General features: G+C 37.0%; 2 protein-coding genes across 4 annotated transcripts; both read right to left on the bottom strand.

Moving 5' to 3' along the window:
- Window positions 1-23,518: 23,518 nt before the first annotated feature.
- On the bottom strand, window positions 23,519-34,824 carry LOC137945778 (splicing factor U2AF-associated protein 2-like). Of its 2 annotated transcripts, none has more exons than XM_068791797.1 (14): window positions 34,506-34,824; window positions 33,812-34,005; window positions 29,086-29,195; window positions 27,093-27,550; window positions 26,810-26,998; window positions 26,453-26,548; window positions 26,258-26,296; window positions 25,897-25,986; window positions 25,712-25,814; window positions 25,435-25,515; window positions 25,248-25,324; window positions 24,646-24,726; window positions 24,468-24,559; window positions 23,519-23,826 (listed from the first exon to the last, which is right to left on the bottom strand). In XM_068791797.1, exons 2-14 carry the CDS (start codon window positions 33,883-33,885, stop codon window positions 23,700-23,702), a joined length of 1,617 nt encoding a protein of 538 aa, XP_068647898.1. In that variant the 5' UTR covers window positions 33,886-34,005; window positions 34,506-34,824; the 3' UTR covers window positions 23,519-23,699. The 2 variants fall into 2 exon arrangements, with proteins under 2 accessions (XP_068647898.1, XP_068647899.1); XM_068791798.1 differs by having other exon boundaries at window positions 26,453-26,545.
- Window positions 34,825-41,382: 6,558 nt separating this feature from the next.
- On the bottom strand, window positions 41,383-62,869 carry LOC137945891 (protein TIC 40, chloroplastic-like). Of its 2 annotated transcripts, XR_011111034.1 has the most exons (15): window positions 62,638-62,869; window positions 54,416-54,524; window positions 54,272-54,329; window positions 54,088-54,105; window positions 53,502-53,778; window positions 51,115-51,218; window positions 50,949-51,015; window positions 48,964-49,042; window positions 44,727-44,767; window positions 44,146-44,191; window positions 43,300-43,394; window positions 42,295-42,398; window positions 42,165-42,212; window positions 41,553-41,738; window positions 41,383-41,453 (listed from the first exon to the last, which is right to left on the bottom strand). XR_011111034.1 is itself a non-coding variant. In XM_068791966.1 (14 exons), exons 1-14 carry the CDS (start codon window positions 62,813-62,815, stop codon window positions 41,679-41,681), a joined length of 1,284 nt encoding a protein of 427 aa, XP_068648067.1. In that variant the 5' UTR covers window positions 62,816-62,869; the 3' UTR covers window positions 41,383-41,678. The 2 variants fall into 2 exon arrangements, 1 of the variants encoding a protein (XP_068648067.1); XM_068791966.1 differs by having other exon boundaries at window positions 41,383-41,738.
- Between the last annotated feature and the right edge of the window lie 9,220 nt (window positions 62,870-72,089).

Below are 72,089 nucleotides of genomic sequence, written 5' to 3'. Positions count from 1 at the left end.
GTTAAAATTGACTATTATTAGAACAATGCTTGGACTAGTGGCAAATGAAGACTTGCACTTAGAGAAGTTGGATGTAAATACAACCTTTTGTCATGGTGATTTGGTGGAAGAAATATACATGATGCAGCCACAGGGTTTTAAAGCACAAAGAAAAGAGAAAATGGTGTGCAAACTTCAAAAGAGTTTGTATGGTCTTAAACATGCTCCAAGACATGGGTATAAGAAGTTTGATACTTTTATGAGTAGTAAAGGTTTCTTGAGGTGCCAGGCGAATCATTGCTATTATGCGAAGAAGCTTGATGACTCCTACATTATTCTACTACTATATGTTGATGACATGTTGATAGCTGGTGCTAGCAAACTAGAAATAGATATGTTAAAAAGGGAGTTGTCCAAGAAGTTTGCAATGAAGGATTTGGGTGCTGTCAAACAAATCCTTGGGATGAGGATTACTAGAGATGTTAATGTCTTGAAAATGTCACAAGAAGAATATGTGAAGAAGGTGCTAAGTAGATTCAACATGAATGATGCGAAACCAATGAGTACTCCTTTGGCTAGTCAGTTTAGGCTTTCTAAAGAGCAGTCACCTTCTATAGAGCAAGAGCGAGCCAACATGGCCACTGTGCCTGATGCTTCTGCTATTGGCAGTCTCATGTATGCCATGGTGTGTACTAGAGCAGACATAGCTCATGCAATGGGAGGGGCAGATATATGAGTAATCCGGGTAAACAACATTGGGAAACAGTGAAGTAGATTCTCAGGTATTTGAGAGGCACTGCAGACATAGCCTTATGTTTCAAAAATTCAGACTTGGGATTACAGGGTTATGTAGATGCTAACATGGCTGGAAACATTGATGGCAGGAAGAGTACCACTGAATATGTATACACGTTGGATGGTACAACAGTTAGTTGGGTCTCTAAGTTGTAGGAGATAGTTGCTATTTCCACTACTGAGGTAGAATATGTTACCATGACCTAAGCTAGTAAAGAGATCATATGGTTGCAGTCTTTCTGGGAAGAATTAGGAATCAAGCAAAGGCAAATGTGTTGTATTGTGACAGTCAGAGTGTTATTCATTTAGAAAATAATCCTCTTTATCAAGCTAGAACAAAGCACATATAGGTGCGTTATCACTTCATCAGATCGGCTCGGGAGGATGGAGTCTTAGCTCTTGAGAAGATTCAAGAAAGTTAGAATCTGGTAGATATGTTGACAAAGACTGTTACGATCGAGAAACTGAAGTTGTGTTCAACTTCATTTGGACTTCTCTCTGAGTATTGAGAAGTTTTTGCCATTGTAGAGGAGATATTGATGATGAATTAGTCTCCAAGTGGGAGATTTTTAAGTTGTGGAGCCTAATTAATGCCCTACGCTGAGTTGGTCACGATATATTAACTATTATTTCATTAAGGACAATTTGAGAATTTTAATTTTTTAATGCGGTTGCCCTAATTTTTTCTTTATAATTGAGGGGCACCACTATTAGGGTTTTATCATCTTATACCGAGGAGCATATCGAGTTGCAGCCCAAGAGGTTAGAGAGAAACACCTGTAAGTGTGCTATTTCTCTTGTAAAGTATTTCATCTTCATAGTGGATTATTGCAAAGGCGAAAGACAGTATGTAGTCTCACCTTGAGGTGAACCTGTATAAATCTTGTTGTGCATTTTTGTGCTTGTTTTTTCCCTTCTTCTTTATTTATTATTATTGCTCTCGTTAGTTTGGAATTAGGCCATCTAATTCCTAACAGATTGATTCAATGATAATTTCATCATTCAACCTCACATACCAATCCATGTCGTAGTTTATGTAGACTTGAAATTTCTATGACAATCACAATTCTATATAAAGTAGCATTTTAAAACCATTGGCTTAAGGAATATTAGGTTATAATTAGTAAATGACATGTCAAGGAAAGACTATATTTGTTTTCATCCAAATCTAAATTTAGTTGACATATGTTGGAAATAATATTAGTTTGTTCTTAAGTATGGCTATGCATATCAATAGCAATGTGATTAGCCTTGATCCATACTTCTTGTTGAATTAAGTGGTTATGACTAAAGTGATTGACTCATGTCAACATGGACATTTAGAACTCATACTTTAAAATCCATGTCCATCTTAATCACTACAAGGGATTCATATGGATCTATCCATGCCCAAGTAGAATAATTAGCTAAGGGAATAAGGCATGCTCATTAAGACATAGATTAGAAACTCTTTAAAATGGCTAGTGTTAGACTCTAGGGTTTCATGCTTAGAACAACTAAGAAGAAGGAGAAAGAAGAAGAAAAGGAAGGAAGAGAGTTTAAGAAAGAAAGCTAGGCATGTGAGGCAAGAAAGGAGATGGAGGAAGTGAGGAATTAGTGGGCGAGAATCAGTGCCCCCCCCTCCCCTTAGGTCTATTGTCATAATTTTAGAGTAGAACCCTAGTACTTGAGTAAAAATAAAAGGAACATAAAATCTATCATAATTAAAAATCATGTCACTCACTCACTCAATTACAATAGATGCCACACATACTACTTAAACAGGTAGCTTTCCTTGCTCATGTGTCGATGCAACCCATACCTTCTCATAGCTTCAAATGAGAAATAATAATTGAGAATGGTTTGTGCATCTTGTCTTTTGTAGTGTCAAGAGTTTATTAAATATCATCTACCTTATGGTATAAGTAGTTGGATTTGGTCCTCAATTGCAAGCATCCACTTTTATCATCGGATAGACAATACTTTTAAAATGCTTATAATCAATCCAAAGGTAGCCTTGGGCGAGTCTTCATGAATCATATCAGTTACCTAAAAATCTCTGATTTTTTACCTTGGTGCAAATCAGCCTGGTACTCTTATCCAATTAACCTTATAATCTAGACTCCAAGATAGTTGCTTTATTTCTACTTAGTCTAAAAATAAATTGGATTGACTTAGAGTGTGCAAGGGCATGTAAAATAAAACAAGCTTGTTATTATCCAAGGACTTAGGTAAAATATCAATAAATTGAGACCTTGGAAGTCACGTGTCTTCAATCTCAAACTAAAAGCAACAATTCAAACCCTTCTAGTGTGAGAAGCTTGAAAAAAATTTAATATTCAAATGATTTTGGGAGACTAATAAATTCAAGTTGGTTATGAGGATTAAAAGCTTTTTTTACATCATTAACTAAGCTTGGAAGTGGTTGTTGTGGAATCAAGCTATCCTAGAATATCAAAATATTCCACATTGAATAAATTTTGTGTAGCACTTGGTTTTAGTTTAGTTGAGCATTAAGCGATTAGATGAATCTAAAACCGTAAGCTTAGATTGGTGAATCTGTTATCCTTAGTGTTAATTATGTGAACTTTTGACTTAGAACACATTTGAAAATTAGACGCATAGTCATAAGTTCAAACTTAGTGTATAGTTTATACACACAACAAAGTGAATTTAATCAATAATATAAAAAATTGGTAAATTAGTTTGCCAACATGAGTTTAGTTGACAATCATTGATTTGCTACTCTTGTAAGTGACTATGTTTGGACATACTAGGGTAAACTATTAATTAGGAACTTCCCTAGAATTAAAATAGCAACATGTTTAGGGAAAGGTTAGTTTTCGGAGAAATTGTATACCTCTATGAAAACTTATCAAGCCTAATAGAAATGGATTATGACCTAATTAGAAGATAACTATAAAATCTTTAGATCCTACTACCATTAGAGCTTATGTAGCCCAAAATTGGATTAGTGGAGAAATCTTAGATGTGTGCTACGTTGGATGCCTTTATTGGCTCAGGTGGCTTCTCAAGAGGGGGGTGAATTGAGATATTTCAAATTAAAAACTTAGTGTTCAAATAAAAATTAAAGCAAGTATAATTTAAAGTATGCATACACCACAAAATTGAACACAAGGATATTTTGTTACCGATGTTCCTCTGTTGGTATTCACTGTCCAAGAACCTTTGCTTGGGAAATTTCACTAATAAACTCTATTAGCTGAAAATTACATACAAGTAGGGGTGGCATCGAGCCGAGCCAAGCCCGAACCTGTCTATGTTCGAGCCGAGCTTGATTTAAATATTTTGAGCCGAGCATCGAGCCGAACCTCGTCTCTATCCTAAAATTGTTATTGAGCTCGAGCCCAAAAATTTTAACTAGGTTCAAGCCGAGCTCGAGCTTCAACATACATTTAAAACTTTTCAATATATATATATATATATATATATATATATATAAAATAAATTGTATATAAAATTATGTATATATTTTACATAAAATTGGGTATGACCTCTACATAAAATTGGGCATAACCTATATATATAATACATGTATAAGAACCACGAGGAAGGGACAAAGAGTTTTTATTCCTTGTTTATGATCTCGAATGTAGGGGTGGCTTCGAATAAATTATATATAAAATTATGCATACATTTAAAAAAAATAATGATAGGGGAGGTTCAGGATTGAATTTCAATAATGGATTAAAATGCACCAATATTAATCTTTTTTACTCCAATTGTTGTCTAACTTATTTTGTATTTTTTGAATCTGGCCATAAATTTACTATGGCCTCCTTAGTGCCCCTAGATGAAAATTTATATTCAAGGAAAAAATAAAAATATTTTTCCTATGATTCATATTCCAAAAAAATGCTTTAAATAAAATCCTATTACTATTAGTGACTTATTATAAAATTACAAGAAATATTTTAAAATTTTCTTAGGAAAGTTAAATGGACCTTTTATTGCCTCTTCTAGGGAAATAAATAAAAATTAATAATCAATCTAATATATTATTATACTTATCGATAAATTTTTAATCAAATAAAATGTCAAACACAAAATTGCAATGAAAATTGCTTGATGCTAAAAGTACTACAGTATCAACTGTTAAATATTTATTCAAAAAATTTCTATACAGTTTTCTACCCCATCTTGGTAGGAAAATCTTACTTAAAAAATTATATGATTTTTAATAAGAATTTTAAATTAGAAAAATATTTAAAATAACATGAGACAATAATAGATCATAAAAACTTATTTCTATAAAATGTATTTTTAATTTTTTCAAGAGCTATGAGGAAAGAGAGTTTAAGAATTTTTTTTTTCTTTATGATCTCGCAAGTGCAAAATCTTCTTTGCGCGGGGGAGGAGGGAGATTATTTCTCCCCTGAACTTACTGGTTTAGGTTTTTCGCCAAGACAACGTGGAAGGAAGGGGGTTAGGATGCCGGGGAGGTCCTGTCGTCGGGGATGATGGCTGTGATGACAGCGACAAAAGCGGTGTCGATGGAAACAGAGGCGGCGGTGAGGAGAGGAAGAAATCGAACGGACGGCCACAGAGGCGGCCGACGAGTAGAGCCGAACTTGAGCCGAACTCGAGCTGGCTCGGTTCGAAGCCACCCCTACATACAAGAGATTTTATCTCTCTTTTATGCCACATGTATTGTCAAATAAACAACTTCACAAATCTCCCCAAAGATTAAGTGGCTATATTCTAGCTCTTGCAAGCTCTTCTATTTAGATTCTAGGTTCTAGATCAACCTATGGAAAAAGAAAATGAAAATATAAAGAAAGAAAAGCTTATACCCTTTGTGTCGATTGAGAGACAACCTTCTCCTTTGAGATATGCAAGACTCCAACCTTTGATGCACAACAGAGAAGATTTCAAACTTTAACTATGACGATGCTAGGACAAAACATTGAGAGAGAGATGGAATTTTTCAAATTTCCAACTCTTTTCTCTCGAAAGTGGTTTTGTGAGGAATTTCAAGAGGAAATAGCTTTGAATGCACTTGGTTTATAACTAAATGCTCAATAATTAGTTTAGGACATGTTTGGTACGTTTATTTATAAGTTTCCCAACTAAACTAATCATTACGTAGCTGTTTGGAAAAAGCTGACAAACTCATTGATCGATCACTAAAAAGGTACGATCTATCAATCGAGTGTAACGAATATCTTTTTATGAGTCCTTAGATCAGTCTAGTAGTTTATAGATAAAGTAGGGAACCCATTGTGCTTATACATAATTTTTTTTATCTATGACCTTACCTGAGTTGTCCAAATGAAGCTTTAGGGAGGAACTCATCGATGTGCTAATTGAGTTAAGATCTTCAATATTGAATCCCTTAAGCAATCCTTTGGTGTACTGGGACTGATTTATGAAATTTTCATTCTCGGTTTTCATAACTTGAGGTCCAAGGAAGAATGAGACTTCACCTATTAAACTCATTACAAATTCATTCTTCATCACATTAACAAATTCTTGACCTTGTGAGGGTTTTGTAGATAGAGTTCCACACTACCTTTCTTATATCAATTTTTCTGCAAGAATTCACCATCTTTTATTCCACGCTCTTGGAGCTTTCTTTAAAAAATATAAAGTTTTGTGCAATATGTATACATTGTCATGCTTACGCATGTCTTCAAACCTTTGGTTTGCTCTACATAGACTTCTTCTTTTATGTACCCATTTAAAAATGCTCTACTTACATCTATTGAGTACAAGTTAAATTTTCTATGCCAAACATAGCAACAATAGGATCTTAATTGCCTCTAGTAATGCCATTGATGCATATGTCTCTTCAAAATTAATGCCTTCTTCTTGGTTATATCATTTGGCAACTAACCTAGCTTTGTTTCTCACAATTTGATTTTCTTCATTTACTTTGTTCCTAAAGACCCATTTGCTTCCTTTGACTGGTAGATTTTGGGACTTAGGTACTCGAGTCCAAATTTGGTTTCTTTGAAATTGGTTAGGCTCATATTGTATTACCATGATCCAAAAGTCATCTTTTTTGCTTTGGCAAAGCACTTGGGCTCTAATTGAGAAATAAAGACGCTATTTACCATAGTTTCATGAGTTATTCTTCTAGTTGCAATTTTACTTTGAGGGTCACCAATTATTTATTCTAGGGGGTGATCAGCCATGAACCTAAAGTTATTTTGCTCCATAAAAGCTTCCTCTTGGTTATTTGTGTCTTTTGGGTTCTCATCAAGATCTTGGTCTTGGGGTTGAGATCCTGTGGATGAGTCAAAGGAGTTTTCCTGTTAGTCACAAATTGGAGTAGGGGTAGGATTTGTTGAATCAGATTTGTCAAATTCAACATGCACCGACTCTTTGACTCTCATAGATGTCTTGTTGTGTATTCTATAAGATTCTCTATAAGATGGATAACCTACAAATATTCATAAATCAGCCTTAGGGCCAAACTTCCCTAATTTCTCCTCAAGTTTGTTTAATACATATACTTTGCATCCAAATGTTCGGTGTTGATTTTTAGGACTCCATGAATTTAAGTCATGGAGAAAAAGGGAGAGAAACCCATTGGGAGAAAACTGGAGAAAGAAGGGTTATGGACTTGTTAGTCACAAATTGGAGTAGGCGTAGGATTTGTTGAATCAGATTCATCAAATTCAACATGCACCGACTCCTTGACTCTCATAGATGTCTTATTGTGTATTCTATAAGATTCACTATAAGATGGATAACCTACAAATATTCATAAATCAGCCTTAAGGTCAAACTTCCCTAATTTCTCCTATGGTTCTTTTAATACATATACTTTGCATCCAAATGTTCGGTGTTGATTTTCAGGACTCCATGAATTTAGGTCATGGAGAAAAAAGGGAGAGAAACCCATTGGGAGAAAATTGGAAGAAAGAAGGGTTATGGACTTGATTCTTAACCCTCCCCATGATGCTCTATTTATAGATTTATGAAACTAGTGTATTACAATAATACCCCTGAACTTAAGGTTTAGGGTTTAGAGTTTTAACCAAAGAACTTTAACTTAATTACATCAATGCCATCTTTACGAGATGACTCTTTATTTACCATCCTGCCATCATTGTATGTGGGCCTATGAGCCTTCTCCTTGATCTATGGGCCTTGAGCCCGTCTTCTATATCTCTTGGATGCATGGGTCTTCCTTGGTCATATGAGCTTTGGCCCTTCTTCTAATACACTTGAATATGTGAGCCTTCCTTGGTCGTGTGGGCTTGGGCCCTATCTTCCAACACTCCCTCTCAAGATGGGGGTGAGAGAACAACATGAACTCCCAACTTGTTGCAAATGATGTATAGAATATTTTTGTATAAAATGGCACATCTTCCAATATGCCTTCATCTTCCAACATTCAAATGATATATAGAATCTTTTTTTGTATAATGTGGCAGATCTTCCAATAATCTTCCTTTGACGAGGGATCCTAAATCAGGGAACTCTTATCCCACGAAAAAAAAAATCCAATAATCTGATCATGGACTGGTCTCGATAAACAAAATTTCTCATACCATGCCCGAGGGGACTGCTTTAGACCATAAAGAAAATTTTTAAGGCGGCATACGGACTCCCCCTCAACCACATATCCAGGTGGTTGGTGTATGTAAATTTCTTCTTTAATATCACCATTAAGAAATGCATTTTAAACATCCAGTTGATATATTGGCCATGATGAATTGGCTGCCAGAGATAATAATATACGTACCGAGTTCATTTTTTCCACTAGAGAGAAGGTTTCTTCATAATTAATTCCATAACAATGAGTATAACCTTTGGCAACCAGTCGAGCCTTCAGTCATGTAATTGACCCATTTGGATTATGTTTGATAGTACAAACCCACTTGCAACCAACGGGTGTTTTACCTGTGGGAAGAGGAGCCAGTGACCATGTATGATTGTCATTAAGTGCCTTCATTTCTTCATCCATTGATGCCTTCCACCCTGGATGTTGTAGAGCCTCCTGATATGATTGTGGAACAGATATGGAGGAAATAGAAGAAAGAAACTGACAACATAAAGGTGAGATCCGATGATGAGACACAAAATTGGAAATAGGACGAGAAGTAGAAGGTTGAGTGCATGATCGAGGTTCTTTTCGTATAGCAATAGGGCGAGTATCATATTGAGCCGTCATATGGGCTGGTTTTCACAGATGCTCTACAGATCACTCAGTATTTATTAAAAATACACCGAGAGGTAAGGTGATTCTGGTTGTATATGTTGATGATAGTATTTTAACTCGGAGCGATTTCGAGGGCATTCAGAAAACAAAGGAGAAAATATGTGCTGAATTCAAGACGAAGGATCTTGGATTCCTCAAATATTTTTTGGGTATTGAAGTATTACAATCCAGACATGGGATTGTGCTATCCCAAAGGAAGTATGCCCTTGATCTACTAGAAGAAACAAGAATGATGGGATGCAAACCAGCAGATGCTCCCATGGATGCAAATACAAAATTATGTGGAGGCACTGGAGAAGATGTAGATATTGGAAAATATCAAAGACTTAGTTGGACGACTGATTTACCTATGTGTAACAAGGTCGGACATTTCATACGCAGTAAGTGTGGTAAGTCAATACATGCACAGCCACAACTTAGTCATTGGCAAGCACTTGAAAGAATACTACGATATCTGAAAGGAGCTCCTGTAAGGGGGCTTCTCTATAAAAACCATGGTCACTTTAACATCAAAGGATTCTCAGATGCAGACCAGGCCGGATCCCAGATGACAGAAAATCTACTTTGGGTTTTTGTACGATGGTTGGAGGAAATTTGGTTACATGGAAAAGCAAAAAGCAAAATGTAGTAGCACGGTCAAGTGCGGAAGCAGATTACAGAGCCATGGGACACACTGTTAGTGAACTCATATGGATAAGATCTCTTCTCACTGAATTGGGATTCTACAAAGAAGCTCCAATAGATCTATACTGTGACAATCAAGCAACAATACACATTACATCAAATCCAATTTTCCATGAAAGGACAAAGCATATTGAAGTGGATTGCCATTTTATACGAGAAAAGTTCCAAGCTGGTTTCTTATCTCTGAAGCATATATCATCACAAAATCAAGTTGCAGACATTCTCACCAAGCCAGTCACTCACAAGATTATCTCTACCATATGCAGAAGAAAAAAAAAGTAGAAGAAGTACAAGAAAGAGGTATTTTATTTCATATATTGTGAATAAGTTTATGTGACCAAAATATTCAAGAAAGGGGGAGGGTTAGGAAAATATCACACTTCTCCCTGGTTTGAGGGCTTATTTATACATCTCTGTTATTTGGGCCTATTGCTACATCTATGATATTTGGTTCAAGCTGGGATCGCTGCCATTACCTCCCAGTTTAAGGGGGAGAAGTAGAAGAAGTACAAGAAAGAGGTATTTTATTTAATATGTTGTGAATAAGTTTATGTGACCAAAATATTCAAGAAAGGGGGAGCACAAAAGATGAAGCTTGTGCATCTAAGAAGAAATTTTTATATCAGATTATTTCATGGGTTCTTTTACAAAGTTTATTATTAGGTTCGTGCTATACGTGTTTGAAGATGGTCTTGTTATATACAACTGCTGCTATTATGTTTCTTTGGGGACATTATTATTGAAGAAGAGGTGGCCTCATATCATCAGTTATTTTACTCTGTAAAAAAATATCAAGGTTGAAGAAGTACAAGAAAGAGGTATTTTATTTCATATGTTGTGAATAAGTTTATGTGACCAAAATATTCAAGAAAGGGGGAGCACAAAAGATGAAGCTTGTGCATCTAAGAAGAAATTTTTATATCGGATTATTTCATGGGTTCTTTTACAAAGTTTATTATTTGGTTCGTGTTATATATGTTGGAAGATGGTTGTGTTATATACAACTACTGCTATTATGTCTCTTTGGGGACATTATTATTGAAGAAGAGGTGGCCTCATATCATCATTTATTTTACCCCGTAAAAAAATATCACAGTTGAAGAAGTACAAGAAAGAGGTATTTTAATTCATATGTTGTGAATAAGTTTATGTGACCAAAATATTCAAGAAATGGGGAGCACAAAAGATGAAGCTTGTGCATCTAAGAAGAAATTTTTATATCAGATTATTTCATGGGTTCTTTTACAAAGTTTATTATTTGGTTCGTGTTATATGTGTTGGAAGATGGTCATATTATATACAGTTGCTGCTATTATGTCTCTTTGGGGCTCCTCTCTTACATAAACTATGTTTTGTGATTTTCATGACTTCCTAAACTCTACTCTTCCATTCATTGCTTCTTCTTTCTGAGGGTGCTTCTTCAAGAACACTTTGACACATTTGTGTAGCTCAAGGTCTTTGAGAAGCTTTTGACGGTTCATTACATAAACATTTAACTTTTTTGTTTCTTGAAAGAAAAGCATCTAAAATGCTAGAATTACCGTTGTTAGATCAACTATGTTTTGTTATCATCACAATCGAGAAAGGAGTCAATGGTCGGTCAATAAGTTGATCGATCATGCACTTTGCATTGATCAATCATTCCATATAAGACATGTTCAAACTAAGGCTTTTCTCCTCATTTCACATTTTCTATATAATTCCAATGGTGTCTCTAGATCTATGAAAATTCAGCAAATTTGATGAAGAAGGGGTTAGTCAACATGAATCAGGAGATGAAGTTCACTCGCATTACTTAGGTCATTCAATGAAGCCGTTAGTCATGCACCAGTGCCAGCTTCATTTGAATGACATAGGTTATCAGGATGACGCCTCTCCAGGCTTAAACAGTGGAATCAGGAATCCGCCCATTTTTACAAATCATCCACTTGAAGCCATCGGGATGCGTTTCTTCCTCCCGATTTTTTTTCTCTCTCTCGCTCTCTTCTCCCTCTCGGCCTCTTCGTCTCCTTCTCCCTCGCTTTTCCCTCTCGACTTCCCTCTCTCTCTCTCTCTCACTCGCTCTCCCTCTCGCTTTTCCCTCTCGGCCTCCCTCTCGCTTCTCCCTCTCGGCCTGCGACGAGCAACGCCTTCTCTTCGTCCATCGAGTGACGATCGTGTTAAGTACCTAGCCAATACTACCCAAAAGATCGGACCACCGTCGACGATTCTTCTTCTCCGAGTGATTTGCGAAATAAGTTCATATTGAAGGACAAAACCAAACAGCAACACTTTGGACAGAGAATGCAGCACTCAGAAATGATTTTCTGGAGCTCAGGGAGTCTGTTCTTCAACTCAATCTTCGAATTGGAGAGTGGCTAGCTATGGATTCTGCTATTCCAGGTAGTTTCAGCTGGCCATCCGACCAGCAGCCCTTCACCAACCATCTACTCAACCTCCTATGCGTCCAGCATATCAAACAATAGGGGGTATCCACGACACAAACCACACCACCGTTCCTAGGTACACAAAGCTTTATTTCCCCACTTATGATGGGACCTCTGACCCTTTAATATGGTTACATAGGTGTAAAAAAAATTGGAATCAAAGAACACAAGCGGATGACCGGTCCCTTTAGCTGCCTTCCACATGCTCCATGAAGCGCAACTATGGTACCACCAATTTGAATTTGAACACCACATCAATGATTAGGACACTTTTAAGGAGTATTGCATGCTGAGGTTTGGCCCCCCAGCCAGAAGTAACCCTCTGGGTGATTTTGTGAACCTAAAACAAACCGGTTCAATAGAAGCTTATCAGAAACAATTTCAGGAACGACTGGTAAGAGAAAGCAGGTATGTTCACCCTGATCAGTATGTTAATTTATTTACTGCTGGACTAGTGGAAGCACTTCGGTTGGAAGTTGAATTATATGACCCACCAGACTTAACTCATGCTATGAATCTGGCCCGTGCCCTTGATGCCAAACAGAGGATCTTGAAAGAGTCTATGGTGCATTGACCCTATGGCAAGGCTATGTGGCCACTGGTGCGCCAAACCCCCCTAGCTTCCCTATGCGGCATGGCCAGAACAGCTCTCAACCATCAGAAACACACAAGTTAACACTGACCGCCCCCTTCATTCGTCGCCTTACACGAGCAAAGATAGATCAGAGGATGGCCAAAGGGCTATGTTACAATTGTGATGAGCAATTCATTCATGGACACCAATGCAAATGTTTGTTTAGGTTAGAGGTGGAAGATTCAGAGGACACCACACCACTTGAGGAAGCGGAAGAGCCAGTGGAGGTTGAACCAGCCATTTCCCTACATGCTATGACGGGGTTGCACAGTACAAACACTATGCAGGTCCGAACCGTCCTCCAACACCTCATTTGCTGGCCTTAGTTGCTTCGGGCAGCACCCACAACTTCATCAGCCATCCAGCGGCACAACAACTTGGCTTGCATATTCAGCAAAACTCTGGGACTGCGGTTTTTGTAGCCAATGGTGACAAGATTTCCAGTGCTGGAGTTTGTTCAGCAGTACCTTTTGTCATTGAAGGACACAAATTTTTGGCAGACTTCTTGGTCATTCCAATCGTCGGGTTTGACTTGGTATTGGGTATCAAATGGCTGCAGTAATTGATTCCAATTTTATGGGATTTCAAGTCCCTCACTATGAGCTTTACTTTTGCCCATCAACCCATTATCCTTCATGGGATTCATGCACCGTCCCCTTGCACTCTCTAGCATTTACAAGTTTTGGACTCCGATCGTTGTAAGTTGCATTCAAACCTAACAGAATTTACAGATTTATTTCAGGAGCCAACAACTCTCCCACCTATCCGAGCTTGTGACCACCAGATTCTTTTAAAATTGGGAACTGAGCCAGTAGTGGTGCGTCCATACTGCTACCCTCATTTACAAAAAGATGAAATCGAGTGGCAGTGTCAACAAATGTTAGAGAAAGGCATTATTCAACCCAGTCAGTCACCCTTCTCTTCTCCAGTCTTATTAGTAAAAAAACAAGACAACACCTGGCGTTTTTGTGTGGACTACAAAGAGCTGAATGCCAAAATCATCACGGATAAATTTCCTATTCTAGTGGTGGATGAATTGTTGGATGAATTACATGGAGCACACTTCTTGACTAAACAGGATTTGAGATCCGATTATCACTAGAATCGGGTACACCCTTCAGATGTGGAGAAGACTGCCTTCCGCACACATCATGGCCACTTTGAATTCCTCGTTATACCATTTGGGCTTTCCAACGCCCCATCCACATTTCAAGCCCTTATGAATTAGGTATTTTGCCCTCTCTTACGAAAGTACGTTTTGGTTTTCTTTGATGACATTTTGATCTATAGCAAGCAGTGGGACGACCACATTTTTCATTTGCACCATGTCTTCCAATTGCTGCTTTCACATCATCTATCTCTCAAGCAATCCAAGTGCTCCTTTGGCACCACCGAGGTGGCTTATCTCGGGCATGTCATATTTGCTTCCGGGGTTAAGGCAGAAAATTGCAAGATCCAGGCGGTCATCAACTAACCTCCTTCACATTCAGTCACCGCCTTATGGGAATTCTTAGGCCCGGTTGGGTACTATCGGAAGTTCATTCGAGACTATGGCCAGCTGGCTACTCCTCTCACGAGTTTACTGAAGTGTAACTCCTTCACTTGGTCTGAAGTCGTTGCCTCCTCCTTTGTCCAGTTGAAGCACGCCTTTGCCACAACCCCTGTACTCCAACTTCCAAATTTTGAAGAGCAGTTTATTGAGAATGTGATGCTTTCGGAGGTGGCATTGGCGCGGTCTTACAACAACAAAGCCATCCTATTGCATATTTCAGCAGGCATTTTCGCACACGCAACCACAAGTTGGCCGCTTATGAACTAGAGCTTATCGACCGAGCTAAAGCAATTCAGCATTGGCGGCCCTATCTTTGTGGTCGACACTTCATTATCCGCACATACCACTTCAGCTTGAAATATTTATTGGAGCAATGCATCACGACTTTTCCCCAACAGCACTGGCTTAGTAAATTAATGGGCTTCGATTTTACGGTTGAATACAAACCGGGGCAATTCAACAAGGTGGCCAATGCCTTATCTCATCGTGTCTGAGCCACATCTCCATGCCATCAGTCAACCAAAGCTCCTTTTGCTGGATTCCCTTCGGGACAAAATTCAGCAAACTCCTGAGCTCATTCACCTGTATGGACGAATTGAACAGCAGGCCATGGACAACAAGTGGACAATCCAGGACCGCCTCATTTTCTACAAGAATCGTATTTATTTACGGCCTACCTCAACATTGCTCAACACCATCGTATCCACCTATCACGACAACACTCATGAAGGCTAGCAAAAGACATACTTCAGGCTTAGTCGTAACTTCTACTGGTCAGATATGAAACGCATGGTGTCTGATTATGTGTCTGCTTGTCAGGTCTCCCAAAGGAACAAAGCCGACACCTTAAGCCCAGCCAAGTTGCTTCAACCTCTCCAGCTCCCTTCTCAAGTATGGGCGGATGTTTCCATGGATTTTATTGATGGCCTACCTAAGTCGTTCGGAAAATTTATTATCTTGGTTGTGGTGGATTGATTCTCAAAATATTGTCACTTCCTTCCTCTGTCGCATCCTTACATGGCGACCCACGTGGCTCAGATTTTTACGGACCAGATTGTTCGCCTCCATGGCTTACCTGAATCCATTACGAGTGACTACGACACTGTTTTCACTAGTACATTTTGGAAGGAGCTTTTCCATTTATATGGCACCAAATTGGCCTTATCTTCCACCTACCACCCTCGGACGGATGGACAAACGGAAGTGGTCAATTGAACCATTGAGATGTATTTGTGTGACTTCGTGGGGGATCATCCGAAGAGTTGGGTCTGTTGGCTAACATGGGTAGAATTTTGTTACAATACCTCCTTCCACACAGCCCTTCAAACTACATCCTTTCAGAGTGGTTTACGGTCGTGACCCCCCCCCCCCCCCCCCCCCCCCCCCCCCTCTTACCTTATGTGGTTGGGTCTTCTCGAGTGGCAGCTCTCGAACAGGCTTTGTACAAACGTGATCTTATGCTTCACTTGGTCAGAGATAATTTGTAGCAAGCCCAGTCTCGGATGAAGCAGATATATGACAAGGGCCATCGGGACCTCTCTTATGCACCTGGGGACTATGTCAGGCTTCGTCTTCAACCCTACCACCAGCTCTTTCTTGCAGCCTCCAAGCGTCATAAATTTTCCCCGAAATTCTATGGTCCATTTCAGATTGTGGATCTTGTTGGTAGCGTTGCTTACAGGCTGCAACTTCCCCCGGATGCCAAGATTCATGATGTTTTCCATATCTCTCTTTTGAAGCCATTCAAGGGAGGCTCGCCTATGTTGCATACACCCTTGCCACCGTTGGAGGATGGTTGTGTCCTGCCAACTCCAACTTTTGTTTTGCAGGCTCGACGTGTACACGATTCGTGGGAGATTTTAGTCCAGTGAGCGGAGACCGACCCTGCTGAAGCCTCATGGGAATCATTAGAATTCTTCCATGCTGTCTATCCCAACTTTGAGCTTAAGGAGAAGCTCTTTCTCAAGGAGGGGAGTAATGTAATGGACTACATAGCATGTCGAGTGATTAGTAGACGTAGTGGGTAAATCATGTAATTTTCTAGTTTAAGCACTTTGTTGGTTTAGATGTAATTTCTTTTCTTTTCATGGGCCTTGTTATTGGCCTTTGCTTTGTACTCGAACCCTAGTCCTCTCTTATAAGGGGGACAAATGCTTAAATGGAATTAAGCTTGATCATTAGTCTTAAATTAGAGATTGGAAACTCTCTCTACCAAGGAGGTCCAAGGTGCAAACTTCCTTCGAAAGCTTGAGTCCTCTCAACCATAGGGCGTTCTAAAAATCCCAAACCTCACTGAAGGACAAATTCCAATCTGGAACCAGTAGGAGATCGCCGAGTGACTCGATCCATGGCTAGGGACCATAACAGATCGACTAGGGACGAGCGATCGGGCCTCTGCGGTGAAAAGGCAACGAACCCCCCTGCGTTTGGCTCGATCTTGAAGACGACCTCCAGCATGCAGAAAACAGATTATATTTATTGAATAATAATCTATTTTGAATATATTGATAAAATAATATATTTATTTATTTATTATATTCATTTTTATTACTTTATTAAATTAGTATTTTTTTAATTATTCCTTTTTTATGTTAAAATATATCTCATGTTATTAATATATTTATTTATTTATTTATTATATTCGCTTCTATTATTTTTTAATTTTTATATTTTTTTATAATTAATCAGTGCACAATTAATATCACTTGTAATTATTTTATTAATGTACAATAAACTGCAATCATTAATTAATATAATATTTTGTTTAATTAATTTGTATATTAATATAATTCTATATTAAATTACTTATTAGTGTAATAATCATGTTTGTTTGGTTAATTTCGTGTTTAGGTATATATGTCCTATTTAAGTATATTATTACAAGTGACTTATTCTCTTGTTTATATCATATTTTTTATTTTAGGGCACTACCACTGAAAAATATTTTCCAATGTACTTGAACTCATGTACACTAACACCCAACTTGAACTTAAAGTTTAATTAAATCATTGACTTGAATTTGAAGTTGAAGTTGGACCCCCCTTAGAAATAATAACACAATGGGGGGTCAAGAGGATATTAGAGTTTGCTGAGTTGCAAATGCCTATTGCCTCCTTACACTTCAAGCAAACAAGGTTTACAAAAAAAAAAAAAACACTAAAAGAAAGAAGGCTCTATGGAATGGAGATAAAAATGGGGGATAAGATAAGAGTCTTTATGGGAAGGTGATTTGAGAGAAAAAAAAAACACAGGAAGAGAGATAAATCATGAGAGAAAAATGGGGGGAGGAGCGAAAAATTGGGGACTTCGTGTTCGTGGTGTGATTGCATTGCTCTCAATTTGAAATGTCAAATTTTATTCTTTCTCAACAAGATTAGATTTTTTTATTATTGGGACAATTTTATCTCAAAGTTTGATGGCAGCAAAATATTGGCAAAATTTATGAGTTTGTATTTGTTATGCAATGTCCCTTAGTGGATTTGTAATTTTTTATGTTGAGTTTCCTAGTCATAGGTTTTGAATACGAATACAAACTTGTGAAACTCTTCAAATGAAAATAATTCAATCCAGATGAGCACTCTTGTGCCTTCAGTCATATACTACAAGAAAAATTTCACTGGCACCAACGAATTTGAAATTTCACTAGTAGAGCTCATCCTAAAAAAAAATATCGCTCCCAAGAAAATCTTTACCCAGTGAATTTATGTAAATTTGTTGGGAGAAAATTAACTTCACCGAACAAATTTCTAGATTATTTTCTAAATTCGTTGAGAAAAGCAAGAATCAAAGTTAATTTTTCAGCAAAATTTTAGGAAGAAAACGAATATTTATTATATGAAAGGTTCTTTCAGGTAAAATTAAATACAAATCTTAAAAATTTAATTTTTTGATAGAAACATCTTTCTTTTTATTTTTCTTATTTTCCTTCTCCTCCAATTTTCATTTAAATTATAATTTTTACTTATTTTAAAATTTTTAAAAGATCTTATAATTTTATATATTTTTCCTTTTTCACTTCCCCTCTTCCTACATTTTTTTTTTTTTTTCCCTTCACTTACATTTTTTACTTTTCCTTTTTCCTCCCCTATTTTTCCTTGAGAGGGGGATTAAGCAAGTTAGATTAATGTTATTTTAGTTCAAAGTAACCCGACACTGCCCCGCCTCTCCATCCCGGGAGCCGATGGTTTGGGTTAACAGATAATCTGATTCGAACCGATTCTTTTTTTTTTTTTTTTGGGGGTTTTTCTACCTTTTCCTGCGGGTTAGAGATGGAGAGGGTTTCCCTGGCCTTGTCCCGACTCCAACCTATTGTATATTATATTTTAAAATTCTATATTTTAATAAAATTTTAATTTTATTAATTATATTATTAAATATAATTTAATTAATATAAATAAATTTTTATTGATTTTTACGGCATAAGGGCGAATTTGAACGAAAGGAAGAGGTTTGAATTCTCTACCTCATATCTCGAGGTAATATTTAGAGTTGGGTGAAAGATGTTTATAATAATTACAATACCCTTAGGGTTATATGCTTCAAAAGAAAAAAAAATATAAGAGGACATATACCAACATACATAATTACAACTTTATGCTATATCTGTGGATTTTTTTTATTTACTAGCCATGACACCCTTACACACAGTGTCTCTTAAAAATTCCTATTAATTATTAAAAAATTATATAATTTTAAATTTTAATTATTTTATTTCCACTCCTAAAAACTTGTCATTACCACCTGATCGACATGAAACGAGAGAGACTCATTTCTCTTCCATGCTCTTTCTTTACAAGTATCCTCATTTTTTTCTGATTTACTCAAAGCCGCCTCTACTCCCGATGTCTTCCTCCCCCAACATTTGAAATCATCATGCCCGACTGTCGGTCATCGTTTTTGTTTGCGGTGAAGGTTTCTCCATTACTCACAGGTACCTTTGTCGAATTTCCTTTCTCTAGTATATGGCTCATATCCTTCCGAGCTCTCCCATTCCTGTTTGTTTGTTTTTTTTTTTTTTTGTATGGATAGGATTTGAATCGTTTTGATACGAAGGAATTTAAGAAAGAAGGAGGAGCTTTTTTAGCATGAAATCGTATATCCTTAATTGAAATCATTCAAGCTATATATAGCCATACAACTAACAGAGAAAAATACAATTGTTGCTAGAAAACACGGCATGAACAACACCCACGTAACAAATAACTAGACAATTGCTAAACCACCCATTCAATCCACGTCTTCCATCCCCCTTCGTGGTCTTCGTTGTCGTGGCACATATCATTCCCCACCACTTAAGGATCCTTGTCCTCAAGGATGAAATCAGGATAAGACTTGATGAAACGCAACTCATTCTCCCCACCGCTTAAGCTACCGGACCAACCTTCTCAATGACTTTGTAGGGACCAAAGAAACGAGGGGCAAGCTTCATGGAGGTTCTGGTTCTGGTTGATCGCCCTCAACATCCTCGATGTCTGTATGGGTGAATCCTTGATCATAAATAATTGAGGTTGTTCGCAATGATGGCCTGGAACGAACTCCTCATCACAATAATAGCATAACCCCTTCGCTCGACGTTCTTGTACCTCTTGGTTGGTGATTCGGCGGAAGGTTGCTGGTTGAGTATTGGAGCTTTGGTTTATGCGCTGGAACTATTGGGTTTGATGAGGCCGTTGGTGTTGCAAAAATTGGTTGGGAATGGAGGTGTTGGTTTGCGTTCCTCTGCGGTTGGTTGCGTTCCTCGATTAGCTGGGCCACTCCTATTGTATCTGCCAAGGTTCTAGGTTGTTTAATTTTAACGTCTATGCGAATGTCGTTTCAGAAGCCTGCAATAAAACAACCAATTAGGAACCTTTCGGGCAAGTCGTCCACTCGGTGGGAAAGCCTTTCAAAAGCTTCTTGATAAGCTGCTACGGTTGTGGTTTGTTTAAGGCGATTCAGAGCTTCTGACGGGTCTTCATAGTCAGTTGGACTAAATCGAAGTTGTACAACCTAGGTGAACTCATCCCATGTGAATGGTCTGCGAAATTTTGTCAACCACCTGTGCCATTGCAGGGCGATGCCTTCTAAATGGAAGGAGGCTAGTTGAACTTGTAGTTTTGGTGCAATGTTTTTGAAGTCAAAGTATTGTTCTGCCTTGTAAATCCATCCAGTGGGGTCGTCGTCGTTAAACTTTGGGAAGGGCAACTTGAGGTGTTGATTGGAGTGGTCATTTATAGTGTTAGAATGAGAAGTATGTGGGTGTGAAGATTCATCACGTTCAAATGGGTTGGTTTTGGAAGGGCTCGAAGAGAGCTTGGAGCTCGGTTAACACAACTTGTAAGGCTGCGTTCACCTGATCGAAACTAGTCTCGGGTCGTACCAAGATTTCGTTGACCTCATTATGGAATTCTGCTTTTTTTTTTGCCGTGAATGTCCATGGTTGGAACCATTCATTTTTTTTCCGGTAAGCTTCGGTGGAAGCTTTCGTCGAATCAGGATGAGTCTGCGGCGACGACAATAGCAGCAGTGAACGAGAGTTTGCGACTCTGATTCTGGTACCGTCGGCGGCAATGACGGCCCTCGGTGGCGCGGCTCAAGTACCGGCAGCGGCGAGGAAGGTCTGCGGTGGAGAATGATTTGCGGCTCTGATTTCTTCCCGAACAGAGTGTTGCGATTCTGAATTTGGAATTTCTTCACGGCAGAAAAAGGAGGTTATTCTAGAGAGATTAGAAAAGACGTTGCTGCAGAGAAAGGAAGATTATTTCTGAGCGACGCTACGGAAGAGAGGAAGGAGGAAATGAAGCGGCGATAGAGAGAGAGAGAGAGGAGGAAATGATGATTATTCAGCACGAATTGGAGAAGTGGTTGACGGAGAAAAAATTCGGGGGAGTTTTAACGACACTACAACAGAGAGGAAAGACGGACGGAAGAAGGAGAGAGAAATTATTAACGATACTGCAACAGAGAGGAAAGACGGACGGAAGAAGGAGAGAGATATTATTAACGATACTGCAACAGAGAGGAAAGACGGACTGAAGAAGGAGAGAAAAATTATTCTGAGCAGAGAAAGAAGATTATTCTGAGAGAACCAGAAGAAGCTGCATCAGAGAAGATCGGGAAGACACTCACGACAGGGGAGAAAAGGATTCTGGGCAGAACCAAAACACGCTCGCGACAGAGGCAGAGGAACTCTTTCTTCAGCGACGGAACCAGAGGTCGCGGAATGGAATTTCTTCCCGAGTGGCATAACCTCGCTCTGATATCACTGATACGAATGAATTTAGGAAAGAAGGAAGAAGTTTGTTTAGCATGAAATCATATATCCTTAATTGAAATCATTAAGGCTATATATATCCATACAACTAACAGAGAATAATACAACTGTTGTTGGAAAACAGGGCATGAACAACACCCACGTAACAAATAACTAAACAATTGTTAAACTGCCCATTCAATCCACGTCTTCCATCTTCCTTCGTGGTCGTGGCACATATCACGTTTGAATTAATTTAATTTTAGATTTTGATCTATTGTTGTCTTATTTGTTGTCGGCGTTCTTGAATTCCTGAAACTTCCATGTTTAAAGTTTCTCTTCCCTTCTTTTCCGTAGTCTAGATATATCTATATTTTTTTTATATGCTTTTCGTAAACTTGTATATCTACGATGTGTTGTTAGCTTGGGAAAAATCAGCATATCTTATCAATACAAAGATGGGTTTAAGGAAAACGTCATGTTAACTTCCGTCTCTCTCAACGTCGTCTTCTCATTGGCACTCGCACTTTGATCTTTTTCATTAGCTCATGCGGCGTTGTTCGATTCCTTCATCTCCAAGTTTCAACTACGAGTTTCTCCTTACAAATCTCAAACGTAGGCAATAACCCCGACGAAGAAGCATTTCTGAAGTTGTTCTGAAATTTCATTGACGAAAAAGCATTTCTAAAGTTGTTCTAAAATTTCAAAGACTTGTGCTTTCGGCACTGGCATAAGCATGAATAATCAGTTCGGTGTTGACACTTGACATCTTCTAGCCTTCTAAAAATTGGCGTAGAGATTGATCGGCTGTGAATATTTGAGGAAGTTTTGAAGCTTAGAGAGAGAAGGTATAGAAGGATCTCACTATCACTCTCTTTGCTGTCTGCCAGGTTCGGTTTGGTGGATGACGGGATTTGAGAGATCTAATATGGAATTAAATCATAGAGAAAATAAAATCAACAATGGTAGTATCAAAGGGTTAACTCGTTCTCTTTTTCTCTCTCCCCATAACTGCTAACTTTTTTTAACTACAAAAGATTGGAACCAAAGAGAAATATGGATGAGAAGAGAGAAGACAGCTGAAACAGTGAATTAAACATAATCACTATGAGTTGCTTTGGTAACTCTTGTTTTGCTTTGGTAACATACTGTCACAGTTTTTGGTGGTTTATTGATATCAGTTTTTACAAAAAGAAGTTTATTGACAATTTCATAGAATACCATTGTTCTTTGTCGAGACTGTTTTATAATTTGAGTACATGAACCTCTATTTATAATAGATGAAAGTTGTCGAGTCCAATTATAACTAAACTACTTTTATTCCAATTACACCCAAAATTTAACACTTCAAATACTTTTGAACACCCTCTCCTAATATGTTTGGAGAATGCACCAACCATATTCACCGCTTGATTTCCATTTGTGTTGTTACAACTTCTGGGGTGTTCAAAAGTAACCTCTTCATTACTTCGGATCAAATGTGAAAACTACTTTCCAATTCAACCTTTCATTCTATTACATCCCATTGTCATCACAAGCACAAAACACTCTTTAAATTTGGCCAACAATTAGATATCATCACTAAGTTTTGATATTCCTCACATTAGACAATTCCAAGGTAGACATCTTGATTTTCCACGTAAAAATCTGGAAGAATTAAGAGAATTTTGTGAACGATTTGCTTGTGATCAACCTAATGCCTTTCCCGTCAATCCAAAGGGAAAGAAAGAGCCAAAATAGACCCATTCTATTCTAAAAAGAGTAAAAGGTACCATATCAAAGGAACTTTGCAGAAACCCAGGAAATAAAGAAAAAATTCTCAGATAGAAACCAACAAACAAACAAACAAACAAACAAGACAAAAATGAAGAAGAAAAAAAAAACAAAGAAAGTAGTAAGAAATATGAAAGAAAGAAAGAAGATAGTATCTAAACCAAAAACGAGCATAAGTATAACATTACCTGTTATTTTCATTTAGGAAAACAAAAGAAAAAAAAAAAAGTTTATAGTCCACCAGTCAGTTTTTTTGTAGAGAAATGAGTAATTTGGTCGCAAGGCATCCACCCAATAAAGCAAAAGGCCATTCTACACTATCCACATCCACAACTTAGATACAAATTTTTTTGATACAGGAGATGATTTAATAACATAAGTAACTTGAGATTTACAAAGGAAAAGCCATATAAAACCATATCTCTGATTGAAGTCAGCAAAACGAATTTCGATCAGTCATCACCTTCAAGCTCTTTACCAAACTGCTCCAATCTAGCAGCATCCTCACTCAGATCACGAACTTGGGCATGATTGATAGAACCGTCATCTTCACTAGCATGCAACTGCCTGCCTCCAAACCTTCAGAAGCCAATAAAATAACCAGGTTAGCAGTTTAATAATGGTAATGTATCCAAAAATGTCAAAAAATGGTTCCAATGTCAGCCCAGAATTCTAGTTAGCTTGACATGAATTTTCAATTATCAATTATAAAACACAAAAGAAATAAGAAATGCAAGGCTATCTGCTGTTTGGCAAACTAAGATGTCAAGAAATGGATCCCAAGTCAGCCCAGAATTCTAGTTCGCTCATCATGAATTTTGAATTATAAAGCAAAACAGAAACAAGAAATCCAAACGCATCTGCTGTTTGGCAAACTAATGGATTTGGGATTTTGGCATTTTCTATTAGATACAAAGAGCAGCTCCCGGATTAAAACACTTTTTTTTTTTTCCTTCTCACAGGAAAGTGGAGCTCTGGACTAAAAATGAACAATGTATGCAATGGGAAAGCATTTCAGTTTCGAACTGCCTAACTGCACCACTTTCATCAAGTCCCATTTTTTTTTTTCTGATTATGTAGAACTAACAGTTTGACACTATATAGTTAACCATGATGACATCGCTAGGATGTGCTCCAACTTGAGATCATATTACAAAACTATGAGAAACAGCCTATTTATCTCTTTTAGTAACAGGCATGGAAAAAAAAGAAGAGGTTACCATCTTCCATTCATCAGTTCAATGCACTTGAGGGCATCCCTCCTATCCTTGAACTTCACCAACACAACACCATGCGGATGATTCTCACAAACCTGTACATTGATGGATTAAGTATGGCTTACCAAAATCCTAAAAGTCACCAAAATGTATTTGTGGATGAAATTACAGCCATGAATACCTTGATTGAATCCACTAGGCCAAGCTTGAAACACTCTTCCCGAACATCTGCCTCTAGCTCTGGGTGTAGATTTTCATCAGCCTTCAGAGCATTTCAAGTCAGTGAATTCAAAGAGAGGTTGCACATAATTTTCATATGCAAACAAAACAAAAGACTGAAGAAAAGTGGTTCTATTGGCATCCTGAGATCATTAAAAGAAAGAAAGTGTACAATTTTTTTTTTTTTTTTGAAGCTATACAGAGTCTGAAATCAACCTTAACATTTAGACGATAACAAGGATCAGAAAATGCAAATAAAGCAAACGAACAAATCCTTAAATACCAAAGTTGGATGCAGCTGACTCATGCAAGTGTGGTTCATATTTATACAAACAAGTGATTCAACTATATGCTAGGGAGGGAGCTACCCTACAATCTCTGGTTGTAAGGGAAATGCTCCCTCAATCTTTGTAATTTTCTTCTGTTTTATTAATACATCTTTTTAAAAAAAAAAAAAAAAAAGTGATTCAACTATATGCTCAAAGTTTGCCCAACCTTTGAGATGATAAGCAAGCTTTTTAAGTTTTTCAAGAGGTACATTTTAAAGGATTAGGAATTACTTACTCTCATTTCAGCAGGGGTGAACAAATTATGAAGAATAACAGTAGCAGGAATTGACACTTTTGCATCATCATGTCCACCTACACATAATGAAAGGATTAGTGTCATAAAATAAAGATGATAAGGGGAAACGGAGACAGAAGCTCTCTTCTCCAAAGGCAGTATCATGTTCTTGTAAAAAGCTTTTTACCCCAGCCTAGTATCTTGTCCTCAACCCTCTTCAGCTTCTTCTTCTTCTTCTTATCCTGCTGCCTGGTTATGAATTTATCTCCTGCAACAAACAAATATAAATAAACAAATTTCCCGATCCTCCACATGAGATAAAAGCAAAACCAATTGTGCATGATGCAGCATCAACTTTCATCTTTAGTGAGTGGTGCACCATGCAAGAACAAAAATTCTGCAAGAGCATATGAGATGAGGTACAGGATTCTTTTCTTTTAAATCAGTACGAGTAAAATAGATACCTTTTTGCTCAAACCTGGCTATGCTGACAGTCATAGGAATCTTGCCACCAGGACGCAATGGGGCCCCATCTAGAATCTGGACAGCCAAACTGACTGAAGGCTCCTGATGTGCCAAAAATATCATCACTATGAGTTTTTCCCAACAAGATTGTTAATATGAAACCATGTACAATCTAAAGAATTACCTTCAAGTACGTAACAAGTGCATCTCCTTTTACTCTACCAGTTTCTTTATCAACATAAATCTTCACACGTGGCTTTTTGGTTTCAGGGTCCTAAAGAATATGAAGTAAAGCTGGTCAGAGAAGACACTACGATAGAATAAAACAAACAATAACGGACATCGGTTAATTAATTAACTGTCTGGTGAAAGATTCACAAAATAGATTTGAAACTATACGACTTATTGTAAATCTGAACTCTTAACAAAAGTGACATTACCAAGAAAAAAATGTTCAAATATTTGCACTTTTTACACCAAAAAAAGGAATAACACAAACCTACAAAAATTTAGAGCCAAAAATGATACAAAATAATTATTTTTACCTCCTTTATGATGCCACACTTGGAAAATACTTCTACCACCTGCGAGGAATTTCCAATTCCATCAGTAGCAAGAGATAAATAGAAAACTATCAAGTAAAGCAAGCAAGTTCTTTCTCCAATAAAATTGCCCCACAGATCCTCAACTCCTATCTTATGCAGATAACAAATACATATTTAAATGAGGCTGTTCCTTACTTCCTCTGTAGTGACATCATCTGGCAACCCAGTGACATATACATGTGTATTGACTTTGAGGTCGAACCAACTATCTGGAGGTTTATTAGCTTCCTGCTAAGATCATCTCAAACATGTCAGCATCACTGGCTGTCATCTACTTAGAATTGTACACTATTCAGCACAGATTCAGAGAACCGCATCATTTGCAAAAGATAGTGATCGGCACATCCCAAAATGTATGAAAATCAAAAGAAATACAAAGATATACGGCAAGCTGTTAGTGGGCAGCCAACAAGATATCTAGTAGAAAGAGAGACCATAATTTGAAAAAGTGATATAGTAGTTGGGGTTGAAGCTATAGTCATTTTAGAAAACCTTTTTCTCAATCTGCTTCTCAGGCTCTTTTCGCTTTTGATCAGGTTTTCCCACCACCACCTCATCAGTAGCATCTGTTTCTTTGCCAATTGATGCTTCAGCAGCTTTTAATGTTGGAAAGACCTCATCCTCTTGATGGTACACCATGTCTTCTATTTCAAAATTTTCATCCTTAGAAGCTGAATCATCCTAGAATAGAAAGAACTTCATCAAATTGCTACCTATTGATTAGAGACAAGGTTTAATTCTACCAGATTAAAGAGATACGAAGCTAAAAACCCACTTGAGGAACCCATGCTCTAAGACCACGATCCCACTTGTAAGTAGTACCATCATCATCAATGAACTCTTCCTCGCCATCTGGTGGCGTCAGAGGCCGCTCATCAGCATCCACCTCCGTTTCCTTTACCGTCCCATTAGAATCATCAAATCCATTATTTCCAGCATTTTTCAGAGCCTTTGCTTCAATTTCAGCAGCTTTGACCTCCTTCTGCCATTTTGTGAACTCGTCATCATCGTCAGTGATTGATGCATGGTAAATTGGTTCATTTGATCTTTCACCCTGAAGATTATTCTCTATCTGTGGTTCAGAAAGGACTCCACCAGATGTAGAATGGTCAAGGTTCTGTCCCATAGCCATTCCTGTATATAATTCGGGTACTGAAGATAGTGGCATCCAATTGGTTCTCCCTTCAGACCACACCAATGTATCACCAGATATGTAACCATTCATGAAATGCTCTGTCAAGGTGAAAATAAATAAAGGTTCACCGACTTGTGAGTAACCTACTCTGAAATTTGACGAAAACACATGCAAAATCACTGTCAACTACAAGAAGGTGAGATTGTTTTCAGTGGAACACCAACTAGAAAAGCAAAGAGAGTTTAAAAGAAAAAATACATGACAGCATATGGGACTGGCACGAAATATCTCATAAGTCTCATTTCAGGAAAGCCATTCACATATAAAGATATCGCCATCATCCAGTTCATTTACAAAGGATTACATCCTATTATGCAACCAGGGCATTTTTCTCAAATATGCATATGATGGAGATGAGTCTACATATACTGAGAATTCTTTTAAAATGCTCCTTCTAAAGAAGAAAACATAAATCACATAAACAAAAGCATAAGATAACTTATGGAAACAGTAATTACAATTCTAAAATGAATGGTCAATATAAATTTCCAACAACAAAAAAGTTCAATACTTTCAGCAGCCTTAGCCCATAACATTGTACCTCAGAGAGTAATAGCAAGGAAAGGTTTCTAAGATGCTTCTTGGTTCATGCTACAAATACAACCACCAACACACACAATTAAATAATCAATCAACAACAACAAAGATTTGTATGCACCAATAACAATTATTGTGCTTCTAAAAATGATAAAAGACATGCAGGAAGAGCATTCAAGTAATCATAATTTTGTTTTTTTTTTTATGACAATCTTCAAGCAAACACAATCTGCACTAAAAGCACTGCCAATAAAGTCTGACGAAGTAGGATCGGCAAGTCATCATCATAAGATTTTGGAGGTTAATCTTCAACAAGGTAAACAAGGAAAAACCCAAGGATATAGGTCCACCTGTAATTGTTCACAAGCACTGCATACCTGTGCCAACTTTGGTTTTTCCTAATAACTGTCAACAATCAAGCAGGAAGACAAAACTTTTTTTTTTTTGAATGTGGATACATTCACCCGCCACCAAAAAAAAAAAAAAAAAAAGACACAACAGGGCTATACAATGATGAAGAAGTTGAACATTTTACATTAAGGGCACCATAGGATAGACTTTCTATTTTTAAATAAATGAAAATTTGAATGCAAAAGGAGAATTATGCTCAAATACAAAAAGGCATCTAAATTTCAAAAGTCCAAATATTTTTAAAGGCATTGAATCATCAAGTTAATAATAACTGACTTTATCAGCATCATTTCAAAAAAAATAATAACTGACTTTAAGAATTTAGTTTTTTTGCTTTTCTTGTTTGAGAAAAACTCAGATATATTTAGTAATTTAACCACCTTTAAGAGTTACAAGAATATAGTCAAGCAGTGCTACTTTTATTGTGTTCAAGAAAATTAGATGAATTTCATGCTGATTCTAGAGCAGCTTAACTTTGAAATGGTGACACCACATCGGCAGAAGTGGAACTACTTAAGAAGCAGTCCAACATCCACCTCATCATCCTTATAATGCAAAGAGAACTAATTTGATTCATATATAACAAAAGAATAAAAAATTAAGAATGGTGTAACCCACCACCCACCTTGCAACTCTGAAAGGGCATAGGGGCCAACATGTTCCTGATTCTCCCCCAGCATATACCATCCAGCTTCAGCAGTAGCATCAGGGTTTGTACCAATTCCATTCCCAGACCTAAAACAACAAAAAATGAATGCCAATTACTAAAAGAATTCCATAAACTACAAGTTGCCTCTGAAGTACCATGCCGAATAAACAATACAGAGGCACCTCTGCTTCACCTCATGAAAATGGCTACAAATCGAAATAACAACTACACCTGTTGAACCTCAAATTATTCAAATTCTGAAAGAAAAATACAAGCCACGTAACACGATTACTAAAACTAAAACTACTAAACCGTTTCCTTTCAGACAGTTTAAAATACCTGATTCTATCTGAAAATGAGTAGAGAGGGATAAGCCACGCAAGGAGAATTGGAGACAAAGACTGCAGGGTGCGAATGCCAAGGGCCAGCAAGTGTCACCTATGCCAACCAGGCCCACTCAAACTAGGCCAACCATTGAGTATAGTTTCTAAACATGATATTTCAAATATTACAAGGACCCAAGCCGATTCAGTTTTTTTTTTTTTTTTAAACGAAATTTCATCTTAATAAAAAAACAAATATTCCGAATTTCATAACATTCCTACTATATTTTCCATTAAATATAAGAAACTTAAGCTAGTGGAAACTACAGCCATAATCCTTATATTGATGGGCACAGTTGGTTTAATGGGAACTCAACCAGATTTAGATGCGTAGAGGGTCAATCCCACACCCTGTGGGGCGAGGACAGGGCGAGGGAGGAAACCCCGCATGGGTTTGGGGCAGGGACAGGCTGAGGGGGGAAACCACAGCATCGGTTCAGGGCAAGGATGGATTTCCTAGACCCATAGAAACCTGACCACAGGGATTTATGAGAAAGCTAGCCTTTACTACTTTGGAAATAGAAATCAATATTCTTTAAAGAAACTCTTTACTTCAACATGGGCATTTGGCGAAACAAATTTTTTAACAGTTTCATAAAATTGCTGTAGGTTCTGTTTCAATTTTATGATTTTTGCTATTTTGTCTATTTTATATCTTGTTATTTTTTTCAATTTTTACATAATTTTTATAAGGTTATTTTAAACACAGAGTTGGCAATAGGCCAAAACAAAGATGGGTGGGAGATACAAGGACAGAGTTGGCGAGTACGAGAACAGGGCAGGGACAAATGTAATTTGTCTTATGATTCTTTTCCATTCACCATCATTCAACATGATACTTCAATTTGAAAGTCTCTAGTTAAGTCCAAATTGATAATCCCTTGTTTGCGGACTACCTCAAACAACCTCCCACAACAAGAGTAACAATGACATCACAAGAGGTCACCAATTTAAGAGGTATTATCTCATGTGGTGGTAACACCAAATTGTTTGGATCTAGCTGAAGAATATCTAAGGGCAAGAGATCACCCAAAGTAGCTGACATTTATGAAAGAAACAGGAAGAATGAGATCAATTTTAATAGGCCCTGCACTTCCCCTTTGAAGATCTAAAAAGAATTGATAGGGATTGAAACATGAGACAACTACACAGAAAGATAAGTGTCCAAAGATAAAACCATCCTCCTCAAGGTTCTACAGCCTCTCCCAGGCACATGCAGACAGGTAATATTGTGTTATGCCGAAGCACTAAATGGTGTAACATCAAACATTGTCCATCATCCAAAAGGAAGCAGACATCCCTACACACTAAAGCCAATAAGTTCTCATTTGTGTTAACAATACACAATTATAGAAACCAAAACATCCAAAAGGAGAGTACCAACGTCTGACTACACTACTGTTTCAACACCACATACAAGAAAAAATAAAATGCTATCTGAAACATGTCTAGCGGGAAAGGAAACACTTCTAAGACTCGCTCTTTTGGCTTTCTTTTGTTTGGGTTGTTGTAAAACTCAACAACAACAAACTGCATTTTGTCTATCACTATAGCTATGAAAACACAAACAAAAATACCTAAAAAACACCAACTCACCAACACTGGATAATATCATGCTCCAAATCCATAAACTGATCACAAAAGCATCATTCCAACATAACAACGGTTTCTCTGAGTTGAAGAGGGACACAACCAACAACAACCATTTTTTGTTGCACAAAAAAGAGAGGGAAAACGGAGTCTTGTGTTTCTACAAATGTCTCTCATCTGCCACTCGACAATGCTTCAGAGACTATTTGCAGCTTATGAATTTCAAACTCTGTTCAACAGTCAAGAGCTTAGTCAAAATTTTATTTTTTTATTTTTTTATTTTTCCACTGATCACAGCCTTTGGTAACTTGAGTGGAACTTCAGTAAGGGATGCAAACTAATTTTTAAAATAGAGAAAGATTCTTCCTGATTCTTAAAGAAGCACAACAATAGAAACCCAAGCTAAATTTGAAATTGGCACACTTTGTTATCAGCTAAAAGATGTAAACTATAACATAGATTCAATCTTCGAAAGCTCATAAATCCACATAAATATTCTTTGTTCCTCACCATTACAATTTACAAACTCAAGTTAGTTGGACAACAAAAAGCTATTATGGTCTATAAATGATAATAAACTGCACACACTTCACCAGCTAAAAAGAAAGAATCAGAACTCAGAGATTCGTGATAAACAAGTCCATGCATTCAAACCATAACTTGACTAATAAACACCACCAATCGAACCCATTAATCCCAAAACAACAGTGCAAACAGAAAACCCACAAATGCTGATATCTGGTAAACGAGAACTCAATTGGAAGGAAGTGAGAAACGTACATTTTCTTATATGATTTGTCGCTTTGATGAGTCCCAGATATAATTGAATAGAAAGATTCACTAATTCTATTAAATTTTCAGCCTTGCTCGGGACGAAACAGGTCCCCGGGGACAGAAGAGAAGGTTGCGGAGAGCAGTGATTCTAGAGGTTTCAGGGTCGGCTCAGGACTCGGGAGAGGCGAGCCGAAGGGGAAGCACCAAAGCACACGATGATGGGATAAGCGGCATAGCCGTGGATCGAGGACCCAAGCCCTCTGTTACTTGGCTGGGCATGATTGCTAATTCACTGAAATTTAAGGCACCCAGTCGGAACCAATAGGGAATGGGTTTGGTTCGCGATCGGATTATGGGAAACCCGAGAAAAATCTATGGACTCACATATTTTCCCTAAACACAAGCAAATAAATATTTCTAAATTAAATATTCTACAAAAATAAATCTTCTTGTAGGATGATAAGTTTAAATGAGCAGACATAGTTCTTGATTGAAAATTTTCAGCACATTGAAAGTCATAATTGTGAAGAGAGACTTGATTGACTCCTGAAGTAGGTAAGCTTGAACAATAACTGAGCCAGATGAGGAATAGAGAACCCTTCAATTTTAGTGTCTATAACTCAGTCTCCAGCACAGCAATGATCAGGAAGGCAAGATAAACCAAATTTGACATAGAACAAGACGAATTATTGATTTGGTCAATTGTTTGAAACAAAAAAGAAAAAGAACACCACCAATTAGACCTTTACAGAGAGTTTACGAGTCATAGTCTAAGATAGTCACCAGACTCTGCATGTCTCAGATGTATATGATGTCATCATTTTTTCCTCCAATGCAAACTTTAATTCTTTGATCTTCGATTAAAAAATGTGTGTCACTATCTTTCTCAATATTATTCCAACTGTCTAGAACCAATTTGACTGCAAGATTATATCCGGAGAAACTTGAAATGGCTGAAATTGCAAATGGACTGTCTATTGGAAGAAGCAGTATATCACATCAAACAGTTAATTTAGTTTGCAATTGAAGGTCAAGTAACATCTGGCCCAAATGGATTTTGAGCAAGACAAGAGGTTCCATAGGAGCAAGAGGAAGGGGCAAAAATCAATTAAAAAATACATGCTGGAGAAGATGTTATGCATTAGAGAGAAGCAGTAAATCTAGGGTAAATAGCACCAAATTAATAGCTCAAGGAATTTTAGAAACTACTCAAACTAGATCTCGGTCATGGTGGCAAAAAAAATCAAGTTCTAAGAAAAAGGTTTGCAAGAGATGAGACTAGGAAAAAGATTTATTGAAAGTGCCAATTCTCAACCTTTAGATTACTATAAAGTAGAGAGAGAAAGCGAGTCTAGAACGAATTGAATATTTTGATACAGTTCAGTATCTGACCATGCATTTTCTCAAACTTGAGTTTGCAATTCTTGTGCATAGCTATGTGCTGTAGACAACAGTGAACTACTCTCATACTGAAAACTCAATCCCAAAAGAGAAAATAAAAAATCTTAACACACAAAACTATCAAACTAGACTCATGAAAAGATGAATAAGGTCCAGTCACTCCTTCGGGCAACACGGGGGTTCACCCATCTTTAACAAACATGACACTTGTTAAAACGTCCAAATAAAGTTTAGTCTTATTGAAGGCCTATCAAATATTTTGAGGAGACAATAAATGACCAAGACATTAACTTCAACACGATCATAACCAAATCAATAGACAAAATAGCTCACTTAATTTTCCTTTCATTTCTGTTCCCTGTTGTTGCAAATTTGTTTCTGACAAAAATCCAACCAAATATGTTATGCTAAAACCCTCAACAAGAAAGCAAACATGAAACAAAGTCACAAGAAAAGAATACTTACTTCTGTTAGACAATCTCTTCTATGAAGTATGACAGAAGAAAAATAACAGCTCTAGTAAAAGCATAAGGTAATACAGTAAGGATGAATACCTGAAAGACAGCTGCACTGCATTACCCCCGGAACTGCATCTAGGTGCCAGGCTGAGACAAGCGACATGAGCCATTTTTGGTTGGACAAAAAAGCCAGGCGAGGGCTAAATGGGTCTCATGTTTCCTTCAAATGTCTCTCATCTGCCACTTGAACATGCTTCAAGGACTACTTGTAGCTTTATGTAGTTCAAGTTCTGTAAAAAATCAAGAGCACACAGTCAAACATTTAGTTTCTTATTTTTCCGCTGATCACAGCATTTGGTACTTTGAGTGAAACTTCAATAAACGATTCAAAATAATCCTTAAAAATAGAGAGAAACTTTCTTTTCTTGAAGTAGCCGAAGCTTAAGAATGCAAATACCAAACTCAAACTAGAAATTTGGCCACTTTTTAATCAGCTAAAAGATGTAAATAATTACATAGTTCCTAAAGCTCAGAAATCCACATAAAAGTCTTTGTTCTTCACCATTACAAATTACAAGAGACAAACACGAGTTACAAGCTATTAAGGTTAATAAAACGACAATAATCTACACACTTGACCAGCTAGATGCACAGAAGCAAACCCATACGACTCAGAGATTCACTATGAACAAGGTCATGCAATCAAACCAGGACTTCAATAACACAAAATGATCAAGCCCCAGTAATTCCAACACAACATTGAATCGTAAAACCCCACAAACGCTGCTACCTTGTAAAGGAAGTAGGATTCATACGAGTCCCAGACAAACTCGTACATTAACGATTCACTATTTAATTTCAGGCTTTCCTCCAGACGAAAATGGTCCCGGAAAAAGGAGAGAAGAATTCGGAGCAAAGCGATTGTAATGAGCGTGTGAAACGAGAACAGTGCGGAAGAAGATAGGTACAGCTTCGGCTCAGGACTCGGGAGAAGGCGTGAACTAGGGGAGGCACGGAAACGCAGGTTGATGGTATAAGCGATATGGCCCTCGATGAAGCTACCGTAGGCCCATGAATGCTAATTTGAGTTGCCGACGTCGATATCCAAATCTCTTGCAATCGGAACACGAAATCATTAGCCTTGGGTTGATTCCGGCTTAAAATAGGGTATTGCAAGAGGGATTATCAGGAGATTTTAACACGAAAAAATAATATCTCAAAATCCAAATCCATTGCATATAGAAGGCTTATCCAAATACGAAAAGTCATTTGGTGAGAAACATGCGAAACACTATCTCAGTCATCCGATCATGATCAACGCCTATCCCAACCGTCCGATCACAGATAACTGAGATAATTGATTCTCATGTTTTGTACCAAATGGCATTTGGTATTGGATCAATGGTGAGTAAGTATATATTAAAGATAGGATGATACTAAGACTTAGTGTTATTGATATCATTTTTTACAAAAACAAGTTTATTGATAATTTCATAGAATACCATTGTTCTTTGTCGAAAATCTTTTATGTTCTTGCAAATGATTACTAATAAAAACCGTTATCTAATTAAATAATATTAGATACCCAGTTTAATCTAAACCCCTCGAAAATGGCAAAAATATTAAATACCCATAGATTTGGCATAGGTATAGGGGTGACAATTTTATCCATTTACCTTAATACATGTTTCTTTCGGTTAGTTGCATCCTCTTTTCTGATTGAAGTCAGCTCAAACAATTTCAAATTCTTGCTCTTTGAATTATCTTTGTTGCATGTTGAGTTTATGAAAAAGAGAAAAAATTGTATTAATTTATATAATTTGAGTACATCTATTTATAATAGAAGAAAGTAATAGAGTCCAATTATAACTAAACTACTTTTGTTCCAATTACACCCAAAATTTAACATTTTAAAGAGAAAGTCCTAACATAATTAAACAACTGAATATAAATAAAAGACTAACATAACAAAAAATCTTCTATGAGATCTCCTTCCATAATAATTCTAACTCAGTAAGACTTCTTATTATGAGAATCATGTAAGATTCTTTCATATTCAACAGCTTCATTTGAAGTTTTTTTTATTCTTTTTTTCTAAATTGTTTATGTTTTTTCTTTCTCCGTCACATAAGAAAGCATGAAAAGGAAGGGCTCCTACTTATCCACCACTCTCCAATGATTTTTCAAATAAAAGGTTTTCTAGCCTCACCTATCTCGTCATATGTATGGAGAATGCGACAACCATATTCGTTTGATTTCCATTTGTGTTGTTACAACTTCTAGGGTGTTCAAAAGTAATCCCCTCATTATTACTTCGAATCAAAAGTGAAAACTACTTTCGAACTCAACCTTTCATTCTGTTACATCCCATTGACATCACAAGCACAAAACACTCTTTAAATTTGGACAACAATTCAATCTCATCTCTACCATAAAATCTTAAGTTTTGATGTTCCTCATAGTAGACGATTCCAAGGTAGACATCTTGATTTTCCACGTTAAAATCTGGAAGAATTAAGGGAATTTTGTGTACTAGAACATCTGTTATGATATAGCCTTTGAGCCACTTTTTGCTCTACACTATGTGTTTAAATTCATTATCTTTTTGAGTATGATAAAAAGGAGGAGAAGAAAACATAGGGAACTTGGATGAAAAAGACCTAGGCACTCATAAAATTTCACTTAAAATGATTAAAATAAACAATGCACAGATTAAGGGGGAGCTTATGATAAAATTACATATTAACTCAACTCCAACCCTTAGGGAAGTGTAATCTTTTATTTTCCAAATTAGATTTTGTCATCATAAAAAAGGGGGAGGTAGTTGACTCCCAAATTGATTTTCATGATAGAAAAACTTAATTGAGCTAATAACTTACAAATCTAGTATTTCAAATACTTAACCTTCAGGAGCATCTCAAGGTTTAAAGCTTCAAAGCCAAAATGAAGCCCTAAAGCACAATTGAAGAACATCTCTTGAGAAATACCCACAAGGAATAAGACAACGAGAAGAATCTAGTTCAAGCATCAAAGACATACATTCAAACTCAGTCAATATTTTTAAGAGAGTATTCCAACTCTTATTCCTTTATGTACTTGTGAGATAAAAGCTTTAGGATATAATTTGCATATACATGTTCAAAACCATCATACATATCACTTAGAAACATGTTAAAGCACTTAGAGATAAATTCTCATTTGACTGTGATCGATCATCCAGAACTATGCAAGCCAAAAATATCAAGCATGATCGATCATCCAGAACACGGCCATTGCACGATATACTACATGATAGATCATCCCTCATCAATTGATTTGTCATAGATATCCAGGAGAGAAAAATTAACATGGAATGATCCATCATCCCTCCAGATTGATTGATCTGTAAGAACCGTGCCAGTAAGGGACTTCAAGCATGATCGATCAAATGAAAATACATTGATCAATCATACATGTAATGCACTACCAATGGGAATCCTGATTGATCAATCAATCATTGGCAATAATCGAACAATTTAACTTTTTTGGACCAACGGTAATATATTGATCGATCTGTCCACTAATCAATAAGTCACTATCTTACAAAAAAGTAGTCGTTATGATCGATTGATCAATCAGTCACTATCTGACAGAAAAGTAGTCCTTATGATCGATTGATCAATCAGTCACTTACTAATGATCTATCAATCAATGGTCTGATTTTTGCCAATGGGAAAATAACGGTTTGTTTGTGTTGGGGAAGCAATAAATACCCACCAAACTATGAGTAAATAAGTGAATGAGCATTAATTGGCATATTCTTAAGCCACAAAACTTTATTTTACAAATTCCCACCAAAAGTGCTATAGAGAGGAAGAAAGAGAGAGCCTTACCCTTGAAAATCTTTTATCTCTTTGAATCATCTTTGCTTGCATCATAATACAAGCTCCTTGATCATTTCACAATGTGTTATACAGGAGGAGGCAACTTGAATCTCTCAAGGGGATGCGTCTTTCCAAGTAAGGGTGTAATTTTTCCCTTTTTTTTATTGAAATTGTGAAAAGTTCATCTAGAATCTGATAATATAGATCGAAAGGCATAACTAGAGCCAGAATCTTGTAGCTATCTCTTTGGGAGTTTTGTTGGTGTACCAAAGAAAGCCAAAATCTTTTTGTGTTTTTTCAGCTTAGAGCGTAATTGTAGAAATTTTCCCAAGCGGGTTCTTGGAAAATCAATACCACTAGGATGACAAGGTTCTAGATGAACCTATAAAGAATTTAAAAAATTACAAAACTAGAAAAAACTTACTTCCTTTACAATTGAGGAGAGAGAACATTCTCCTTGAAATGTCCATGCCTCCAACCATTGATGTACAGTGGTGATGGTTTAGGAGCTTGACTATGAAAGTGAGTAGGATGGGGAAAGGTTGTGTTATTTTTACAAAGAAGGTTTTTTCTTTCTCAAAAATGGACTTAGGAAGGAATTTTAAGTATTTAAAAATTGAATGCAGTAGGTATGCCAATAAAAATCTATTTTCTCAAAAGAATGTTTTGTGGGGTATTTATTAGTTTTCCAAGCCAAACTAACCACTTTTTGCCCGTTTGCAAAACGTTGCATTACATTGGTCAATCAGTGTATAGTATTGATCGATCAATCATGTGTAATAGCTATATTTTTGTCTGAACGTGACTTATTGACCAATTAAATGATCGATCAATATCCTTGTATTAGGTCTGATAATTTAAGTTGATCGATCAATATACAAGGAATGATCAATCAGTCAGAATTCCTATTGGTAGTGCATAACACGTATGATTAATCAACAGCATTCCTATGATCGATAATGCTTTATGTCCCTGGTTGGAAATCTTCTGTATGATTGATTAATGTCGGGAGGTTGGAAATATTGGTTTGAACCGACTCCCGAATGAAATGATGTTTAATCTCAATGTCTCTTGATTGAGAGTGATCAAACGAGTACTTAGGCATATTGCATTCTTGTTGTCGCAATAAATAGGTATTTCATTTTGCTCTAAAGCATAGTCCTCTAATTGTTGTTTCATCCTCATAAATTGTGCACAACAACTTCTGACTACTATATATTTCCTTTCATGGTAGAAAAGGCTATAGAAATATTATTTCTTTGAAAGGAAAAAAGAAACAAACTTGTTTCCAAGTAATTGATAGCTACCATTAGTACTCTTTTGATCAATTTTTTGTCTAGAAAAATCAAGTCAGAGTCCTCAATTATGTCTTTCGTAGAGGCACTAGAGTACCAAAGTCCTAAGTTTGGTGTTCCTAGTAGATATCAAAAAATTCTTTTCAGGACCACTAAGTGTGATAGGCATACGACAAACATAATGTTTGACCTACTAGTTGAAAGGTAGAGTAGAGACCCTATCGTTCTTCTATTTAACTTCTGATCTATGGGTCTACTTGAGTTGTATGCATCCAATTTGAGATAAACACATGGGGTGTGCTAATTGACTTAAGATTTTAAATGTCAAATCTCTTTAGCAATCTTTTTGTATACTTGGATTGATTTATAATTGAGTTCACCCATTACTCATTTCAAATTTGTTCTTCATTACTTTAACAAATTCTTAGCATAATGAGGTCTTGGTAGATTCGAATATGATATTGCCCGCAATGATTTGGACAATGATCATGTTTTCATCATGACTCTTAGTGAACAAGGTCTTATCCATACTAGCTCACATGTATCCATTCTTTTCTAAAATTCACCAAGTATTTCTTATTGTGCCCAATGAGCTTGCTTCAAACCATATAGGGCTTTGTGTAATTTATAAACATGGTTTGGCTAGCTCAGGTATGCAAAAGCTTCAGGTTCTTGTATGTACCCCTTTAAAAATGTACTTTTCACATCTATTTGAGACAACTTGAAGTGATTAAGAAAAACATAGCATAATAAAATTTTAATTGCCTCTAATCTCACCACGAATGCATAGGTTTCTTCGAGGTATATTCCTACTTGAGTATAACCTTTGGAAACTAAGCTTTGTTTTTCATAATATGGGTCAAGAGGTTTTTGGGTGTTTAGATTTCGATGCATCACCCAAGTGTTTTGATCCTTTTATTCTCTTTGATGTTACTTCTCCAACTAAAAAACCCCATGTTTTCAAATAATAAACAACGGGGGTCAAGAGGATATTAGAGTTTGCTGATTTGCAAACGCCTCTTGCCTCCTTACACTCTAAGCAAACTCGGTTTAGAAAAGAAAAAAAAAAACACAAAAAGGAAAGAAGGCTCTATGGGATGGAGATTTGAGGGAAAAACAGAAGCAAGGAGAGATAAAATTGGGGGATGAGATAAGAGTCATTATGGGAAGGTGATTTGAGAAAAGAAAAAAAAAACACAAGAAGAGAGAAATCACGAGAGAAAATTGGGGACTTCCTGTTCGTGGTGCGACTCCATTGCTCTCAATTTTTATTTTTTTATTTTTTTATTTTTTTTGATTGGGACAATTGTATCTCAAAGTTTGATGGCAACAAAGTAATGGCAAAATTTATGAGTTTGTATTTTTTTTACGCATGTCAGATTAGTGGATTTGTAAATTTTTATGTTGAGTTTGCTAGTCATAGGTTTGAAATACGAGTACAAACCTGTGAAACTCCTCAAATGAGACAATTCAATCCAAATGAGCACTTAAGCCTTCAGTCATACACAACAAGAAAAATCATTTCTGCCAGCCAAACTAACTAAAACTTTCGCCATTGAATTTGAATTCCCTGGCAAAAAGAACTCATTGGGAGAAAATATTTTTATAATTTTATATTTTTTTCCTTTTTCTCTTCTCCTCTTCCTACATTTTTTTTATTTAGTTTTTTGTTTTTTTCCCTTCACTTATAATTTTTTCCCCTCTCCTCTTTTCTCCCCTTCTTTTTATCCTTCCCTATTTTTCCCTAGGAGGGGGAATAAGTAAGTTAGATTAATGTTATTTTAGTTTAAAGGAATTTAAAATATACTATATAATAAATAATATTTTTTGAAGTAATCGGAGAAGATAATTCATAATTTATAAATAAACATATATATAATTTTAATAAATAATAAATTTTATGAAAACTATTACCAAAAAAGAAAAATAATTATTTATAAATAAAAACTATTACCAATCATGATGGGACAGCTGAGATAACCATTTGGCACTAAATAGCTTTTCATATTGGATCAACAGTATCTTGGCCAAATCTATTTCTGGAGAGAATGCCTACCTAGAAAATCACAAAAACGATTCGCCTTCATTCAAGTACACTTGGATATCATATTCTGCCATGCTTTGCTGATGGCCTAAGCAAGTAAAAGACTGACTATTCGAACCAGAAACTTGTTTTCTTACCCCTTTGGGAGGACAGACTTACTAATTACAAACAAATTAACTGAATACTTCAAGAAAGTAAGGATGCATAACTTAAACACGCCAGTAAAATAGAATAAAGTTCCTTCAAAATAGTAAATCAAGTTAAAGAGAAGAATGGCCATCTTTGTCAATTATGGATTCACCAAGCTTGGATGGAAAATACAAAGAATGTTCTTACACCTGGTAGACCGAAATGGTACGAGTTCCGACTTGATACATGTCACAGATTAAGAAAAGATTGAGGTTCGCCAACTCACAGCCGGTATGTTACATCTCAGAGATTATCCAATAGACAAATAGCAGTACAAACAGACAAAAGTGAAAATTTCATTGCATGATTGCCGCAGAAGTTCACTGAACAGCTAATACAAAGACATACTGCACATGTTCAGTAGTTACAAGTAAGCTTGTTTACTCCTGGAAGTAGCACCATAACACATCATGGGATAAGCTGGAAGGCGTAGTGAAAAAGCTAACCTTGTTGAAGCTCCAGGCCATTGACTTGTAAGCCTTCCCAAGCATGATACACTTTCCTCTCTACTATTGGCAAAGCAAAACCCGTGACATGAAAATTAACTCAAATCATAACTTTGCCCATAGAAGTCATGGAGAACCTGTCACCCCGGGGAATAACTCTGATATTTTGTTGAATACATCCATTACCTGAGAAAAGTCAATTACAAGTCAAAAGAAATGAAAGACTGAACATATAGCGGCAAAGAAAGCAATTATAAGCAGACATGTATATGCAAGTTTCAAGAACATGTAACCTATTGTAAGGAAATAAAGAAAGTTTTACATCAGTGTCATGTAGCACCACTCTGTTCTAGCTAAAGGTAGGTAGAGTAGCATCATTTAAAAAAAAAAAAAAAAAAAGGTATCAAAGCTAACGGAAATGTAACAAGTAGATCAAGTGACTTGTTTTTGGCATGTGAGAAAATCCTCTACAGAGATCAGATGCCTCACAAATATACAAATCTACACTCATTGGAAGAATATTTGAGTCCAAGTTGAAGACGAAGCAGGCCACCTAATGTAAATTTTACATCAAGGTCAATAGAGAATAAAGAAAGAGATTTGGGTTTTCACCTCTTTATCATTTTGATACTTCGCTATACTGAGAGGGTTCTGCGAACACTGCATAAAGTCATAATAACAGTCAAAACCAGAAAAAAGAGAAAAAAACACACTTTAGCAGAGAGCATGTTAATATACATACATCCATGATAGCAGCTTGCACTTTGGGGTTTTGAAAGGCCATAGCAACTTCAGGATTTGCCATTATTTTTGAAATTACTTCTTCAGGAGTGAGCCCAACTTGGTCTACAAAATTGATGGTTAAACTACAGATATATAACTTTATAAAAGAATTAAGATGTTATGAACTAATACAGCAGCATCATTATCAGCGCATGGTCATAAAATCAAACCATTTTTCTTTGTAAAATAATGAGAAAACCAAACCATACTTATTGACTAAAAAATAGATCTTGATCAAGTCAAAGATGGTCAAAATTTCTGATACAGCACTAGTATTAAGCAACAAGATCAGAACCCAAGGAAAAATTGAACCAGTCAAATTACCTTACGTTCTCCTCTGGAATATAATATACCAATCCAATCACATTATCCATAGTAATCTAGAAAACAACCACAATAAAGGACCACATACGGGCAGATATATCTACAGTTTTACATCCATCTGCCAACTTGTTTAAACATTAATTATGTATGTGTGCTAGAGAACAAGGGAAAGCTCACATGAATTTTTTTTTAATGGTAATGACAGATATAAGGAGAAGACTCAATCCTCAACGAATGATGATGAGAACAAAAGACACAAGTTTAGAAAACAATTTTCGATTTCTTATCACCATTATCAGCAATTTAATTGCTTTTTTTCATTATCTTCTAAGTCAGCTGTTCATGAAACTCCATGGTATGGTTAGTACGATCATAACAGGAGATATAGAAGGTAATGACAACAAGCTCTGTCTACTTGCAGCCTAGAACAGACATGAAAAACCTGACAATCTAATAACTAGTGTGCTTTCATTATTTGGTTTCAACATTTATGAAATCATTGAACCAGTTAAGTGCTCAAGTTATTCAAAAAGAATTTGTACATCCATGGATTACTTGTTGGCAATAGTTACATAACATATCTGTTATCACTCAGCAGAAAGTAGTCATAAATGCTTTTTAAAATTAGTCACAAACTCACCAAACTGTTGTTTGACCTCTGGACTGCTTAGATCAAAGTTTTTTAAGGAATCCATTATCCGATTGTCCCATTCTGTGCTTCCACCCATATTATTTCTGAGAGACAAAGCAGCAGTTGACTTTAGCAGGACACACCAAACAAAAAAATTTATAGAACTGTAAACTGGAATAGATAATAGAACCTATCAGCATGGAAATTCAGAGCAAGGGTCGGACAAAATTCAAGAACAAAGATCTTGTTTAACAATTTACTTTTGTTCAATGGCACCATAACAATTCCAATGTGGAAATGGCAGCATGGATGCATTATTCAAAGATCACATAAACCGAGAAAAACTGGTAACAAGAAATTCAAATGCATAGAAATTCCTTGATGCCACATATTTAAAGATGGTCATGATCAATTTCTAAGGGTTTCGAAAATCCACAATCTAAAAGTAGAACCCTATCAGTCGTGTGATAGCAAGTCAGTTCCTCATTTTAGTCTTTCTTGCGCAGAAGTTAAATCATGGGGTCTCATCATTTCTCCTAATCTAAATGGGCACTACAACTGTGAGGACCACCTGCATTTTATGTCATCCACGAAATATGTCTGGATTTCCTATCAACTGTAAACCAACAACTAGATGAATGGAAAAAAAAACTTTCACACCCTGTGACACAGTCACCACCTGTATCATCAATGAGGAACACAACCAACATCTAGTAACTTAACTAAAAAGAAGACATAAACAAGAACTGTCTGCAATGACATGAACCAGCTTATCTTTTTCTAACAATTAAACACACCATGATTCAAAAGAGAATTTGGCATCAATGTTCAACATCAGTAAAAGAAAGTACTTACATCATATCTTGCAACTGTAGGCGATACTGCGGATTTTGGAGCATCCCTGAAAAAAGATAGTTAATGCTGCCGATCATTACTAAATAAGTTGTCTTGAAAGTTACACTAAAACCTCACATGCATTATATAAAAAAAGTACAGATAGAAAAAAAATAATAGCTTGTTTGGTTCAATCATTGCTCATCACAGAAAAGCTCTTTGCAGAAAGGAAAGGAAAAGAAAATTAGATAGAATTTTTTTGCTCCAGGAGAACATTTTCCCCTCTTTAACAGAATCAATTTGTCATAGCAATTCAAAGAAAATTCTAAAATATAAAACTTGACGAAGGGTACATTTTTGGCCTTAATCTAAATTAGAGTGCCTACATAACTCAAGAGAACAAATTAAAATTTCGCATTCTAGATGCACATGCAGAACAAAACATTCGCAATAAGATGGTTAAGCTTTTCATTTAAAAAAAAAAAAGATGGTTAAGCTTCAGATGTCCTTGAAGGTGAATGCTTTCCAGGTCCAACCTGGGTTGACTCATAGAAATATTCAAGTTTGAGAGAAAAATGCAGGTGAAAAAGATATAAGCTTACATTTGAAAGTAGAAGGGTTCCTCATCTCCTCGGGTAAATAGCTGCCAAATATATAATAAATAAATAAAATAAAGAAAAAAATATTTCAGGAATAAAGAAGGAAAAAGATCAAAATCGAATTAGACAGTACTATCAACACTAAAAAATACCCCGGATACAAGTTAATTTATTCACCAATATCACAACAATAACTATCCTTTCTCCTGATGGAAAACTGGAACCAAACTTGAATTTCACACAATCCCAAAGTGCAGAGGAATGGAAAAGGTATGCTAATTGAGGGGACATGAACAGAGTAGCATATAAGATTACAGACTTTTTTTTTTTTACTTCATCTAAGATGGAAGACATTAATGTATCAAAACAGTTGCTCCACAGAAAAATAATGATCAAAGACGAAAGTCAGCTGTGGGATCAGCAAAAACAAACAAATGACCAAAATGGTATGGTGGAAGTGGTGATGGAATATAGATGATAAGAGCAAAGGAATCTTCATTTCAAAAAGAAAAAGAAAAAAGAGCAAAGGTATCTTGGTTCAAGTAATTAAAAATATAAAATGATGCCTGTCAAGTTCAGCTGATTTCGATACAATGGGAGAACCCAAGGAAATGCAAGATAGTGAGTTGCTCAAATGTGCAACAATGAAGAAAGAGGAGATTGTTTTACATGGTAGAAGCTTAACAATGGAAGCTTAACAATAAATAGAGGGGGGCAGCAGGGAAGGGATATCTTTACATTTAATATTTTGAATCTCAGACCTCTTCACTCTATCCTTCTTCCATCTTGCCGTAGACCCCTGCTGCATACCATAGGGCCACTACAATCAAATGCATCTCCCATCTATCAAGCTTTATTTTCTTTGTTTTCTCTTTCTCAACAGTATTCCAGCAGACACATTCCAGTTATGGAATTTCAAACAAACAGTTTTTGAATATGGTTGATAGGGATGGCAACCAGTAACAAATAGAACAGGTAAGAGATTCCCTTACCTGTTCCAATTACAAGAAAACCTGTTTTCTTATCCGTTTTATCCAAAACAGGCAAAGAATGCTACATGACCATTTATTTACCAGACTACCCACAGGTGATCGGGTAAACAAGTAAATAAAACTTTTAAAATATAATAAATAAATTTATAAAATAATTATAAATAATATAACAACATAACATAAGATATAAAATAGAGCCTGCTGGTATAGAGGGGATAGTTTAGGATCATGATGGGGCCATTCTATTTACTTTATCAGGCCTAATTGGTATGTTTGATGCAATGGTAGCAGAAATCAGAGCCTAACTTCAACAGTTAACGGCTCTATGTTCAGCAGTTTTTTAAGGCTTCTAATGATGGAAGGAGACTTTTCCAGATTTATTTCTTGGTCTTCTAGTGCTTCCAACCTGAGATAATGCACTTGCCGTCTACTCTTCATGTACCATGGCATTATGTTTTAAGATCAGCCAATCACATTGGTGATGTCTTAGCTAAGTCGGGTGTAACAAAATCATGTTTATTTATTGAGGATTCTCCTGTCCCCTCTTCATTGCACACTTTTGATTGACTAATGAATCACCATTTTCAATTTTACATATATTATATATAATATAACACAAGATATAAAAATAATTAAGCATTATTTAATGGCTTTTCAACTAAAGACTCTTCAAATTAAGTCATCCTCTACATATAGGCAGATTTTTTCTTAAACTTACATGAGTAGAGATTAAAAATTCAGAGCTATCTCATCCTTTATTAGAGCAATTGGATAGTCAGATATGAGTTAATCCTTAACCAAACTCGTTCCATTTAATAAATAATATCTAGGTAAACAGGTAAAACCTTGCACATGTAAAGATTTTGTTCCATATCCTTTTTTAAATGGATAGGTAGAACGATAGCATAGGTAATCAAGTAAAATTGCCATTGTGAGTTAAATGAAAAAATGGGCTTCCTCTACTTGCTTTTATCTAAGCTTCAAGTTTTTCCAAATCTACTTGAAAAAGTAGAATATACTTTGATGATGGATTCACCTTTCATGTTAGGAATGGTAAATACACTCTTTTGGCTTGATGGATGGGTAAGAGATAATAATTCACTTCAGCCTTTACTCTATTATTTAGATTAGAAAGAGATCTAAATGTTATAATTATGAAGTGCCAAACATTTTTTGGTGACACACCTGTAGAAGTGCCAACGGGTTGGCAAATTCTCTGGAATGACTAGTGGAGGGAATCGGGACCACTTAGTGCATTGCCTCAGTTGCCAGCCCTCTATCTCAATGGCCAATTCCTGGGTCCATAGCAGCTGTTGAAATCTTCACTTCTGTCGCGGCTTAAAAGACTAGGAGGCTTGAGATGCTAGTCACCTTCTCAATGATCTCAATACAATCAAAATCAAAAGGAACGTTATGGACAAACTGATTTGGAGACCCGCTGATAGTGGATCACTCTCGACTACTTTGGCCTACCACCACATTTCTAGCTAGACAGTTAATTGCGAAATTCACCAAGCCATTGTTGCCTGACAACATTCTGCCCCTCTCAAGGTCAAGTATTTTATCTGGGGTGTTCTCCACAGTAAAATTCTGACCGTGGATAATCTGCGGAGAAGAGGCAACTTGGATCCATCCATCCAATGCCCCCTCTGCAACAACGAAGATGTGATTATCTCCCACTGTTTCCTTCACATCACGAATGCATGGAGAGTTTGGACCAAGCTGATCATTATGATTGGGATCCAAATTTGCATCCCTAGTAGCCTCTCTGCCATGTGCCACGTGCGACTTGCTGCTAGGTCTCCCCCTCCCTCAGCTGGGTAAACTTCTCCTATCGACATGCCTCACGCATATTCATTGGGGCTTATGGAAAGAAAAGAACAATTACAGATTCAATTGCAAGTTCTCATGTGATGACGATGTCTCGAGTTGCATTATTGGTTAGATCACTACCTGGATCCACTCTAGGTAGGAATTCCAGCATCTTGGTGGGATCTCTCTCCACAGCAATCGGCAGGACATTGCTCAAATGTCTGCACCATCTCATAGCCCCACCTTACAAGATTGGCAACTTCCACCCCCTGGCATCCTCAAGCTTAATTTTGACAGAAGCATTCTAGGCAACCTCGGATGTGCCGGTTTTGGTGGAGCCATCCAAGATTCTGATGGTTCTATTCTCATCTCATATTCTGGGTTTGATTCCACTTCTATTGAGCTCATGGCACTTCTCCAGGGTTTCATTGTTTTCTGTGATCACCTCTCTAGATCCCTTTTCATTGAAGACGAGACTCCGAAGTGGTGATAAATTGGTGTTCCTCCTTTGTCGAGCCCCCTTGGCGGGCTACCAACGACAAGATTCTATTTCATCGTTTTTCTCTGCTTGTTCCTTCCCCTCCACAAGTACGGCAGAGTCTGTCGATGGCCTTCCTAAAACCAATTTGCGCTTGCTTCGCTTTCAAAACAAGGAGCCTTCCTCCAATCTCTTGTTATAAAGGAAATGCTCCCTAATTCATTGTTTCCTCTCTTTCTCACTTAATAAAGCTCACCAGTTTCAAAAAAAATAAAAATTCTCTTCCTATTTTATTTTTCTTCTTTTTGCTATGATACTCCTCTTGAAGTAATCTTCTCAAATTTGAGGAGTTTCCTTTAATGATGTATCACTTTTCATTGCTTTGAAACAACCAAAAAAATAAAATAACAAATAAAAACAAATTATAGTACTTCTCCCATCCTAACCCTAATGCTCTAGAAAAATATATAACCAACACAAAAAGAAAAAACATCCCCAAATAAGGAAGTATGAATGCATGCTTGTACATCTTGAAATCATGAGTGTTTCAAAAATCAAATACAGAAAACCGGCATGTACAACTTGAAATCACGAGTATTCCAAAAAAAAAAAAATGCAGAATGAACTTAGAGTTAGATCTGCGTCAACAAATAAGTATACATGTCACAAGAAAACAAAGGAAAGCATTCATCTAGATTATCATTGAAAGATATAATTATCTATTTGTATGATAACATGACAAATATTGAAAAAAGGATATATGAAATAGACAAAGAGTCTACATGCTTTTTGAAAGGAGGAAAAAGGAAAAGTATATGGTCTTACAAGACCACCTTTAACCTCAATATTTGGTGATAAAATGATGATTATCAGAAAAAAGAAAAAAAAGTAACAAAACTGAGAAATGAATAGGTAATATTTACTAACATAAGAGAGAGGGAGAGAGAGGCTCACTTACGGATAGACCATTTTCTGCACAGTTGGATCTTCCATCATTTTCTCCAAAGCTTCCACAGACAGGATAGGACTAGATGTTCCTGTTCATGGACAATTTAATTTAATTAGATATTTGAACTAGGACAATTATGAAGCTTTTGTTTTTGAAATGATGATTAGCTTTTATTAAATTAAGCTGAGAAAACATAGGCTGTACATAGTGTGCACAGTACAGTACAAGCTAGATCAAAGTGAGCATGAGGACAAGAAATGGCCCGAAGGACAGAATTTTTCCATAGGCTTTGGCAAGGCTGTGATTGAGTTTGCACATCATGGGACCTTTCTCCAAGAAATATGCCACTCGGCTGAAAGGTCAGTTACTTCATCCAATATGTGCCTTGGGTTCCAAGGGGTTGATGAAGCTGATATCTTTCAGAAAATAGTAAACACTAGCATGGGAAAATCTCAACATCTACCATCAGATGCAGCACAAACAATAGTTATGACTATGAACGAGTAGAAACATGTGGGTGTGGTTAACCAATGAACATGGAACTGCACCAGGGAAAAATTTGCTAGAGGACAATGAAAGAAAATATTTGTTTGCTGGCAAAGCTAATTCACAAGGCAGTGGAAGCTCTTAAATGGAGAAGAGAAAAGGGAACTAACCACGTAGTCAAACTTTAATGCAATCTCTCTGCCTCAGATAATTGAGCAGTTTATAGAACAAGCTACTAAACATGACTAAGAAACTTCTATTGCATAGAGAAGAGATTAAAAAAAAGAGACATATAATGCATTAAATAAGAGTGGACAAAGAACAGGGAGAAGAATTTTGAGGGAAAAACACTGACAAGATAAACATTTACACAATGCATTAGATAAGTCACTTGCAGGCAGCAATTACAACATTGAAAAGATTGGAGCAGTCATACGTTTAATGGAAAATCTAAAACTGTTGGATCATTGGTGACACTGAGAAAGTTTTTCACCATGTAATCTTGTGGGCCAGCAGAATTTCAAAATTCTTCAACTTCTAAGATTCATTACTTGAGTCAATTGGTAGATAACGCCTGGCTCCACTGATCCACATGAGTGGGCGAGACTCATGCATGGATCCCTTTTGATGAGGGTTAGCTAAACTGAATTTTGAAAGAAGCTCATGATGGTCGGTGGACCAAGTGCGAATTCTGGACTTCAGGGCTTTGAGCTTGAGGGGGAAACACCAACCCGGGTTGGGGTGGTGAGTAAGATCTTGCCACCAGACGGCAAGTTGAGATGTAAAAGTTCCATCAGCGAGCCAGGTGTTTTTAAAGCGAAACAAAGATTGACCCCAAACTGGGGAGTGAGTGTTGATTTGGATCGACCAATGGTCAAAGCCGACTTTCTTAAGAACTTGACCAAATGCGTTGCCAAAAAGTTGAAGCCAGGTGAGCCAGGTGTTTTCAAAGCGAAACAAAGATTGACCCCAAACTCGGGGGTGAGTGTTGATTTGGATCGACCAATGGTCAAAGCCAACTTTATTAAGAACTTGACCAAATGCGTTGCCAAAAAGTTGAAGCCAGTCATTATTTGCAAGGAATTTGTCGAGTTTGGAAAGAATGCCATTGGACCAAGTGTATTTTTTTCCCAAAGAGAGGGATTTCTGAGAGTTCTCTTTCCCCTGTCCTATGGAAGGGAATTGAGAAGTGGGGATTTATTGGCTTACATCTTCAGCATGTCCTCCTTGGTGGTTACTTCATTATAATGATGAGATTTCAAACCTTCGGCAAGAGGTTTTTTTTTTGTTAGCAATCACGTTGCAAGCAGTGCAAATTGTTTGTTGATTCATTAGCACATTTGGGGGTTTCTTCGCAGCATTTGGTTTTAGGTGATTCATTCCCATTAGATATGGGTTGAGTTCAGTATTTTTGGGGATGCTTCCGGTTTCTCTCTTTACTTAAAAAAATAAAAATAAAATAAAAAAAAGAGCTAATCATCTGAAACAATGCGAAGAACAACACTTACCTGTGGCTTCAGTGCTATTGGTGGAAGCATATTCACCCTGCATAGTAGCTACTCCATTTGTTGAGACCTTTTACAGATATAACACAAAAACTTTAAGATGCTATAAGATTTAATGTTACATGTAATCTCTGAATCCAATAAACAACAATTCATTGCACCAGCATACATTCTCAGCAGAATGAAAATCTTGAGGACTCCCCACATTTGACTTTTTAGAATAGCCAAAAGGATCTTGTTTCATGGTTTCTTCTGCAGTAACATCAACAAAAGCTGCAAACAAAAATACAACAATATTTGGTATCTGTTGGGTGTTATTTCATTTGCTCTTGTGAAAACCAAAAGTTAAACGTAATTTTCATGGGTGTCAATCATCTATAAGATTACAAGGATAACTGTTAAAATATAGCACATATACATCGGCTACATGATGACAATAAGAATATACATACTTTCACTAATAAAGAAATGTTTATTCTCAAGGTAGAAAAATAAGATGATCAGTATCAACCTTTAAAGAACAGCAAAGCAAAATTACCCAAACAAAAAGCACAGAACATTCTTTCTTTGAAAAAAACTTAAACTCTTCCATCCATCTAAAATTTTTTTTCATGAAAAAGTTCATGTTAATCCAAAATATTGACAAGAAACAATTCTGCTACCACTAATTCTGCATTGTTACTTAAATGGATTTGGAGGTTTAATTTATATCCGGATCTGATCTGGAGGAAATTAGTTGCTGCAAAAGCAAATAAATTAATTGGTTGGTGGACTGAGGGAGGAAGATATAATAGACTGTCCTCTATATGGAAAAAAAATTGTAATATTGTTACCTGCTTTTAAGAAGGTTGTCAAATGCTACACTGGTACGGGAAATGTAACAAAATTTTGGTTAGACTAGTGGGCCGGCACTCGCAGCATCAACATCAGCCACAGCTTGGTTAACTTGGCCAGAAATATTGAAGTGTCCATCTCAGACTAGAGAACTGATTCTGGAGGATGGAACTTAAATCTCCGAAGATCACTTACAGACTCAGAGGCACTGATGGCATCCAATCTCATCAGTATTCTGTCCTCAGTGAGACTCATAAATGTGTCTGATACTCTCATTTGGACACCATGCACTCAAGGTAATTTCTCTACTTCATTTGCATACAATTTCCTGAGCTGTCCTAGCCCTCCACAAACCAAACATCCTGCTGCCATTGCATGGACTTTGCTTGCCCCTCCTCGTGCAAAATTTTTTATCTGGTCCGCATGTGGGAATAAAATCCTCAAATTAGATTCCCTAATCCGGTGAGGAACCCTATCCTCGACCCTCTATGCCCCTTCTGTCAAACTTCCCAAAAACAGCCACCCATGTCCTCTTACATTGCAACTTTGCCAATTTTGTATGGACTAGCCTCCTCAACAAAATCGGTTTCCAATACTGCCCCTCTCAAAATCTCTCATCTACCATCCTCTCAGTTACTAATGCAAGCCTCCCAAAACTTGGAAAATTATTGATCTCTTTCTATGTTGGACATATCATTTGGGCATTATGGAAAGAAAGGAATAATCGCAAATTTAATTTAAAATCTATTCCTTGCGATACACTCGTTGAAAAAATTATTGGCCAAGTTACTGCGTGGATCCTTCTGCGTAAGAAATTCAGAAATCTAAAGGGATCTAATTTTCGAGAGAACTGGCAAGTAATTGTTGGCATGTCTTATCCACCTCGCCCCCCAACTATGAAAATTTGGTCTCCTCCCCCAATGGGCCACTATAAATTGAATTTTGACAGAAGTGTTTTTGGATACCCAGGCCCAGCGGACTTTGGTGATGTTATTCATGACAGTAACGGTATTCTTTTTTTTTCTTTCACTGGGCCAATCAAAATTTCAGATTCAACTACTGCTGAACTCTTTGGGTTACTTAATGGGCTTCGGATCTTCAATAATCATCTTATTGGGCCCCTTTGCATTGAAGGAGATTCAAAAATCGTCATCAATTGATGTGCAAAGACAGTTCTTCCATCATGGGGTCATTGGGACATGTTTTATGATATATGTAATTTAATCTCTTCTTTAAACTGTAATTTTAAGCACATCCCTAGGTCAGCTAATCACTTAGCTGACGCTCAGGCTAAATTAGGTGTTTCACTCCAACACTTTGTCGTGGAGGAAGGTCTTGTTTAGCAAGGTATTGTAATCTTTACTCTTTTTTAATAGCTTATACATCATCATTCAGAAAAAAAAAAGGGAAAAAGTCCACTAATGAAGTTCTAGTTTTGAAATTTCACATCTATAACGGACAAAGAGGAACTTAATACTAGAAAACAATCAAACAAAGAAGAGAAACTTGATGCAGTACAACATATTGAAGAAAGAGAAACACTTGACAGGGAGTTTTTCAAGGTCTTCAATAGCAGACTTGAGCAACTTAAGAACCAAATCATGAGGCAAACTCTGGCATAGTGTTCAATCCAAAGGAAAAGGAAAGCATCAACTTTCTTTTTAAAAAAAAAATGCATCAAATAGAGTGGGTAAATCTTGCAATATCAACCAGCTTACATACCATATTTCTGCACTTCCTTCTTTGTTTCAGCCTCCTCCTTCACATCTGCTTTGACTTCAGAAACAGGTGCACTTTCCACCTTCGTTGCAGTGACATCTACAGTAACTTCAGGCTGTGAAGCTACTGCAGACACAGACAGGGACCCCAATCCCGATGTTGGAGGTGGTGGAAAAGGGAAAGGTGACCCTGGTGAGAAGGTAGGAAGATTGAACTGGGTATTCTGCGATGATGGCATTTGACCCATCAATGTTTTGAAAGCTTGCTGCATTGCATATTTCTGGGAGAAAAATCCAATTAACCATTTTAATAGCGATCAAGTTTTACTTGAAATTCTTTGAATGTCAAAACACGAAACTGCAAAACTCATGAAAAATCCAACCTGGATATAGTCACCCACCTAGCATATTGCCATTACCTTTTAAGAAACCAATAATAGTGAAACTATATCCCGTCTCCCTTAGTTCACAAGGCACTTTACCTATAGCAGTTAAACTATATCCACTCTCCCTTGTTCAAGAGGCACTTTAAGAAGCATACCCTATAATCAATGGCCTATGCTGTAAAACAGTAACATAATTTAACTCACCTTTAGGCTTGATGCTGCCTGAAACATGCAAACAAGATTGTTAATGCCTAATCTAAATCAAAAACTAATCAAGTCATGGAACTTGCACATAAATAGCTTAGGTGGTTGTTTTTTTTTTTTTTTTTGAAATGAAATAGCTTAGGTTGTTGAAAAGGCAAAAAAAACATGTTCTTAATCCTCTCACCCATGAGAAAAAAGCTGAGAAGGCAACCCCTACTCCAATCCAGAAAAGAGGTGACCCACTGAGAAGTTAAGCAGGAAATATCATTACTCAAGTAAATTTTGTGCTGAAGATCATACAAATATAGGAAACGCTAAAAGAGATTACAAAGATGTTGATGACGGTGGCAACAAGGGTTGCGGATTAACAGCCACTGAAGATGTCTCTTGACTGCCTGAAGAAGAAATGCTTGCAAAAGCCTCTAAATTTTTTAATGCTGCAGCATGAGAACAGACAGACAATCAGCAACCAGAACAATACAACAAATTTAGTATCACACAAAGGAAACCAAGAATTGCAGCCACATCAATTCTCAAAAAAGGCTTTGAACCTGGACTGCAACACTATAGTTTGGGAAATGATATACTAAACCACCCAAAAAGAGTTATTGGGTAATCTTTAGCACCAGAGCTTGGTCTCTCTCACAATAACAATTTTTAGAGCACATTATAAACAAAAATTACGAAAAGATTTTCAATATATTCCTTTTGATTTAAAGTGTATATAAATTTTTATTAACAACAAAACGGTATTAACATAGAGCTGAAACAGTTCAGAGGGATTATTAATAGCAACAATAAAATTGCATAAGAATGACAAAGAACATAAAAAACTCCTTCAGTAGTTAGCTTATCACCACAAAAGTTAGTGATCCTAAGGACATGACTTCACAATAGTTGAAAGATCGAGCATTTTGAAGAATCTTTACAAAAAAATTCAACCTTCGTAAACAATCTACAATATTTCATTTTAGAAGGGATCTCAATGACAATGAAGCTTTGCAAATAGCTGAACTCTTGAAGTTGCTGGCATCCAAATATTTTAGAAATGATGGCAGGGATGAAATCAGTCAATCATTTTATCAGCCTCTTTCTATAACAGTTTGCTGGGTCAGCAAACAATCCGGAGATGAGCATAACTGCTTACATGGAAACTTCTGAGCCCCTCAAAATCCTCCATTTCCTTTGGACAGCAGCTCAAAAGAAAAATTCTGACATGTGATTCATGTTTGGGATTCATGTATGTAAAGAGAGAACATTTCCAGATTGTACCACTCAAACCTATACACAGAATCCGCCATCTCTTGGAATGTTGAAATGGCTGTATTTAGTGGATGGTATAACAGGATATTTAGTAGAGCTTCAAACTTGATTGGATGAAAACAACTTTCAGACAAGTCTCGGTGATAAGGAAACATTGGTAACTTATAGCTACACTCAGCCCTACCCCTGTCCCTCTACCCATCTCATGGACTCCTGCTGATGATTTTAAACTCAACTTTGACAGAAGTTCGCTGGGAAATCTGGGGCCTACAGGAGGTGCTAAGAAATCAGGATGGGGAAGTGTCATTAACTTACTCAGGTCCTGTTGGAATTGGTGAGTCAGCCAAAACTGAAATCAAAGCTCTAATATAGGGTATCAAGTTGTACCATCAGACTTTTTCTGGCCCCATTATCATTGAGAGTACTATGGTGATTAGTTGGACGAAGGAATCCGCCTCCCTCTATGAAGGTTCTTGCATATATTTGATGATGTTAAAAGCATATGTGCTAATATTCATGTATCATAGGAGCACACCTTGAGGACTGCAAATAACATTTTAGATTTGTTGGCTAAAGGAGTTTCTGGACCTTCTCTAGTTGTCAGAAATGTGTTTCCTATTGGAATTTGAGAAACCTCTCCCTCTAAAATTTTCAAGCAATAAAAGCCAATCACAATTTCAAAGATAAACTATGAAAAATAAAACAAAATGCCCCTCCTCTGATTCAAATCAAAATTCAGCCACTGCTATCTGATTTAAGTAGGCTCTCAAACTTAGTAAATTCACCTCGCCCTCCATGGAAAGATTCTTACAAGGGATAATCTCATTTGTCGAGGAACCACTATTCCCAATAGCACCTGCCCCCTCTGCCATAGTATGGATGAATCTATTGACCATCTCCTGGTCAACTGTCACTTCTTTTTCCACATATGGTGTTTCTTTTTCAGTATATTCAAGCTCTCCATTTCCATCCCTGCCAACCTCCCCTAAAAACCCACACTCGGTCAATCTATGTTCCTCTCTTGCCTTGCTTTTGTTCCCTGGCTCATCTGGAAAGAAAGGAATTGCAGAATTTTCCTAATGACTTCCTCTCATTAGCAAAAAGTTGCTGGAAAGATCTTCTCTCAAGTGGTTACTGGGATTGGATCCCTTCCTCTCTTTGAAGGTGTCAAGGCCAGCCTAATTAGAAGCTGCTGATTTCAAGTTTCTTGCCTTGCCCACATAGGCCCCCTCGTACTGAGAGTTGGATTCCCCCAGATCCCAAAGCTATAAAGCTTAACTTTGACGGCTCCTCCTTCAGCAATCCAAGGCCTTTGGGCTTTGCAGTTGTTTTTCAGGATTCCTTCGGCATCATCCTTGCTTCTTTTGCAAGCCCCCTTGGCATCTCAAACTCCACCTATGTGGATCTTCAAGGACTGTGTCATGGTCTTATGATTTTCAAATATCGTTTTCAGTGTGCTCTTCACGTTGAGGGCGACACCAAAACCATCATTAGCTAATGCTCTGGTGCGACAAGGAAGAAATTGAGGAAGAAAGAATGAAGAGAAGAGAAGATAATGAGATGAGAGGAGAGATTGTAAAAGACACACTCGTTGGAGGCTAAGAAAGTTGACCTTCCTCTTTTATTATCTTAATTAAGTGATTATAAGAGTAGATTTACAAAAATGCCCCTCATAGCTCTCACTCATTTAACTCCATGTGGACAAATCAGAATTCAACCAAATTTGAACCATAGGCATACACTCTACTGTTAACATCAGAAATATATATTGTTACTGAAAATGACTAAAACACCTTTGTATATCTTTTAACACCCCCCAAACTGGGGCATAAATATCAAGAAGCCCCAACTTATTAAAGAATATGTCAAACTCTTTCTTGCCCACAGCTTCAGTGAAAATATCACCAATTTGATCAGGTGAGCTAACATACAGTGTGACCATTGCTACACTCATAACTGCATCAAGGATGAAGTAGCAATCAACTTCTACATGTTTTGTGTGTTCATGGAATGCAGGGTTGCTAGCAATAAAGATTGCAGTCTAATTATCACAATGCATAGTCATAGCCTGTAGTAATAAACCTCATCTCCTGTAACACCGATCTGACTTATAAAAGTTCACTTTCTGTATGAGTAATTGCTCGGTACTCAGCTTCCACACTTGAGCGAGCTACTACATTCTATTCCTTACTCTTCCAAATTTGCACCAACAAAAGCACAATAGCCAAAAGTAGATTTTATTTCCAGTTTTGACCTTGCATAGTCTACATTTGAGTATGTCTCAATCTTTAAATGACTATGGGGGGGCATAAAACAAACCTTTTCTTTGTGCTCCTTTTAAGTATCTTAAAATCCTTTAGGCTCCCTCCAAATGAATCTTATGGGGACGCTCCATATATTAGCTCACCATACTGAACGTAAATGATATATCTAGGTAAGTGAAGTTAGCATAAATGAGCTTACGTGCAAGTCACATACAACATGTTGTCCTTGAGCTCTAGACTATCAACGTCATGTAGGTATGACCAACTTCCATCAGAGTTTCTACATGCTTAGCCTTAATAACCCATATTCAAGGAGCATATCTATCACATATTTTCTCTGAGATAACACAATTCCGGGTTTACTCCTCGCAACCTCAATACCCAAAAAATATTTCAGAGATAGTAAGTCCCTGGTTTGAAAATCTTTTGCAAGATGTATCTTCACCTCCTCAATTCCCTGGCTTATCACTTCCAAACAATATTATATCATCCACATAAACTAGTATTACCACAACACCAGTAGATCTTGGCATAAAAACAAAGAATGATCTCATTGACTTCTAGAAAAACCTAATGCCATAACCATTTTGTTGAATTTGTCAAACCATGCCCTGGGACTCTGTTTAAGAACTTAAGTCGTATTATTCAACTTACATACCTTCCCAATCTCTCCTTGAGCAACATACCCAAGAGGTTGCTCCATATATCTTATCTCATCCAAGACACCATATAAAAACGCAATTTTAATGTCCAGCAGGAGTAAAGGCCAACTTTGTGGCACTGCCACTAAAGCGAGAATACGAACAATAGATAACCGGGTGACAGGAGAAAACATCTCAAAGACGTCAACACCATAAGCTTGAGTATATCCTTTAGCCACAAGACATGCATTTACCATTCAATGGATCCATCTGCATTATATTTGACGATATAAACCCAACAACTCCCCCGACAGCAAATGAAAATAAACAAACTGTGAAATAGGATACCATGTACAAGCTCAAATACCTTTGCAGACAGCAAGGGGAAGATGGAGATCACATACCTTAAGAGCCTCAGATAAAGAAAGTGTTGATTCAGGTTGCAAAGAGAGAGCCTTTTGTGGTGTGGTCCCATGCTTTCCACAATGATACACTTGTAATGGTTTATATTCTAGAACCAAAGGTAGTAAACTAGGCACATTTTCTACAAGACTAAGAGTAACAAAGGTAGGACACATAGCACCAATGGATGAAGAACTAGATAAACTAAAGTAATGAGTGTTTTAAAAAAAGTAACATCCAACATTTCAAAAAAAAAAAAAAAGTAACATTCAAGCACACAAAGGTTTTTCTCGTAGATGGACAAAACCATTTACAACCCTTCTGTGTTCAAGAGTATCACATGAAGACACATTTGACAACTTCAGGTGAAAGTTAATCCCTTGTGATCCAAGAACATAGACAAAACAGACACAACCAAAAACGCGAGGACACGAAGGAAATAACTCAACATCAGGCTTGAGAATATGAAATGGAATTATACCACCAAAGAGAGTAGAAGGCATTTTGCTAATAAGGAAACAGATACTGAGGACCACATCTCACCAAAATGATTTGGGTAGGTACATATAAAATATAGCATGCATGCAACTTCAAGCAAATGGTAATTTTTCCTCTTGACTACACCATTTTGATGTGGAATATACACACATGAAAACTGATAAATAATACCTTTAGATTGACAAAAAAAAATTATGGTTCATAAACTCAAACCCATTATTTGTATGCAAAACACGGATCAAAGCACCAAATTGATCTTTATTTCATTACAAAAATCTTGGAATACATCAAAAACTTAAGATTTCTCCCATAAGAGATACACCTAGGTAGATCTACTAAAATCATCGATAAATAACAAGAAATACTTATGACCAAACGTATTGACCATAAAACATGGTTCTCATCCATCAGAATGGACAATCTAAAAAATGCTACAAATAGAAGACTAACTAGAAGGAAATGACGCTCGGCGGTGCTTTCCAAATTGGCAAGACTCACATTAGAACTGAGATGAAGAAGGCAGCACATTGGAAGGGTGTACCATGAACAAAGAATAACTGTGACAATTTTATTGGAGACAGATGACCAAGATAAATATGATATTGGAAGGGTGTACCATGAACATAAAACGTAGAGGATACATGTGACGATGATCCCTCCAAGTGGTACAGACTATTTCTCTCATGCCCTAAACCAATCACCTCCCTGGTCTTGAGGTCCTGAAATACACAATGAGAAGGGTAAAAAAGTTACAGAACAATTCAAAGAATGTAATTTGGCTAACTGAGAGGAGATCCACAGGAAATTTAGGAACTAATAACACATAATCAAGACACAGCGGAGAAGTAGGTCTAATAGATCCTACTCCACTAACAAGAGAAAACAAGCCATCTAAAAGTGTAACCTGTTTACATTGTGAAGATTAACTAAGATTAAAAAAGAAGGAAGACATACCTGACATATGAGATGAGGCACTAGAATCAATAACCCAAAAGACACTAGAATGCACATGCAAAGCAAAATCACCTGACTAAGCTAGAGTAGTTGTAGCAGCAAGAGTGGATTGAGGCACAGAAATAAAAGTAAAAGTCAATTGGGCCATCCTCTGAAGTAATTGTTTGCATCTCATCTGAAGCCCCAAGAACAATATCACCCACAGGAGTTGTTGTAGAAGTCTCATTACTCCCAGACACTAGTATTCACCAATGCCGGTTTATCGAACTACTCCCAACATCTGTAAGTAGGCCCACAATGGGTACACCTCGGCCACCCCTACCTTTGCCACGACCTGAGCCATCTAGGCCTAGACCTCTGTTACTATTGTCACTACCACAAGTAACTTCTAACCGATGATGAGAACTAAGGACAGCAGAATCAACAGTAGCTACTTCCTTACTACCAGATGATGTCACGGCTATCTCTGCATGGAGCACCCTATTGAATGCATTAGGAAGTGAAGGAACCTCATCTGATGCAAGCAGTTGGGCTCGTACTGCATCATACTCTAGGCAAAGACCCTCCAAAAACTTTGCAAGAAATATTTTTCCTTGTTACTTCCTCTCAACTCTTTTTCATCAGTCATAAATGGATAATAAATGTTGATTTCTTATAAAATGCCTTTTAACTCACTATAACAGTAACAGGTATATGTGCAGGTTATCTGGACCCCACACAGGTAATTAGGGCAAGAACAACATCAAGAACAGGTATGATGTAGATCAATTCCACCATTAATAGCCCAAAAAAACCAACAAGTGATGCTTCAATTAAGCAAATTCTGGATGAAATCACCTTCCTTAGGGATGATGTAGACATTACAATGCCTACACAAGCTAGAGTTTGAAATTTTCCCACAATATAACCCTGTAAAGGCACAAATTTTGCATAGAATTGACTCAATCAGTAGTAGGAACCATGAACCCTCAGACTATGGCAGAAAGAAACAAGAAAAATGTGATATTTAGCTTCAATCCAATGAAAATCGAAATCCCCTTTTTCTGGAATATGTGAACTTCCAGAAGATCGAAGAAGAACTACTAATGCCTGAAATACGATCTTATACCTCTGATACCATGTAAAAAGGAAGAAATTGAGGAAGAAAGAATAGAGTAAGTTTGTTGTGAGTTTGTGCTCCATGTGAGTTGTTGATGTCTCAAACCAGTTATTGTGTAAGCCTAAACATGATGGGAGTGTTCAGTGAGAAAAATTCCTGCTGCATTGATTAGTAATAAGAAGTTTGGTTACAAGGTTGAGAAATAGGCCTCCCAATTGACTAGTCATTTCAAGATGGAACTGGGCCTCCCAATTGACTAGTCATTTTAAGATGGAACTGGGCCCATCCAACAATTTTCAAATCCATCATTTTGCCAAACAAGTGGAGTTCTTCAGGGCTATCTCACGCTCATTTGTGGTGGCAGCATTGTTCATGATCAACGAAAGCCAACCCTGTCTATCATGTTTTACACCAATTAGCACTATTGATTCTACATGGGTCGAACTGGCTGCCCTCCTTCAAGAAATTAGGTAAAAAGTAAAAAATAAAAAAGCTCATTCCAACCATAACGATTTGATGATTACAGGGATTGTCTACTTATAATTAGATGGACAAAAAAAGGCCCCCCATTGTCCATTGTGTTGGTTCACATCTTTGAGCTTTTGATCTTTGCTCTTCTCATACCATCTCTTGCAGCACATTCCCATATCCTCTAATTGTATCTCAGGTAGTTTAGATAAACCTAAAGTTTCCCTGCAATCTCCCATTGTATATGATCTAGCTTCAAAATCATCCTTCCTCAGGGCGTCAGATTATTCACTCCCCCATCCTCTTTGCATTCTTTTCTTCCAGATTATTGCTAATTACCATCATTCAAAATGAAAATAAGAAAACCTTACATCACTCATGGCCAAATCTTGAAAATCAAAAGACAGGACATAAAGTATGATCGATGAGCCAGTTTATTCCTTTCATATTCAATACACAATCTGCTAATATCATATAAACACGAAACAGTAGAGCTAAAAACAAACAACAGAAACGCCAACTGTGCACATATACATTTCAAACACCTTCTGAATTTAGTATCTTTAAGGAAACCAAAACAACAAAAATGGAGACGTTAAAACAATAAAGAAGAGTTTCATCATAGAAAATATTAGCCACCGACACACAGTGTCATTTGAAGCCTTATCAATCTAATATCTTCCAACAGATTCGCAGTTCTAGCAAATGAAACGCACACACGAACCCAGTAACTGATCTCACATGGAACTCCAAATTTATCAAACTCTATATCATCTAATGAGTTTAAATTGATTATCTAGGCCTAAAATAAAAAAAGTAAACATAGACTTCATAAATTCGAAAAACTTTTACAAGTTGAAGTTAGTCCCAAACAAAAAATGAAAGCTATCACAATTTTCAAAAAAAAATAAAAAATACTTGAAGTAACATAGAAACTGACTAAAAATGAAAGATAAGTTACCTGTCTTTCGAAGAGCACGATCTCCACTCAATTCCGAAACAACATTTCCACTTCTAACATGACGAGGTTTTCCTCTTGAAAGCCGGGGAAGAGCTAAAGTGCGTCTAACTGGAATACCTGAGATGCTCAGCGAGCCGCCGGTTAGAAATCTCGGGGATATTAGGGCAAGGTTTTCCATTACGGTGACAACGGGAGAGAAAGAGTGACTGTTGTTCGAAACCCGTGGGTTTACGAAGCAGGCAAAATCCGCAGAACCGAAGACAGAGACCCGATGATAAAAGTCAAGTGGATTACGGAAAATTTACTTTATTGCCATTGAACAGGGAGAGTATATTAATCAAATTTTGCGAATTACTTTATTTGCAATTACAATAACAATGTTATAAAACTAACTTGAAGAGCAAATGAGTCCTAACTAAAGGACTATTTTTTCCTGGCATAGAAAAAAAATGACCAAAAAATAATTTTTTATTGACTCTATTCTTATAAAAAAAAACTCTCTTTGGCTGATTTTCTTACATTTGTGTCACCATAGAAAATATTGAGAAAATTAATTATAATGTCAGTATTTATATTATAATTTAATTAATTACATAAATTATAAAAATAAGGTTAAAGTAATAGGTAAGTGATCAAGAACCAATTAAGTGATTCTTGGTTTAGTTTTCCCATATTTTCTTATAGATCAATAAAAAATTTATTTTCATATCCTTTTTAGTATTTTTAAGGGTAAGAGGAATATAAATATCAAGAGGAAATTTTTTCCTTCTCCAAAAATGACACAAACACCACAAATTATTTTCCTATCTTTTTTTAATATTTTAAGGGTAAAATAAATAAATAAATAAGAGGAAAAGTTTTCCTTCTCCAAAAATGACACAAACAATGAAATAGTCAAAAAAAAAAAAAAAAAAATTCATCCCGTTATTTTCTTACACTTTTCAATTGACACAAATACACCCTAACCTAGTCAACAAGAAGGGAAGCTTGATCCTGGCCCTACCCCTCCCTCTTTCCCCCTATCAAAGGGGGAAGGACTGTTATGAACACAATAATATTATTATTTTATTATTTTTCCCTAATTTATTTTATTTTATTTCAGTTTAGGCCATAGGGGTATTTTTGAAATATTTTATTTATAGGGGTATTTTTGGAATATTTTATTGATAGGGGTACTTTTGTAAAATTTTATATTAAACCCTAACAGGGTGAACCCTATTTAAGGGATAAGAGTAATGAGAAAGACAAGCATTGATTTTAGGTTAATTTTAGGTTAAACAGGCTTAGAGTTCTCCTCAACGAGCTCTAAGGTTTTCAAGCTTCCTTCTGGTTTGATTTTCATCTTCTTCTCCATGTCTCCCTACAATTCCACCATGTTGTTCTACAACTCCCCATGGCCAAACCGCAACCGTAATAACGAATCCTTGTATCAGATCCAGGACCATAACAACTGGTATCAGAGCGGGAACACAATGAGTCATTCTATATCCCCAGAATAATGGATGACAATGAAAAGAGAAATATCCCTAGAAGAATGGATGGCGATGCACAGAGAAATGTGGTGGATTCACATTGAAGAGGACAAAATACGGGAATGGCGTGCAGCCTGCGTGAAAAATTTTCTTACAAGGAAGCAACTGGCTTCCGCAGAAAAGGTCCTACGACGTCAAATCTCCGAGCACGAAAAATCCACACGAGAGGCAACAGATGCTCTCTTGGACGAAAATCCTCATCTCATTGTTGCGGTAGATAAAATCATAGCGGGATACGCTCTCTCGGACGAACAGAAGACGCAAAAACTCAAAGAGTTCTTTGTATATCCGGCAGCGATAACATCCAAATTTGGGGATTCAGAAATTCCAAAAACGGAAGGGTATTCAGCACACCCTTTGTCAGAAAATCAGGAATGGGTCTAGGAAAAGCTCCCCGCACTCTCGCAATCAGACGAAAGAGATAATCCGAAATCGAAGGGGAACAGGAGAATGGAAAAAAATTTGGCGCCGGTTTAGACCAAGACATGTTTCTGAGAGCCCTCTGTCACGAAAAATCTCCAAGCGGAGAAGCCCCAATAGGCTGTGATTCACCATCGGAGAAGTAGGAGACTCTGTCGGCTCAGTCGGCGAAATTTTTGCTCAAACTCCATCTCGGCAGCACAGCGGCAAACGAACTTCCACTATATTTGGGGTAAACTCCTGTGACAAATTTCTCCCAATTTCGTCTTTTCTTTTCTCAAATCCCTCTATGTTTTACATAATTCCTCTCCAATGGCATTGAAAATGTTCCGTGAAAGTTTTGGTGCTAAGAAACAGAGGGGTTGTCTGTTCCGGGGAGCTGAGAAACAGAGGGGTTTGCTGTTCCATGAAGTGGAGAAATAGTACCCACTTGCAGGTATTCGGGCTTGTGTGTCTGAATTCCGATAAGGAATTTTTCGGGGGGTGACGGGCATGCTAGAAAATATTTTTGGTTGCTGTTTTATTTCCCTAGCGCCGAGCACAACAACAGTGTGCATGTCCATTATCCAATTGGCCACCTTGTGTTTAATCCTTTGGATGTTTTGTTTGCTGCTCGTCCACTATTTGTCACAATTCTTCAACTAGTGATTGTCGGTGATAAAATTTTGTTGGGTATTTAGAGCAGGGGTAGAGATAATTCTGTGGATAAATTGTTTTTTTATTGATGGGACCAGCAGTAGTGAGTTTGTTCTGGATCTAATTGACAAAGTTGGGCTTAATATTTTGGAGGAGATTATCTACTGCTTGATTGTACAAAAGTTCAAGGACAAAGAAATATCTATGATACCCCCAATCTGCCTTCCATCTGATACTATTGCGACTATAGATTCAGGGCCAAACCATGGACAGAACCTTGAGTCAGTTCATTCTGCAGAAGCATTTGAAATGATCCAGAGCCATCTCTCCCTTGTCCTTGGGGATAGGCCTATGGGTCCCCTCAACACCATTGTTCAGATTAGTAAGCTGAAGCTAGGAAAGCTATAGCATCCATACTATCTAGTTATTTTCTTTGAAGGGTCGATCAGAGGTTTCAACTTGAGAGAACCATGAAAACTCTTCCAGAGAGCATGCAAGAAGATGATCATATGATCATCGATGATGCAGGCCCCAGGGTTCAGCTTTCGGATGTGGATTCAATGGTTCAAATTACGGTTGAAGATGATTTTGAACAAAGTCATTTGGACTCCATGGAGGCAAAGTCAAATAAATTAAGGTCTTATGTTATGCACTTGGATGCAGATACACTACAAAAATATGCCACTCCATGGAACCCTACTGATGTTGATGCAATATGTGTTGATGGGAAAACAAACTTAGAGCTGGTGGTGTGTTTGCATGTGGTAGCAGCAAAATATGGCAACTTGGGACGGTACAGTTAGGATATCTCCTATCTTGAGCACTCAATTGAAATTCCCAACTTGCATGAAGGTCAGGAGCATGCTCTTGCCAAATTTGTTGGGCATATGCAATTGGGTGATACTCTTGCAATGGTCAACCAACTTGAAAATTCCATACAGTGTTACAAGATGGACCTAGAAATCCAAAAGCAAGTATTGGGAGAAACCGATCTAAGGGTGGGGGAGACTTGTCGTTATGTAGCTAAGGCCCTTGTCCAAGAACTTCGGTTTGAGGTAATAGGCAATGTGGCGTCCATAGAAAAGGATGTAACTACAAATGTTGAAGAGATAACAAGCCAACAGTCTTGTAGGCAGTTCACTCCATGTGGTTGTCAGTTGATGTGTGGGAAGCAATGTCCATGTCTTCATAATGATACTTGCTGCGAGAAGTATTGTAGGTGTTCAAAGAGCTGCAAAAACATATCCAAAGGATACCATTGTGCTAAGAGCCAATGCAGAAGTCAGCAGTGTCCATGCTTTGCAGCAGGACATGAATGTGACCTGATGTTTGTAGGAACTGCTGGGTTAGTTGTGGAAGTAGTGTAACTTTACCAATGGGTAGGCAGTGCAACTTTACCAATGGGGGACATTTTAAGAATCTTGCTCCTGAGTATGAGAAAGTTGCATCTGTAGTGAGTAGCCATGACCCTCCAGTTGCTCTCCCTAAGGTTGTTGCCAATGAAGAGAAAAACAAAGAGCTTGCAAGTCAGTATGATGTGAAGGGTTTTCCCACACTTAAGATTTTGCGCAATGGAGGGCAGACTATTGAGGATTACAAAGGTCCCAGGGATTCTGATGGGATTATAGCATATCTCAAGAAACAAGTGGGCCCTGCATCCACTGAAATTAAATCTGCAGAACATGCTGGTGACATCATAGATGAGAAAAAGATAACTATTGTTGGGATTTTCCCTGACTTCACAGGTGAGGACTATGAAAACTTCACAACTTTAGCTAAAAAGTTTCGTTCTAACTATGATTTTGGTCATACCTTGGATGCCAAACACCTTCTATAAGAAGATTCAACAGTAAAAGGACCTCTTGTTAGGCTATTTACGCCATTTGATTGCATGTTGGTTGATTATCAGGACTTTCATGTAGATGCTTTGGAAAAATTTGTTGAGGAAGCTATTGTTCCTATTGTGACTTTGTTTAACAAAGGCCCCACCAATCATCCTTTCGTCATAAAATTATTCAATATTCCTCTTGCATAGGCTATGCTGTTCATTTATTTTGATGTTGAGAATTTTGAAATATTCAAATTGGAGTATCATAAAGTTGCTTCTAACAACAGACCATTATGGTCCCAGATCTGACACAAGGATTCGTTGTTACGGTTGCGGTTCGGCCATGAGGAATTGTAGAACAACATGGTAGAATTGTAGGGAGACATGGAGAGGAAGATGAAAATCAAACCAAAATGAAGCTTGAAAACCCTAGAGCTCGTTGAGGAGAACTCTAAGCCTGTTTAACCTAAAATTAACCTAAAATCAATGCTTGTCTTTCTCATTACTCTTTCCCCTTAAATAGGGTTCACCCTGTTAGGGTTTAATATAAAAATTTCCAAAAATACCCCTATAAATAAAATATTCCAAAAATACACCTATAAATAAAATATTACAAAAATACCCCTATAAATAAAATATTCCAAAAATACCCCTATGGCCTAAAACTGAAATAAAATAAAGTAAATTAGGGAAAAATAATAAAATAATAATATTATTATGTTCATAACATTACACCCCATGCTCTCTCCTCCTCTATTGTATGGATACGACAATAGGGAGAGCATGAGGACTACTCATCTATCATCTAATGAAAAGAGGGAGAGCAATAGCCTCCTCTAGTTCCTATCATTAGCAACCATCTAACAACAAGGATAGCTAGGACTCTTGTTCCAGTATCACCCAATGAAAGGAGGGAGGGCAACAACCCCCTCTAGTTCTTGCCATTGGTAATTGTCTAACAATGGGGACGAGGGCTTTCTGCTATTGGCAATCATCTTACAATAGGAGATCCCTCCCCCGCCACTGCCAAAAGAGAAGGGAGGGAGCCACCTTCTCTCTTGTTGTGTGCAACCTTGTTGACCAACTAGGTCACCTAGTTCAACAATAAAATTGGAAAACCCAACCAGATCAGCTGGGTTTTGTGCCTCCCTCGAGGGTTTTAAGTATTTGACCCTCTGTTCACCCAATCAATCCAATCCAGTTTGTATAGCAACAATATAATTCATAAAAATAATTTGATAAACTAGGGTGGTCCATGCGCAGGCCTATCCAGATGGCTTGCCCATGGGTTCAAAATTCAAAATTTGAAGTTGGGGGCCTATCCATATAGGTTTGGATAGGATTTTTGAGGGATTTTAAGCATGTGGGATAATACCTTGTTTGAATTTGAAAAAAAAATTGAGATATGCCTTCTTATGTGGCAATTTCTCATTGGTTAGAATTTGAATAAGGGACAAGAGGACTTATCCCTCTTTGGCCTATAAATAGGACCTCATAAATCACTTGTATCATCTTCAAATTCATGGTTATAGTTTCCCATTTATGTGAAGACTCATTTCACTTCATTTATGGCTTAGTTTTTTCTTAAAAAAGAGGTTGACTAGCTTACTTTTCACCCAAAGTAAGTTAGGCCACATGTTGAGGGACTAGGAGTTTTTCTTGCTTGATCTAGTGACGTGAGAGATGGTATCAGAGTTGAGATGTTCCAACCATGGCTTCCATGGAACTGATGTTGGAGGTTCAATTGATCAAAGGTAAGAAGAAAGTCTATGAAACCAAATCTCGTTTACCTTTTTTTGAATCTAGGTTTGAGAAGGTAGAGTGCCAATGAGTGAGTTGGGAGGAGAACATTCAAGAATTGGCAGACGTATGAAATGTAGCCTTGAAGAGGTTCAAGGTTTAGAGGATGACGTGCATGTCGTTGTTGCGATTCTAAAGGTAGATACTAGCAACGATCTTGATGAGAGACGAACAGAGTTGGAAGAGATGCAAACAAGATTGGCGATTATTGAGTGAACCATTTTGAATAGGACAAGGGTTTCTACACAAATGAAGACCAAGGTTCTTCAACCTAAATCGTATGGGGCTAATGAGATCTGAAGGTGATCAAAAACTTCTTGTGGCAAGTTGAGCTGTAATTCAAAGTTGCAAATCTCACGGATGAGGAAACAAAGGCTAGTATCACATCTATGTTTCTAATTGATGATGCTATCTTGTGGTGGAGAAGAAGTGTCGGTGTTGCCGAGGATGGAGAAAATTCAATTGACACTTGGGAGGATTTTAAGTGCAAGTTGAAACGCCATTTCTTTCCTGAAGATGTCAATTATCTATCTCGAAAAGAATTGTGTGCATTGAAGCAAAAATGGACGATTCATGAGTATATTCAATCATTTACTTCTTTAATGTTAAGCATTTATAACATGACCGATGAGGATTTGTTGTCTTGTTTTCTTCTAGGACTTCGTCCTTGGGCTGCACAAGAGTTGAGGTGTTAGGAGGTGAAGACACGTCCAATTGCTTTAGCTACCACAGTGAAGTTGACAGATTTTGAGAGAAAACCTGATGGTAATGCCGCCACGTCCACAGATAGAAACGAGAACAATGAGAACCATAAGAATAAGTCTTCTTGGAGATGGACTTCCAAGAAAGAGGAAGGGAACCACAAAAATGGGAAAAAAAAGAAGAACTACATGAAAAAGGTAATCCTACAAATCTAAAGATTACTTATTTTCTTTGTGAACGAAATCACTTAGTGAAGTACTGTCCAAGTAAAAAGAAACTACTAAATGCTATCAAAATGGATGATGGAATCGGGCCATCAAATGACGATCAACATGTTCAAGAATGTTGAGTAGGTTCATTGATGTTGCTTAACTCAATCCTAGCGATGGTCGAGTAATCGGTAAAGCCTAAACTGATTTTTCTTGATGCGTTGTTAAATGATAGCAAGGTGAAAACTTTCATTTAATTCGGGAGTGTTGAAAGATGAGCTCAAGCCCACACATCCAAGGAGAAGGCCCACATGCCCAAGAGAGGTGGCATCATGGTAAATAAGAAAACTTCTCATAAAGATAGCACAAGGATGTAATTAGTGAAGGAGGATCATGTCTACTTTTGTATTTTCTTATGTAAGGCTTGTAGCCCTAAGGGCATTATGGACATCTAACATCCTCTTAAAAACTATAAATATTGGCCCTTGGTTTGGGGTAGAGCATTCAAGTTCTCTCCCCTTCTTGTAATTCATCCAAGCTCTCTCTCTCTCCCTAATGGCTCTCTCTCTCCCTTTCTCTCATCTCCTTTGTTCTTTGTTTCTTCTCCTCTCCCTCCCTTACTTTACTCGAGGTTCTAATAATGGGATCCTAAATTCAACATGGTATTAGAGAGGGAAAATATTTGAGATAGAAAAGGAGAAGAAGATGGGAGGAAGAAAAAGAAAAAGAAACAAGAGGAGTTTCTCATTTTTCCTTTAGTCTTTTTTCCCAATTCATATTTTTCATTGGATTTTTAACTCTCTTACCTTATGTTTCATATAGAAAATTATATATCTTTGGAACGATATTTGATTCTAGTTTACAACTCAAAAAGAATCGTTGAGATCATATTTTTCTAGAAAGAGAAAATGAAGCAGCAGAAGTCAAGGAGTAGAAATGCTTCGTACAACAATAGAAAACTTCAAATTTTGAACCATTTTATGCCATCAAGAACAAAACTTTATATGGAGAAATATGTATCGAAAGAAATATCTCTGTTACAATATCGGACCCACCATGGTTGAATGAGCTAGTGGGACCCACCATGAGAACGTGAGATGGCATGATGGGTCATCACATGAGCTAGCATGAGTTGGAAGATTTGAAGATCAAATGGGACCCACAATGATAACCACAAGCTGATATCCTTATCACATGAGTTGGAAGATCAAGTAGGACTCACCATGATAACCACGAACTGGCATCCTTATCATAGGATCATGTGCATCATAAAATATTTTGAGTTTGGGTTATGTTAGTCTTCTAATTATGTTGAATTATTTAATTATGATAGACTTATCTTTAAGAGTTATAGTTTGGGTGTAATTAGGAGAATAGTAGTTTAATTGTACTTGGACTCTACTACTTTCCTCTACTATAAATAGAGGTGCTTGTACTTGAATTGTAATAAGAAAGAAGTAGTTCTCTACTTTTCTTCTCGTGAACCCTTCCTCTCTAGCTTAAACTCTTCTCCCTTGTTTTCCTCTTCTCTTCTCTCTACCCTAGAATTCTTTCTCTCTTCTTTTTTTCTTTCTTCCTCTCTCGCATTGCTCGAGATATCTGTAAAGAGGTCCTACATTCAACATGGTATCAGAACCTCAAATTTAGGATCCCCACGTCAAAATGAATGTTCTAAGAAGTTATGATCAAAGCTACTCATAGAAGGCTCCTTGTGAAGCAAGATTGAAGCTCATGAGATATTTTTTTTTATTGTTGATATTATTAATTCATGCTCTTGGTTTTTAGATTTAGAAGATGATTTAGAGATGATTTTATGGTTGCCTTCATCTTATGAGATTATTGAGATTTACGCGTCTCGGATTTGAAGAATTTACCAAGGCAGTTTTGTCGGTTTGGAAATTCCCTGATAAAGAAGATTGATATTGAGCCTATTATGAGTAGTTATTTATTCATCGGATTTTAGAAATATGATTACTTAGCTTCTATGCTAAGCCTCTGCATTAACCGAGTTGGTTGAAGAAGTCTACTTGGTTTTTTTATTGTTATTTTTTGGAGATTCTTTTTGCATTGAATTGCCTATTATGGTTGAAGAAAACATGGGTAACAAGAGTGATATACTCAAGATTACTACTATACCCTTGCGAGGGGTATCCAATTTTATGAGCTGGTTCACATTGGTTCTCCGGTTTCTAATAACAAAGGACCTACACGGTCACCTCACCAAACTTGGGCCACCTATTGATGAAGAATATATTTCTTATACTAAGTGGTTAAAAAATGACACTTTGGTTATTAGTTGGCTCATCAACAACATGGAAGAACATG

Source organism: Aristolochia californica, unplaced genomic scaffold (genome assembly GCF_029961685.1).
Source record: "Aristolochia californica isolate CCGP_79_NKW_82.1479 unplaced genomic scaffold, dmAriCali1.0.hap1 SCAF_12, whole genome shotgun sequence".
In the NCBI taxonomy this organism is placed as follows: domain Eukaryota; kingdom Viridiplantae; phylum Streptophyta; class Magnoliopsida; order Piperales; family Aristolochiaceae; genus Aristolochia; species Aristolochia californica.
This window is presented reverse-complemented; position numbering and strand designations above follow the sequence as displayed.

Excerpts from the sequence above, each read along its gene's own strand:
- LOC137945778 (XM_068791797.1), bottom strand. The coding sequence starts at position 33,885 with ATGGCTCATGTCGCTTGTCTCAGCCTGGCACCTAGATGCAGTTCCGGG. Across the intron at positions 25,987-26,257 it reads AGTGTGGCATCATAAAGGAG|GACCCTGAAACCAAAAAGCC; the intron begins GTAAAAATAATT and ends CATATTCTTTAG. Across the intron at positions 23,827-24,467 it reads GAACTGATGAATGGAAGATG|GTTTGGAGGCAGGCAGTTGC; the intron begins GTAACCTCTTCT and ends TGGCTTCTGAAG.
- LOC137945891 (XM_068791966.1), bottom strand. The coding sequence starts at position 62,815 with ATGGAAAACCTTGCCCTAATATCCCCGAGATTTCTAACCGGCGGCTCG. Across the intron at positions 54,330-54,415 it reads CCACCGTCATCAACATCTTT|TGGGTCACCTCTTTTCTGGA; the intron begins GTAATCTCTTTT and ends TTAACTTCTCAG. Across the intron at positions 51,016-51,114 it reads ATTTTCATTCTGCTGAGAAT|GTCTCAACAAATGGAGTAGC; the intron begins GTATGCTGGTGC and ends TATCTGTAAAAG.